The sequence below is a fragment of the Hordeum vulgare genome, chromosome 4H (genome assembly GCF_904849725.1).
Source record: "Hordeum vulgare subsp. vulgare chromosome 4H, MorexV3_pseudomolecules_assembly, whole genome shotgun sequence".
Taxonomy (NCBI): domain Eukaryota; kingdom Viridiplantae; phylum Streptophyta; class Magnoliopsida; order Poales; family Poaceae; genus Hordeum; species Hordeum vulgare.
In genome coordinates, this window is record NC_058521.1 from 152,239,475 (window position 1) to 152,311,563 (window position 72,089).

At 44.9% G+C, this 72,089-nt stretch overlaps 1 protein-coding gene across 1 annotated transcript; it reads left to right on the top strand.

Moving 5' to 3' along the window:
• Positions 1–23,725: 23,725 nt before the first annotated feature.
• LOC123448220 (salicylic acid-binding protein 2-like) lies at positions 23,726–33,083 on the top strand. The gene is made up of 3 exons (XM_045125049.1): positions 23,726–24,243; positions 32,347–32,481; positions 32,600–33,083. Exons 1-3 carry the CDS (start codon positions 23,857–23,859, stop codon positions 32,879–32,881), a joined length of 804 nt encoding a protein of 267 aa, XP_044980984.1. The 5' UTR covers positions 23,726–23,856; the 3' UTR covers positions 32,882–33,083.
• Positions 33,084–72,089: the final 39,006 nt, after the last annotated feature.

The window sequence follows — 72,089 nt, forward strand, 5'->3', positions numbered from 1 at the left end:
CATCAAACTCGTCGTTGTTGTTGTACACCGAACTAGATGTGTTTTGCCTAGCCATCACAAGACTCAAGCAAATATTAGTGGAAAATTAGATAAAGAATACCAATATTGTTACCCAAAGTTGAGGATGTATCCCGTTTCACTCAATGTGAAAGGAGAGAATAGTGGAATTGGTACCGGACTTGTTCACTCACACCCAAAAATTAAAGCATATCGAGTGGCTCGGTTAGGACAAGTGGCACAAAATTCAAGACAAATGTTAGTCAAGATAACAAAAATGTTGAGGAAGATTCACAAAATTGCAATGCAAATCAAATAGATCAATAGCTATGGTGGCACTAGGGACACACAAACGGATAGATAACTGGGATCCGTGGAACCAAGGAATGAGCACAAAATATGCGAGACCCAAAAAAAATCTCTTGTTGCATGGATACTAGAGAGACAATAGCTCGATTGCTCAAATGGGCTAGATACGCGCTTGTGCACCAACCTATATGGTACACGTACCCTCTTCGGTCCCAAGTATGTTATGTATGTATGATCCAAGATGATCAAGTATGATATGATATGCTACGAATATGATATGCAATTTGGCGATGCTATTGCTATTGCTTAGAAGCTTTTGTATCTTCTCTTTTGCTTAAAATATTTTTCTTCATTTGCTCTTTTTTGATAGGCAATGCTTGATGCTCGAACCAATATATGAGACAAGTATGATGTATATGCACGAGAAAGACTTATGGCACAAAGTAGATAACAAGATGTTTGCATGCTAAATGAAGCTATGCAGCATAAGAGGAAATCTACGATGCACAATTAACGTGGCCCGGCAATTCTCAACTCGCTAGTCTCGATGGGTAAGGCATGCAATAGGCTCGGAGTGATCAAAGCAATGGCAAGGAAATAGACAATGATATCGTCGAGGTTACCATCGTTGCTTACAGTTGTGGAGCCAAAAGGCGAAGTGGCCGATGTCGATGTCGATGCCGAGGTGATGATGAGTAGCGTCGTTGTTGATGTAGAACTGTCCCAAATTAGCCTAAACACCTTAGGAAATGGGAACCACAACTCAAAGTCTTAAACAAGATTGGGTTATGTTGACGGAAAAGAGTGGTGGGAAAACTATGTGGAAGTTATCATGGAGACCTAGGCAAAGATGCCAAAATGCAAAACATTTGATGGAGTCAAATGGTTTTGGAAGTATTTTGTGGGATGGTGGATATCAATAGCTATCCAAGGAGATAAAGAACGTCAAAATGAGACTCCCGACGAATTAATTATGGCCAAAACGATGAAAGAGAGCAATGGTGAAATTTAGGCGAATGACTCTGGTTAGGCAAGAAGTTCCGGGCCTAGGGCTGGAACTTTCGGGCTCCGGAAGGTACGAGGGTACCGGAAGTTCCAGAGGACATGGAAAAGTGAGGGGAAACCCGGGGATTTTGGTGGGAACTTTCTGGTTAAGCCGAAAATTCCGGGTTGGGACGGAAGTTCCGGGGGACGGAAGTTCCGGGGTCCGGAAGTTCTCGACGAGGCCGGAAATTCCAGGGATCGCAAACATAATTCTGGGACGAAGCTTAGTTTCCAAATTTGAGAACAGGGGCGAAAAAACTCAATTTCGTGGGTTAAAATTGATGGTGGAAAAGAAAATTGGGGGCGAATTTCATGGAGGGGAAGCTAGATCTACTTGCAAAACATGAATTCCATGGATCAAAATCAACAAAATCTCACAAGTACCAACAAATCACAAAAAATTTGGTATGTCTATTTTTGGTGGGGATTTGCGAATTGGGACAAAAACACACAAAATTAAGGCTAGAAAATGAAGGGGGGACTCCAATTTCGTGAGAAACCTGACTCTTGATACCAATATGATACGGGGCACGCTCGTGGGTGTCGATCTTTCATTAATTGGAGAGGGATTCCTCAAGAACATGAAGAACACGGGGAAGAACAAGGAGAAATCACAAGGGAAACAATCAAGAACAAGACCAATCACACATCCACTAGACTCCCCACACACAAGATCCACAAGGGTACATGAAAAACAAAGCGAAAGTAAGATACATGGTAGAGTTCATCCCAAATCCCATGAGGAAATGGGGACTTGAATCAACTAGGGAACTTCCTTCGCAAGGGGCCTTGACATCCACTATGTGGTCTTCTCACATGGAGGAATCTCCATGGGAGGAGGTAGAGGAAGGAGCAATGCTCAACAATCAATTGTCAATACATAGTTAACCCTAGAAAGGAGGAGGTGGAGGTCTATTTATAGTCCAAGGCACGAAGGGGTAAGTGAGAGGGGAGAGGGATACATGGGCCTCGGGCCTGAGTGGTTGCACGCATGCAGGCAAGAAGTTTCGGGCTGGGCCGGAAGTCCTGGGTGCCGAAAGTTGAAGGCTAGGTCCGGGAAGGTTTCGGGGTTTCCTGAGAGTTGGCGCACTTCGGGAGGTGCTCTAGTCGTCGGAGGCCAGAAGTTCCGGGAAGGCCGGAGGTCCGGGGTTCGAAGGTTCCGGGCAGGCCGGAAGGTCCGGGCCTTCCAGAACTTGTCCTTGATTCTTCTTCCTTCTCTTCCAAGCTTCCCTCACGGATGGTGTAGTTGTTCCTTGGCACTTGCACTCCTCCTCGTCATTCGTGAAGCTTCGACAATACCTATGTATGCACACGAGAGGAGTGTCAACTAGTATACCATCCTCGCGGGGAACAAGTGGACACGTGTAAAGGAGAAGATTCAGCTTTGTATGTTTGAAGTAGAAGTAGCACATGTCACATGGAAATGGGACTCTTGCCATGGTGATGTCCGTGGGATGCTCTGTATCACATACCACAAGATCCCATGTGGTACATCATTTGCGCTTGTGTGATGACCAACTTTGAGTTAAATCTTTGGTATTCATCGTGGTCAACATTTATCTTTGATCCATGATTAATCTTGATCTCTTGAAGGCACTATTGATTTCTTAGTATGCCTCATTACTTCAAGACATTATTACCAATGTCTATTCACCATGACCATATCAAGTTTCTCCGTGAGTCTCATATTGGTTATAACTTGCTCGTCTTCATGATCCAACATAGTCTCTTGGGAGGCACAATGAATTATTCACTTGAATTACTTTCTTGAAGACATAATCATCCATGACTCAACATATGTGATCATCCTGACCCTATTTTCAAGACATATGTAGAATTCTTCTCTTTAATTATTTTCGCAAGATATTGATCCATCATGGTTCAAACTGCAACTAAAAGCATGAGAATGTCTCGGATCCTCAATGAAATCCACATAGATCACTTACGAACCGAGACCCATGGGGGCATCGGTCCCGGTTCGTGAGGCCAGGGCGCCGGCCGGGCCTCGTGGGCCATTGGTCCCGGTTTGTCTCGCCCCTTTGGTCCCATTTCCAAACACGAACCGGGACCAATGTGCCTCACTCCTGGCCCACAACCATTAGTCCCGGTTTTTGGCTGGAACCGGGACCCTATGTTGAACTTTAGTCTCAATTCCGTCCACAAACCGGGACCAATGCTTGGCCTATATATACCCCCCCCCCCCCCCCCGACCGCTCTGGTTTTTTTTGGCCGGCCGTGGGAGAGCTTTGTGGTGCTCTAGCTCACCTCCTATGCACATAAGGTGTTTGATGAAATGCCCAAGCCACACTTAAGCTTTCTCCTCTCTAAGCTCCTTGTCCAACCTCCATTTTCCTCTAGTTTTGTGTATGTTTTGCGGTCCGTCCGAGTCCCGTCCCCGTCCTCAGCGCCGTCGATAGCCCCCGCCCATCGCGGCGTCAGCACCACCATGGTTAGTCTCTTCTTCTTGTCTTCTTTCTAAAAGAAAAAAGTTCTTACTTGTATGATTTAGATAGATACTTGTGTAATTTTCTTACTTCTATTATTGTTTGTTATTATATAGTGCGATGGTTTTGGTATCCACCTCCGACGGCCTTCGTCCTGTCTATGATTCGGATGTGGTGTATATTATATTTTATAACTATTTGTTTTATTTAGTGTTTATGACAATTATGCCGACCAACATGACAGGATTTTTAATCTAGGAGGCATGTGAACGGGAAATTCGAACCGGCATACAAATTCTTGCCGAGAAGTTAAATTTGGTTGAAAAAGAAAACAGTTACTTGAAAGAAAAATTACAAAAAGTTGAAGAGGAGAAGATTATATTGGAGTTGGATGTTGCCGATGTGCGTGACGATCACAAGATCAAGATGAATGCAATGCGCTTGAAGATTAGAAACATTAGAAAATATGCCATTCATACTTAGGCTTGGTATCATTATGTTGTTGGATCAATTTGTACCTTAGTTGCAGTTATGATCGCATTTGTTGTTGCATTTAAATTTAGTAGTCACAATGTATGTTATAATTAGATGCTCTAGAGAGCTATATGTTGTCCAATAATGAGAACTATGTAAGAACGTTATGTATTTATTTTGGTCACTACTGTACTTTGGCTTTAATGTGATGATGAATTTCTATTAATTTCGTCACTTCTCTATTCATGATATGTTGTAATGGTTTTTAATACACGCACCCATGTGCAAAAAATGAAATAAGTTCGAAAAAATGAAATGCCTTTTGTAACAGATGATTTTTCCTATGAAACCCTCATACTTCGAAAGAGATTGTCCGATTTGTACAGGAAGTGCATCCAATTTTTGCGGCAACCCTCTCAACTTTTTAGCACATGCTATGTGGGAGAAATGATGATACCATGCCAAATTTCAACCTATTAAGAGTTCATTTGTAGTGCTTTCCAATTTCAGGGTCATTTAGCTCCCAAAAATCAGTAAAACCATGAAAAATACCAAATGAAGTCAGAAAGTGTTGAAAATTGATGATGTGGCCTTGATTGGTTCATTTGTTGGGGAACGTTGCATGGGAAACAAAAAATTTCCTACACACACTAAGACCTATCATGGTGATGTCCATCTACAAGTGGAGATTAGATCTACGTACCCTTGTAGATCGCTCAGCGGGAATTGTTAAGAAACGTGGTTTATGTAGTGGAACGTCTTCACGTCCCTCAAACCGTCCCACGAACCGTCCCGCGATCCGTCCCACGATCCGTTCCGATCTAGCGCCGAATGGTCGGCACCTCCGCGTTCAGCACACGTACAGCTCAACGATCATCTCGACCTTCTTGATCCAGCAAGCAAGGCGGAGAAGTAGATGAGTTCTCTGGCAGCGTGGCAGCGCTCCGGTGGTGGTGATGATCTACTCCTGCAGGGCTTCGCCCGAGCTCCGCAGAAATCCGATCTAGAGGTAAAACTATGTGGAATAGGCTAGAGTTGCACCTCGCAAAGTTGTGTCTCTAAAAGCCCTAAGCCACCACTATATATAGGAGGAGGGGGAGGGGCTAGCCTTGAGGCACAAGGCCTCAAGGTGCACCGGCCGCCAGGAGGAGGAGGACTCCTCCTCCAATTTGGTTTGGGAACGAGGAGTCCTCCTCTTCCTTCCCACCTCCCTCTTTCCTTTTTTTTTCTTCTGTTCTTTTGGTATTTTCTTATGTGGCGCCATAGCCATGTTGGGATGACTCCACCATCCCAATAAGGACTTGTGGCGCCACCCTAGGGCCCTGGGCTCACTCTCGGGTGGGTGGGCCCCTCCCGGTGAACACTCGAAACCCATTCGTCACTCCCGGTACACTGCCGGAATTTCCCAAAACTTTCCGGTGACCAAATGAAACCATCCTATATATCAATCTTCATTTCCGAACCATTCCGGAAACCCTCGTGACGTCCGTAATCTCACTCGGGACTCCTAACAACATTCGATAACCACACATATAACTCAACTATACTAAAACATAATCGAATCCTAAGTGTGCAGACCCTGCGGGTTCGAGAACTATGTAGACATGACCCGACACACTCCTCGGTCAATATCCAATAGCGGGACCTGGATGCCCATATTGGTTCCTACATATTTTCTGAAGATCTTATCGGTTGAACCTCAGTGCCAACGATTCATATAATCCCGTATGGCATTCCCTTTGTCCTTTGGTATGTTACTTGCCCGAGATTTGATCTTCGGTATCCGCATACATATTTCAATCTCGTCAACGGCAAGTCTCTTTACTCGTTCCGTAATACAAGATCCCGTGACTTACACTTAGTCACATTGCTTGCAAGGCTTGTGTGTGATGTTTCATTACCGAGTGGGCCCCGAGATATCATTCCGTCACACGGAGTGACAAATCCCAGTCTTGATTCATACTAACTCAACGGACACCTTTGGAGATACCTATAGAACACCTTTATAGTCACCGAGTTACATTGCAATGTTTGATGCACACAAGGTATTCCTCCGATGCTAGTGAGTTATATGATGTCATGGTCATTGGAATAAATACTTGGCACGCAGAAAACAAAAGCAATAAAACGACACGATCAATATGCTATGTTCATAGTTTGGGTCTAGTCCATAACATGATTATCCTAATGATGTGATCTAGTTATCAAGTGATAACCCTTGCATATAGTCAGAAAACCTTGAATATCATTGATCAACTGGCTAGCCAACTAGAGGCTTGCTAGGGACATTGTTTTGTCTATGTATCCACACATGTATCTATGTTTTCATTCTATAAAAATATAGCATGGATAATAAACGTTTATCTTTGTAACAGGAAATATAATAATAACTATTTATCATTGCCTCTAGGATATATTTCCAACAGTCTCCCACTTGCACTGGAGTCAATAATCTAGTCCTCTCATCGCCATGTGATTTACATTGTAATAAATCTAACACCGATACAATTCTGGTGTTGATCATGTTTTGCACGTGGAAGAGGTTTAGTCAGCGAGTCTGCTACATTCAGATCTGTGTGCACTTTGCAAATATTCACGTCCTCTCCTTCGATGTAGTCGTGGATGAGGTTGATGCGTCGTTTGATGTGTCTGGTCTTCTTGTGAAACCTTGGTTCCTTTGCTAAGGAAATGCCACCAGTGTTGTCACAGAACAGAGTTATTGGATTTAGTGCGCACGGCACAACTCCCAGATCCGTCATGAACTGCTTCATCCAGACACCCTCCTTAGCTGCTTCCGAGGCAGCCATGTACTCTGCTTCACACGTAGAATCGGCTACGACGCTTTGCTTGGAACTGCACCAGCTTACCGCACCCCCATTAAGAATAAATACGTATCCGGTTTGCGACTTAGAGTCATCCGGATCAGTGTCAAAGCTTGCGTCGACGTAACCCTGTACGACGAGCTATTTGTCACCTCCATAAACGAGAAACATTTCCTTAGTCCTTTTCAGGGACTTCAGAATATTCTTGACCGCCGTCTAGTGATCCACTCCTGGATTACTCTGAAACCTGCCTGCCATACTTATGGCCAAGATGACGTCTGGTCTAGTGCACAACATTGCATACATGATAGAACCTATGCCTGGAGCATACGGGACGGAACTCATTTGTTGTCTATCCTCCGCAGTTGCTGGGCACTGAGTCTTACTCAATTTTATACATTGTAACAGTGGCAAGAACCCTTTCTTGGACTGTTCCATTTTGAACTTCTTCAAAACTTTATCAAGGTATGTGCTTTGTAAAAGTCCTATCAGGCGTCTCGATCTATCCCTATAGATCTTAATGCCAAGAATGTAAGCAGCTTCTCCTAGGTCCTTCATAGAGAAACTTTTATTCAAATAATCCTTTACGCTCTCCATAAACTCCACGTTGTTTCCAATCAGCAATATGTCGTCCACATATAATATTAGAAACGCCACACATCTCCCACTCACTTTCTTGTAAATACAAGATTCTCCAACCACTTGTATAAACCCAAATGCTTTGATCACCGCATCAAAGCGCTTATTCCAACTCCGAGATGCTTGCACCAGTCCATAAATGGATCGCTGGAGCTTGCATACTTTCTTAGCATTCTTTCGATCGACAAAACCTTTGGGTTGCATCATATTCAGTTCTTCCTTAAGAAAACCGTTAAGGAACGCCGTTTTGACATCCATCTGCCAGATTTCATAATTGAAAAATGCATCTATTGCTAACATGATTCGGACGGACTTAAGCATCGCTACCGGTGAGAATGTCTCATCGTAGTCAACTCCTTGAACTTGTGAAAAACCCTTTGCCACAATTGAGCTTTATAAACGGTGACATTACCGTCCGCGTCTGTCTTCTTCTTAAAGATCCATTTGTTCTGAATAGCCTTGCGGCCTTCGGGTAGTACTTCCAAAGTCCACATTTTGTTTTTGTACATAGATCCTATCTCGGACTTCATCGCATCCAAACATTTGTTGGAATCCGGCCCCACCATTGCTTCTTCATAATTCGTAGGTTCAATGTTGTCTAACAACATGATTGATAAGACAGGATTACCGTACCTCTCAGGAGCAGTATGTGATCTTGTCGACCTGCGAGGTCCGATACGAACTTGATCTGAAGTTTCATGATCATCATCAACAACTTCCTCCTCAACCGGCATCGCAACGACAGGGGTTTCCCCTTGCCCTGCGCCACTATCTAGAGGGACTAGAGGTTCGACAACCTCATCAAGCTCTATCTTCCTCCCACTCAATTCTTTCGGGAGAAACTCCTTCTCAAGAAAAGCTTTGTTTTTAGCAACAAACACTTTGCCCTCGGATTTGAGATAGAAGGTGTACCCAACTGTCTCCTTTGGGTAACCTATGAAGACACACTTTTCTGCTTTGGGTTCCAGTTTTCAGGCTGAATCTTTTTGACATAAGCATCACATCCCCAAACTTTGAGAAACGACAACTTCGGTATTTTGCCATACCAAAGTTCGTATGGTGTCGTCTCAACAGATTTTGATGGTGCCCTATTTAAAGTGAGTGCAGTTGTCTCTAATTCATAACCCTAAAACGAGAACAGAAAATCGGTAAGAGACATCATAGATCGCACCATTTCTAACAAAGTACGATTACGACATTCGGACACACCATTACACTGTGGTGTTCCAGGCGGTGTCAACTGTGAAACAACTCCACATTGTATTAAGTGAGCACCAAACTCGAAACTCAGATATTCACCCCCACGATCAGACCGTAGGAACTTCATCTTCTTGTTACGATGATTTTCAACTTCACTCTAAAATTGCTTGAACTTCTCAAACATTTCAGACTTGTGCTTCATCAAGTAGATATATCCATACCTACTCAAATCATCAGTGGAAGTGAGAAAATAACGAGATCCGCCGCGCGCCTCCACACTCATCGGACCGCACACATCGGTATGTATGATTTCCAACAAGTCACTTGCATGCTCCATTATTCCGGAGAACGAAGTCTTAGTCATCTTGCCCATGAGGCATGGTTCGCACGTGTCAAGTTATTCAAAGGCAAGTGACTCCAAAAGTCCATCGGAATGGAGTTTCTTCATGCGCTTTACACCAATATGACCTAAGCAGCAGTGCCACAAAAACATGGCGCTATCATTGTTAACTATAATTCTTTTGGTCTCAATGTTATGTATATGTGTATCATCGTTATCAAGATATAATATGAACAATCCTCTCACATTGGGTGCATGACCATAAAAGATATTACTCATATAAATAGAACAACCATTATTCTCTGACTTAAACAAGTAACCGTCTCGCAATAAACAAGATCTAGATATAATGTTCATGCTTAACGCACGCACTAAATAACAACTATTTAAGTTCATAACTAATCCTGATGGTAATTGAAGTGAAACTGTGCCGACGGCGATTGCATCAACCTTCGAACCATTTCCTACGCGCATCGTCACTTCATCCTTCGCCAGCCTTCGTTTATTCCGCAGTTCCTGTTTTGAGTTGCAAATATGAGCAACAGAAACGGTATCGAATACCCATGCACTACTACGAGAACTGGTTAAGTACACATCAATAACATGTATATCGAATATACCTGACTTTTCCTTGGCCGCCTTCTTATCAACCAAATACTTGGGGCAGTTGCGCTTCGAGTGACCCAGTCCCTTGCAATAATAACACTCTGTTTCAGGCTTAGGCCCAGCCTTGGGTTTCTTCTCAGATTGGCATCAAGCTTGCCGCTCTTTTTGGAGTTACCCTTCTTGCCTTTGTCGTTTCTCTTGAAACTAGTGGTCTTATTGACCATCAACACTTGATGCTCTTTCCGGAGTTCTGACTCTGCGACTTTCAGCATCGCGAATAACTCGCCGGGTGACTTGTTCATCCCTTGCATGTTATAGTTCAACACAAAGCTCTTGTAGCTTGGTGGCAGTGACTGAAGAATTCTGTCAGTGATAGCCTCTTGCGGGAGTTCAATCCCCAGCTCAGCTAGACGGTTTGAGTACCCAGACATTTTGAGCACATGTTCACTGACACACGAATTCTCCTCCATCTTGCAAGCATAGAATTTATCGGAGGTCTCATACCTGTTGATCCGGGCGTTCTTCTGAAAGATAAACTTCAACTCGTGGAACATCTCATATGCTTCATGACGCTCAAAGGGACGTTGAAGTCCCGACTCTAAGCCATACAAGACTGCACATTGAACTACTTAGTAGTCCTCCTTACGTGTTAACTAGGCATTCTTAACATCTTGGTCAGCCGTAGCGGGTGGTTCATCTCCTAGCGCAGCATTAAGGACATAATCCTTCTTCCCAGCTTGCAGGAGCAACTTAAGATTACGAGCCCAGTCTACAAAGTTGCTTCCATCATCTTTCAACTTAGCTTTCTCTAGGAACGTATTAAAATTCAGGGTGACATTTCCGTGAGCCATTGATCTACAACACAAATATTGCAAAGTGGACCTAGACTATGTTTAAGATAACTAGAGTTTAATTAATCAAATTACTAATAAACTCCCACTCAAAAAGTACATCTCTCTAGTCATTTGAGTGGTACATGATCCAAATTCACTAACTCAAGTCCGATCATCACCTGAGTTGAGAATAGTTTCACTCGTAAGCATCTCTATGCTAATCATATCAACTATACGATTCATGCTCGACCTTTCGGTCTCTTGTGTTCCGAGGCCATGTCTGCACATGCTAGGCTCGTCAAGTTTAAACCGAGTGTTCCGCGTGTGCAACTGTTTTGCACCCGTTGTATGTGAACGTTGAGTCTATCACACCCGATCATCACGTGGTGTCTCGAAACGATGAACTGTCGCAACGGTGCACACTCGGGGAGAACACAATTTCGTCTTGAAATTTGAGTGAGAGATCACCTTATAATGCAACTGTCGTTCTAAGAAAAATAAGGTGCATAAAAGGATTAACATCACATGAAATTCATAAGTGACATGATATGGCCATCATCTTGTGCTTCCTGATCTCCATCACCAAAGCACCGAGATGATCTTCTTGTCACCAGCACCACACCATGATCTCCATCATCATGATCTCCATCAATGTGTCGCCATCGAGGAGCAATATAGTAAACGCATCTGCAAACACAAATGTTGATTTAAAGACAACCCTATGGCTCCTGACGGATGCCGTAGCATCAACGTGCAAGTCGATATTAACTATTACAACATAATCATCTCATACATCCAATATATCACATCATGTCATTGGCCATATCATATCACAAGCATACCCTGAAAAAACAAGTTAGACGTCCTCTAATTTTTTGTTGCATGTTTTACGTGGCTGCTATGGGTATCTATTATAATCGCATCTTACTTATGCAAAAACCACAACGGAGATGTGCAAATTGCTATTTAAGCTCTCCAAGGACTGCCTGGGTCAAAACCAATTCAACTAAAGTTGAAGAAATAGGCACCCACCAGTCATCTTTATGCAACGAGGTTGCATGTCAATCGATGAAACCAGTCTCTCATAAGCGTACGAGTTATGTCGGTTCGGGCCGCTTCAATCCAACAATATCGCCGAATCGAGAAAAGACTAAGGAGGGCAACAAATTGAACATCACCGTCCACAAAACCTTTTGTGTTCTACTCGAGATAACATCTACGCATGAACCTAGCTCATGATGCCACTGTTGGGGAACGTTGGATGGGAAACAAAAAAATTCCTACGCCCATGAAGACCAATCATGGTGATGTCCATCTACGAGTGGAGATTAGATCTATGTACCTGTGTAGATCACTCAGCGGGAAGTGTTAAGAAACGCGGTTGATGTAGTGGAACGTCTTCACGTCCCTCGAACCTTCCCACGAACCATCCCGCGATCCGTCCCACGATTCGTTCCGATCTAGCGCCGAACAGTCGGCACTTCCGCGTTCAGCACACGTACAGCTCGATGATGATCTCAGCCTTCTTGATCCAGTAAGCAAGGCGGAGAAGTAGATGAGTTGTCCGACAGCGTGACGGAGCTCCGTAGAAATCCGATCTAGAGGTAAAACTATGTGGAATAGGCTAGAGTTGCACGTGGCAAAGTTGTGTCTCAAAAAGCCCTAAACCACCACTATATATAGAAGGAGGGGGAGGGGCTCGCCTTGAGGCACAAGGCCTCAAGGTGCGCCGGCCACCAGGAGGAGGACTCCTCAGAGTCCTCCTCTTCCTTCCCACTTTCCTCTTTCCTTTTTTTCCTTCTTTTGTTTTGGTATTTTCTTATGCGGCGCCATAGCCCTCTTGGGCTGACTCCACCAGCCTAATAAGGACTTGTGGCGCCACCCTAGGGCCTTGGGCTCATTCCCGGGTGGGTGGGCCCCTCCCGGTGAACATCCGGAACCCATTCGTCACTCCCGGTACACTACCGGAATTGCGTGAAACTTTTCGGTGACCAAATGAAACCATCCTATATATCAATCTTCAGTTCCGGACCCTTCTGGAAACCCTCGTGCTGTTCGTGATCTCATCCGGGACTCCTAACAACATTCGGTAACCACACATATAACTCAACTATACTAAAACATCATCAAACCTTAAGTGTGCACACCCTGCCGGTTCGAGAACTATGTAGACATGACCCGAGACACTCCTCGGTCAATATCCAATAGCGGGACCTGGATGCCCATATTGGATCCTACATATTCTCCAAAGATCTTATCGGTTGAACCTCAGTGCCAAGGATTCATATAATCTTGTATGTCATTCCCTTTGTCCTTCGGTATGTTACTTGCCCGAGATTTGATCGTCGGTATCCGCATACCTATTTCAATCTCGTTACTCGGAAGTCTCTTTACACGTTCCGTAATACAAGATCCCGTGACTTACACTTACTCACATTGCTTGCAAGGCTAGTGTGTGATGTTGTATTACTGAGTTGGCCCCGAGATACCTCTCCATCACGCGGAGTGACAAATCCCAGTGTTGATCCATACTAACACAACGGACACCTTCGGAGATACCTGTAGAACACCTTTATAGTCACCCAATTACGTTGTGACATTTGATGCACACAAGGTATTCCTCCGGTGCCAGTGATTTATATGATCTCATGATCATAGGAATATATACTTGACATGCACAAAACAATAGCAATAAAACGACACGATCAATATGCTACGTTCATAGTTTGGGTCTAGTCCATCACATGATTCTCCTAATGATGTGATCCAGTTATCAAGTGACAACACTTGCATATAGTCAGAAAACCTTGACTATCATTGATCAACTGGCTAGCCAACTAGAGGCTTGCTAGGGACATTGTTTTATCTATGTATCCACACATGTATCTATGTTTTCATTCAATACAATTATAGCATGGATAATAAACGATTATCTTTGTAACAGGAAATATAATAATAACTATTTATCATTGCCTCTAGGGCATATTTCCAACATCATTTTGAACACACAAAAAGTCTGGAGTTCAAATAAGTTTGAAAAAATGAAATGCCTTTTGTAACAGATGAGTTTTCGTATGAAACACTCATACTTCGAAAGAGATTGTCTGACTTGTACACGAAGTGCATCCAATTTTTGCGGCAACCCTCTCAACTTTTTAGCACATGCTATGTGGATGAAATGAAGATACAGTGCCAACTTTCAGCATATGAAGAGTTCATTTGTAGTGTTTTTCAATTTATGGGTCATTTAGCTCCAGAAAGTCAGTAAAAGCATGAAAGATACCAAATGAATTCAGATAGTGTTGAAAATTGATGATGTGGCCTTGAATGGTTCATTTTGAACACACGAAAAGTGTGGAGTTCGAATAAGTTTGAAAAAATGAAATGGCTTTTGTAACAGATGAGTTTTTCGTATGAAACCCTCATACTTCGAAAGAGATTGTCCGATTTGTACACAAAGTCCATCCAGTTTTTGCGGCAACCCACTCAACTTTTCAGCACATGCATTGTCGGTGAAATGATGATACCATGCCAACTTTCAACCTATTAAGAGTTCATTTGTAGTGCTTCTCAATTTTAGGTCATTTAGCTCCAACAAATCAGTAAAAGCATGAAAAATACCAAATGAAGTCAGAAAGTGTTGAAAATTGATGATGTGGCCTTCAATGGTTCATTTTGAACACACAAAAAGTCGGAGTTCAAATAAGTTCGAAAAAATGAAATGTCTTTTGTAACAGATGAGTTTTCGTATGAAACCCTCATATTTCTAAAGATATTGTCCGATTTGTATACGAAGTGCATCCAATTTTCGCGAAAACCCTCTCAACTTTTTAGCACATGCTATGTGGGTGAAATGGTGATACCATGCCAACTTTGAACGTATTAAGAGTTCATTTGTAGTGCTTTTTAATTTCTGGGTCATTTAGCTCCAAAAAATCAGTAAAAGCATGAAAAATACCAAATGAAGTCAGAAAGTGCTGAAAATTGATGATGTGGCCTTGAATGGTTCATTTTGAACACACAAAAAGTCTGGAGTTCAAATAAGTGCTTAAGATGTCCTGTTTTGGTACTGCCCATGAAGACTTTGTTTTTAGTGTGGATCTATATGAGATGTTATGTTTCATGTGTCGAATCATGTGAAGAATAGATCTTGTTGGAATTTCTTGAATCATGTGGAATCATGTCGAATCATGTGAGGAATAGATCTTGTTGGCATTTCTTGAATCATGTCGAATCATGTGAAGAATAGATCTTGTTGGAATTTCTTGAATCATGTGGAATCATGTCAAATCATGTGAAGAATAGATCTTGTTGGAATTTCTTGAATCATGTCGAATCATGTGAAGAATAGATCTTGTTGGAATTTCTTGAATCATGTTGAATCATGTGGAATCATGTCGAATCATGTGAAGAATAGATCTTGTTGGAATTTCTTGAATCATGTCGAATCATGTCGAATCATGTGAAGAATAGATCTTGTTGTGGCATTTCTTGAATCATGTCGAATCATGTGAAGAATAGATCTTGTTGGCATTTCTTGAATCATGTCGAGTCATGTGAAGAATAGATCTTGTTGGAATTTCTTGAATCATGTCAAATCATGTCGAATCATGTGAAGAATAGATCTTGTTGGAATTTCTTGAATCATGTGGAAGCATGTCGAATCATGTGAAGAATAGATCTTGTTCGAATTTCTTGAATCATGTCGAATCATTCGGAGCTTGGTGAAGAACCACATGTTCTTGCCGATCTTGAACCTCTCCTCGAGCTTGGCCTTGGCGGACTTGGCGGTGGTGAGCTTCTTGTCCTTGGTGGTGAGGGAGTTGGGGGCGCCGGAGACCACCTCCTTGAGGTCGACGTCGAGGGTGTAGCGGGTGGGCTTGAGGTGGGTGAAGTTGATGAGCTTGAGGAAGACCTTGACGCGGGACTTCTTGGCCGCCTTCTTGGTCGAGTCCTTGCGGATCACCTTCTTCAGGTATTTGGCCAGGCCGGTGACCAGGCGGTGCCTGTAGGGGCGGTCGCGGGTGCCCTCCTCGAACGCGCGCACGATCACCACCTTCTTCCCGACATACCTGCCCTGCAGCAGGATCACCGCCTTGCCCGGCTTCAGGAACTTCACCATCTTCGTTCTCCTCTCCATGCGTTGCGCCGCAGCCGGTGGGTTTCGGGTTTGGGGAGGGGTTGGAGGCTGTGGGCGGGGGAAAGTTGGCGACGTGTGTGGGGAGGATATTATATAGGGTTGGCGGCGCTAGAGTTTCGCCGAATCATGTGAAGAATAGATCTTGTTTTTGGTGGTTCTTCACCAAGCACCTCGGTCGTGGCACGCACAGGCCATTCGTGTCGGTTTGTGGCACCAACCGGGACCAAAGACATCCTTTTGTGTCGATTGGTGGAACAAACCGGGACCAAAGACTCCCTTTAGTGTCGGTTTGCGGCACAAACCGGGACTAAAGGTCAATTCTTCCCACACGTTAGGCTGCTGAAAATTGACCTTTAGTCCCGGTTTGTGGATCTAACCGGGACAACAGGTTTTCGCATATAAGGCAGGAGTTATCGATTTTTTCCCCAACCTCTCCCATTTTCCCCGCGCTGCCGCGCCGATTCATTCCTCCTCCTCGTCGCCACCGTCCTCGAGCCCGTCGTCATCGTCGCCGCCCCCGAGCCCATCGTTGTCGCCACCCCCGAGCCCGTCGCCGTCATCGCCCCTGCCCCAAGCCTATCATCGTCACCGCCCCCGAGCCCATCGTCGTCGCCACCCCCGATCCCGTCGTCGTCCCGCCCCCAAGCCCGTCGTCGTCCCCGCCCCGCCCCGAGCCCGTCGTCGTCGCCGCCCCCGAGCCCGTTGTCGTCGCCGCCCCCGCCCCGAGCCCGGCCTCGACCCCGACCTCAACCCCGACATCAACCCAAACCTTTGGTGAGACATCCCCATGCCTAGGGTTCTTGCTAGGATATGATTCTTGTATATTTGCAAAATATTTGCTCAAGCCCCGAATGTTGTTGCGGAAATATTTGCAAAATATATATATTGTGTTTTATTATTGTATATTTGGTGTCATACTTGCATGTTGATAAGTAGTGGGCGCTAGCTAAATTCAAATGAGATTATTATTGTATAAATGATAACTAGAAAGTAAAACATTAAACAACAAGAAAATTTTCTCACAGGAATTTGTCTCGACGTCGACGATGCCCGGCCCGCATCCTCGTCGTCGAGTGGTTAGCGAGAGCCTGCTTGATAGGTTCCATGTCCGGGATTGGGCTCCGCCAGGCTGGCACTAGGAGGTGCTACCTTCCGGGGGCGCACCTTGGTGAGGAATCCGAGTCTCATCGTTGACCCGGAGCTTCTTTGATGGCGGTCGTGTGGGCCATTATCGATGCCGAGGGAGTTGGCCCCCACGGAGGTGGTACGTCACCGTGTCAGGGAGGAGTACGAGCACGTCTATCTCTACATGGCTGCGTTGGATGCAAGGTTCTCCAATACCTGGCAGGTACTCCAGGGACATCACCCGAGCTATGATCCGGTGATGGTTCCTTATCTTTGGGTTGCCACCACCTGCACCGTGTGACGTCAACTGGGTTTTTATTAGTGATATTGTATGATAATATTCGAGATGTATTAGTGATAATATCGGTTATGTTTCGTTTGTCGTTGCTCCTTTTATGACTTTCATGAGTTGTTAAATGAGTAAGATGATGATGAGTTATATGTCATTTATTTGATGTGTGTATGTTATTGCACGGAACACCTCCTAGTGCGTATGTAGAGGATGATGCATTCTAAATATAGAGATGTCTTAGTGTTCTTGTGATGTGTGTGTTTAGGAAGGAAAGACTCGACAGACCTAAAGTCAACACGTTCAATATTGAGTAGTAGTGATCTGTTTTAGAATTAATAGTGATATGTCATATAAGTTTCCTCGTAGTTGCCTTTGATCGATTTTAAAAGTTTCAACTATGAACATAGGAAATGTGTGACGACGAAAGGAAATTCACTATGTGCGAATACTACCAAGACGAGCGTGGCATGTGCGACACGCCTCACCTAGTTGATGATAGGAGCTTCAACATCATGTTGGATGAGGACTTCGAAGTGGATACAGTAAGTCACAACGATAAGTCTTTTTCGTAATTAAGCATGACTTCTTTTGCTTCAACTTATATTTTTTATTTTTTACTATTCTACTAGTGTATCCCCTGCCATGCAAGAATTTATGTCTTGGATAAGATTGGTTTCAGTACTGAAAAAACTATGGAGGTAAAGATAGTTCACTTGAGGACCGAGCATGGTTATACTTTTGCCGTGAAGTTGTACAATGCAGACACCTACTCCTTTTTTGAATGCAAAACTTGGGTAGCACTATGCAAGACTTATGCATTTGAGCCTAATATGTATATCACCTTTGATATTCGTCCGGAAGATGAAATTGAAGGTAATATCGACATCTAGGTCGATGTGCAGACGCCTCCAGTTCTACCATTATGTGAGTTTCTCAACCGTATTTATTAAGTAATTTATATTGTTTATTTAAAAATAGTTGACAACTTATTTCCATTGACACCTTATTTTCGTTCTTCAAAAAATATACGGAAGATGGTAGATAGAACCTATTACTACAATGATGAAGCAGAATTAACTTGTAAGGAGAAACAACATCTTGTCGCATTTATCAATGATCTTGAGAATTACAAGACCTATCAGCAAACTCCCCCACATTATGGTCAATACGTGCCACTAGTACACGTGGTGTACTACGGTAACATGCATGGACATTGCATGGTAAGATTTTCTACTATTACGACATCCGTGCATCTTTTGCATAAATTCTTGTAAAATTAAACTACATTGCTGGCTACAAAGTTAATACTATGTTTTTCAACAGAAAATCTTGCAAGATTGTGTGCCTCATCTGATGTTTCCAAGAGGTCGCTTTGATGTTATGAGCATACGGCCAGCACGGCCAGGTCAACCTAGGTATCTGCATCACTCCTGTGCATACGAATTTCTAAAACTGATGAAATGACAATCAAAGATTGGAAAAAATGTATGGTCAATCATAGAGAGCTACTTGGAAGCAACATTGTGCGTAGGCCAAGAATGGGAGACAAGATGATCTCCATTCTCCATAATGGAGAGTTAGGGCCTATCTTGTTTTATGATATTCTACCTAAGAGAGGGTAGAGTAGGTCCTATGAGAGAGGAGTAGGTCCAAGGTACAATGTGTTATTATGTGCTACAATGTGTTATAGTTGATGATGATGAGGAGGAGGAGTTGTGATTATGACTAGTGACCAACTTTTGTTATATGATGTCTCATTGACGAAAATGATGATTAAATAGTGTTGGTGGTAATGACTATGATGATTATTAGCTATAACGATGCAAGAGTTTTTATATTAATATGATGATGATGTTGATCATGATTATCATGATGATTTGTTATTATGATCATGATTTGTTATTATATCACTGGGGGGGAAGGAAAGCAGATTAGATTCATGTGTGGATGTATCTTCGACGTTGGGTTCATTAGCCCAGATGTCGTAAATGAATGGTCGGTACGCCAGAATACCTAAGAGACCGAGGATAACTTGCTAAAGTCGTTACTTCTACATCACGGAGAAAGAGAGGACACTTCTTTCTATTAGCTAGCTAACACAATATGAAACCCCTCAATTAACCCTCCAAAACCCCTAACACACACCCCCCAATTCAAAAAAAAAACCCAACTCCTGGTCTCGGTTGGTATTACCAACCGTTATAGGCCCTCCAGCCTGGGCTCCCCGCAGAGGCCACGTGGAGGCCCTTCTGTCCCGGTTGGTAATGGAACAGGGACTAAAGGTTTTGGGCTTTAGTCCCGACCCTTTAGTCCCGTTTCCGGAACCAGGGCTAATGGGCCTTTGGAACCGGAACAAATGGACCATTTTCTACTAGTGTATTTGATTCAATCATTGAGCTCATCCTTGATGCATGCATAACAATATATATGACAATCATTTAGAATTCCTTCGAGCTCCTTCTTGCATCCTGATAACCCACAAGTATAGGGAATCAATTGTAGCCTTTCTCGATAAGTAAGAGTGTTGAACCCAACGAGGAGCTAAAGGTAGGACAAATATTCCCTCAAGTTCTATCGACCACTGATACAACTCTACACACACTTTATGTTCGCTTTACCTAGAACAAGTATGAAACTAGAAGTACTTTGTAGGAGTGATAGGATAGGCTTGCAAGATAATAAAGAACACGTAAATAAAAACTAGGGGCTGTTAGGTAAAGGAACAATTACGTTAGTTTAATGAGTGTGTAAAAGTGGTGGTAGGAGTTGCGGAATTGTCCCTAAGCAATTGACTACGTTACTAGACCGATAGGACAACGAAAATCTACTCAGACATCATAGGATGGCAACACATCATTGGATAATAATATGAAGCATAAAGAACCATGTTCAAGTAGAGGGTACAACGGGTTGCGGGAGAGTGGGCCGCTGAATATAGATGGGGAAACGTGATGGAGGTGTTGGTGAAGATGACGGAGGTGTTGGTGTAGATCGCCGTCACACGATGATGTCCCGGGCGGCGTTCCGGCGCTGCCGGGAGAGAGGAGGAGAGAGCCCCCTTCTTCTTCTTCTTCCTTGACCTCCTCCCTAGATGGGAGAAGGGTTTCCCCTCTGGTCCATGGTCTCCATGGCGGCGGAGGGGCGAGAACCCCTCCGAGATTGGATCTCTCTGTGTGTCCTTCTGTTTCTGCGCTCCCAGATTCTGCCTTTCACCGTTTCTTAAATTCCCGGAGATCCGTAACTCCGATTGGGCTGAAATTTTAACACGGTTTTCTTTCGGATATTATCTTTCTTGCGGCAGAAGAAGGGCACCAATGGCATTAGGGATTGGTCACAAGCCTGCCAGGCGCGGCCCCACTCCCAGGCCGAGGCTAGGGGGCTTGTGACCCCCTCGGGCATCGTTTCACGTTGATTCTTCTTCTCAAAAATCATAAATATTCCAAAAAAATCCCCGTAGGTTTTTTATTGCGTTTGGACTTCGTTTGGTATGAATAATCTGCGAAACAAATAACATGCAACAAACAGGAACTGACACTAGGCACTCGATCAATATGTTAGTCCCAAAAATAGTATAAAAAGTTGCCAAAAGTATATGAAAGTTGTAGAATATTGGTATGAAACAATCAAAAATTATAGATACGACGGAGACGTATCACATCCTCATGGAAAAAACATCCTTCAATTCATCCAATATTCCTCATTCATTGCAAATATAACATTCCTTCAAATGTATAACTCAATGCAAACATTATTCTATTGGGATTGTCATCAATTACCAAAACCACAAATGGGGACTGCATGCACTTTCAACGGCCCAAAGGGGTGACATAGGAGCAACGTGCGAGTCAGTGTAGCCATAGGGAAAACCACGGGGTGGTAGCACTACGGCCCGAGATGCGACGTAGCGGAAGCCCGATGCTTGATCGGTGGAGGGGCGCGTTGTACTCCAGAGAGTCTTCATGAGACATACGGAGGCGCGCACAACTGACACACCAGATCGATTGCATGGCACAAATGAGGTGGATCGCGGGTAGACGGGTGATCATCCGATCACGCGCGAGATCGGGGACATCGTTCGATGGAGGCAGAATGGTGGCATCCGGGATGAAGCTGGCGACAACGATAGAGGCCAGCAGCCGGCCCGACGCGGTCGACCAGGCAGTCGATAGCCGATAACTGGCGAGCCTGATGCGGCCGGAGCCAGCGAGCCCGCGGCGACCGAAACCGGCAAACAAGTAAGCCAACGACGGGGCCAGCGAGGAGACGACTGGGCGGCCGTTCAATCGCGACGGAGGTGGGTGGTGATGCAGTTGTCCCGGTCGGAGAAGGGCGGCAACGATTGGCACAGGGTGACATGCGAGAAGACGCATGATCGAAGGCCGTGAGGGGCCGCTGCATCACGCGAGGCCGCCTAGTCGTTGTAGAGGCCGGGTCCCGCCAATGTCGGGATACAGGCAGGGGGTCGACAGCGGCGACGCGCGACGCAAACCGATCTTAAATCGGAATACCAAAAAGAAAACGCCGATCAAAGCGACCGACGAGAGAGAAAACCCGGAGCAAGGGCTCGTGAAAAAGACTCTCTATGGCATCCCGTCAACATGACTGGTGGACGAATCCTAGGTACGAGGGCGGCGCGGAGCGAAAGCGGCGACGGCGGCTAGGGTTGGATTGATTAGGCTGATACCATGTTAAAAGAGTTATAGAGAGAGACTGCAGTGAAACTATTGGCTGCATTGCTTGAGCCTCGTGGGCATATAGATATGAATACATGATTTATTCGTTGTACAAGACAAGTCAGAATACTTTCTAATATATTGTATAATTCCAATTTAAGCACGATACTCAACAAACGTGGATAATCTAATCAAGTGAATTGCAATTCAGATTAGGCCTGAAGTCACATCCCATGTAAGCTAACAAGAAAGCTTGGCAACTATATTTTTAATTTATATAAAATTATTAAAAGTAATTTATAGACATATATTATTACAACTTTTGTTTTTGAGGAATACATTAATGCTACTCCCTCCGTCTCGGTGCATTAGGCATCTTAGAAGACGCACTGCAACTTAGGCACACAAAGATTGCATAGAAGAGGAAACTAAATTACAGAGGAAGCCAATCACATTATTCCTTTCTCAACTAAAAATGTGCTATTAATTAGAAGACCTCTTCAAAGTCAAAAAGAATACAGTATAAGTTACATGCATTGGTTCTTCAATTAATAGATGAAGTCAAATTAATATGCATGCAACTAGTATTATTGTAATGTGACTTCGTGTTTTGGGATTATTTTATTTTCATAAGATGCCTAATGCACCGAGACGGAGGGAGTACTTGTTTGTGTTGACCCTGACAACTTTTTATCCTGGCTTCGCCCCTATTTATGTTATGTGTTATTTTTTACGTCGATGTGTGTTGGTAATTTCATTATCGCGCCAAAGATGTTATCAGATAACAATTATTGCATGTGACCAAATATCTTGCCTTATGTTTCGCATAAAAAAGGGGCAATCAAACACTATATCTTTCTTATATCCCATACAGATTAAAGAAAATGCAGACAATTAAACTAAATGCATATATTATTTTTAGGCCCTATTTGATAACAAAGAATTTTTGAAGTATTTTTAGAATACTGCAGTTTTTGAGATTATCATAGTTTTATTTACAATGAGGTGTTTGGTTGCCTATAAGAATTGTGATTTTAAAACTGCAGTATTGGAAAAACTGTGGTTTTTTCTCTGCATAAAAAAAAGAACCCCAAACCTTTTTTAAAAAACAGAGAAGGCGAAAAGAAGGGGTGAGACATCGTTGTCTTCTTCATGTGTACTCGCTCGATGACAGAGAGGTATTTCGGCACCTCCACGTGCAGCTTCGACGTGTTCCGACGGTGATGCGGAAGAAGGCGAAATCACTCCGTCTATGCTAGCTCGCCGACGCCTTGTTGTGGGTGCCCTTCTGCTTAACATGTAAAGTGGAGTCTGCTTGTGGATGGTTCTATTCTATGCACGCTACGGGCAAGATCTAGCCAACTACGTAGCTCGATATGCGCATTGACCGCTAGCAACGGCTAGCTAGCTAGCTACAAATGCATGCACCATCAACGGCTAGCTGGTAAATTTTACAACAATATGTGGCGTAGCCAAACTGGTTCTCTGCATTGTGAATACTGTAAAAAATGTTGTTATATTAAAACCATGGTATTTTCTACCTATAGGTAAAATTACTGCAGTTTTTAATACTTTAGTTTTTTTACTACTTTGTTACAAAACAAGGCCTTATCTGTTTTTCTTTTTAGCCCCGCCTTGTTGAGCCAGACTTCATGGGACAGTCTCACGCAAAACGGCTGCCAAACACGACCCAAGCATCCGTATCTTTGGTCTTATGTCTCCATATGTTAATCTACAGATGCCGGCTTTCCACATAGCCGCCTTGGCCGGCCGCTAACTCCACTTCTAATTTAGAAACGAAAAGTAACTCGAGAGGTCCGTCAAAGCTAGCACCATCCAGTAACTTAAACTATAATATCGTGCAAGAGGGACTGAGGGAGCACAGAAGAGCCAATCGGCTTATTCTTGACAATCATCCATGGAGGCGGATAGCGGTGCAAAGGCAAAGCATATCATCCTCGTCCACGGCGTGTGCCATGGAGGCTGGAGCTGGTACAAGGTGGCGGCGGGGCTACGGTCTGCGGCTGGGCACGGCTACCGCGTCCATGCGCCGGACCTAGCCGCGTCGGGCATCGATGACCGCCGGCTGCCAGAGGTGGCAACGTTCAGCGAGTACACGGGGCCGCTGCTCGATGCGCTCCGGTCGCTCCCGGCCGGGGAGAAAGCGGTGCTCGTTGGCCACAGCCTTGGGGGCCTTAGCGTCGCCCTCGCCGCCGAGATGTTCCCGGACAAGGTCGCACTCGCCGCGTTCCTCTCCGCTTACATGCCGGACTGCGCGTCGCCGCCGTCGCATGTCCTCATACAGGTATGATGTGATCGACCCCGTTGCCATACGTGATACTGATGCACGTACTGTACATTTTAGGTAGAATTATGCATTGATTCTACCTCGCCATACCTGGGGCGGTCCTAAAAAACCGGTGATTTACAAAGCCCACACCCAAGCCCGGCCCGGCCGTCGGGCCTAATTTTTGGGCCCAAGCCCGAAGAAAGCCGGCCTGGCCCGACATAGGCATAAAATCAAGTTTCCACATGCCCGAACCTGGCCCAGCCCGGCCGTCAGGCTTAATTATTATGTCCGAGCCCGGACCGTGGGCATGGTCGGGTCGGGCTGGGTCGGGCTTTTTCGTACCGGGTCGCCCGAGCCGACCGGGCGAGGGTGTCCATGGCCAAATATAGCATACATAACAAAAGAATCTCATTGTTAAATTTTTTGATAAAAATACATAATAATATCATGAAGATATCAATTACACCCAACTTTTACAACAACGTAATGCACTAATGGCATAACGAATGCACACAACCAAACAACAAAGAAGCTAAAAAGAAAAGTCCCACTACAAAGTTTCAATACTTGCAGCAGCACAACCATCATCAAGACAACGCCTCACGTCCAAGTACTCCAAAAACGACGCCCCAAAAAGGAAACAGTGCACTAGCACCATCGTCGTCCGATCGTGAATCTTGGGTTTTCACCGTAAAGATAATTCTCGCTCTCAAAGTAATGTCTTCAACAAGGCCATTGCGAGGCACAACCATTTACGATCATACCTTGAAGTTTCAGCCTAAAAGATAGGACATTGAATTTCACTTATGATGTCGCCCCACTTACATATCATTGCTACAAATCCCGAAACTCCAAGCAAATTTCTCAAATGATCGAATATCAATTGCAACTTGCAAGCTGTAATCTACTCACGTGATAAATACTCTTTCAACATTTTTAAAATTATAACCGACATGATACTATAATTTTGTAAGGTATTTAGAAAACGAAAATGCTATATCTACGTAATGTCGACTTAATCCTACATAATTTTTACAGGTGTGGGCCCCTTCCACCCCGAATATGCTAGACCATAGCCTAACTAATCCTTTTGCCCCCCCCCCCCCCGATTTTCATGTGTGTGGGCCCCTCCCACCCCCTTCAATTCAATCCCAAGTCTCCATGCTTTCTTGAGGTAAAGCAACACTTTATTACTTACTTGTGCGTGGGCATATCACCCAAAGCACATCCAGCCACACAAGGCGAAACATCAGACTCTCAATACAGTGGTTTATAAGTAATACACTCGTACCCAATCTTAGCTAACTCATGAGCTAGTATTTGCCTCACGAAGACACGCTATGACCTCGTTAAAAGAGAATCACATCTTCATTTGAAACTTCAGGTCCTCAATGACTGGAGCATACGTTGACGAGTCGGCTCTAGTAAAGTCCAAGGATTCTCCTACTAACTAGGAGCGAGTTTCAAACGTCACACGCATCACACCAAGATCAGCAGCAATAGCGACAGCACACTCCAGTGCTTCCAGCTCAGCCCCCAAAACGTCAAGTCTAGATGCTTTCAATCAAGTAAAACCATACGTTAGTTTAAAGTAGGTCTAGCATTGCTCCTCCCACCCCTTTCGATCCAATTTCAACCATCCATGTTTTATGTTACTTAAAAATGGTAAGTTATGAGATGAAGAAATTCGGGACATCTAGCCCCCGCATCGTCCTCCCCAAGGCGGCTCGATCGCTGACCTCCTCTCCCCGGTCGAACCTCCCTCACGCTACTCCCCTCCCTCATGTCGCCGCCAAAAGCTCATGTCGAGCAAAGCACGTGCAGATCTGGCGGCGCCGGGCCGTCATTCCTTATGCAGAGCGCTCACGAGCCGGGGAGCTATGTGTGGCGGTGGGCGACACGACATGACTCCGGCGCGCGTCGCCTCTCTATTGGTGGTCGAGGATGGTGTGGTGGATGCGTTCGCGACTCTCCTCCCACTGGTCTTGCCCCGATCCGGTGTTTCCCTCCTGCCTCGGCGACCCGTGGTCGTCGGGGATGGTTGGTGGATTCAGCTTGGAGGTCTCCACGAGAGGATGCTTTGTGATTCACGGGGGTGGTGATGCTCGTCATTCCTCGCGGCGCTGCTGTTCGCTCCAGCTTGTAGTGTTGCCTTCTGGCGATGCTGGCGTGGGCGGTGTGCCGACCGGCTTTGTCTTGGCTCGGATCCGGTGTGGGGAGACAGGGGCATGTTGGTTCCTGTCAGATCTGGTCTGATGTGGTCCGGATCTAGTCGTGTGTAGCGGCGGGGCTGCAGTGGCCCTTCTCTCTGGTGGTGCAGGGAGCAGCGCTCCGGGATGAGTCGATGCTTAATGGAGGTGGTCTGCTCACTTGGGCGAAGGCCCTTCTCCTGCGGGTGTTGCTAACCTCCTTGGAGGCGGCGCTATCATAATGGCTTACCCCTCAAAATCCGGGGGAAACCCATGTTCCAAGTCTGCATGGAACGGAGGATGGCAGCGCATTTTACGTCGTATCCCCTCTTGAAGGCATCATCTAGGTTCGCCCCGGTTGGTCTCGGTGGTGGCTGCTCGTTGCGGTTTTGCCGGTGGTGGTGGTGCCGCTAGATTGGGGTCTATGGTGGTGTGTGCTCTGTGGGTGAGGTGGTGGTGCTGTGTCTACGAGATCTTGGCTCAGCCATGCGCTGGATTGGTTCCGACTTCATCTGAAGCCGGTTTAGCGAGGTCATTATCCTACTCAATGGATCACCTCGTTCTCATATGGCACCTCTATCTCTACGGGGTGTTGTTGGGTGACGACCAGACTGCCAATGTTCAAGGCTCTTCTCCTTGCTTGGTGAGATTAAGATGTGAGTTATGGTCCTCCTTGCGGGTTGTGCTGATGAGATTTGTGATGGCGGCCAGTGGTGGTGGTGCGTCCAGCTTCGGATCCTCGAACGACCTCTTCCTTGGCGGGGTCTTCCGGTGGTTCTGTTGGATGTATGTGTGTGCGCGCGTGTGTGTGCTTTTTTGGTTGTATCTTTTTTTTCCTTATGTACGTTCGTTTACTTGAACCTATCTTGTATGGAGCCACGTGACTTCTAGGCAATAAAAATACAAGTGGTTGAGCGCCCCTTGAGTTAGTGTGTAAGGTCTCGAGCGTCTTGATGGCTAGCTTAAAGCTAATTCGCTAGCTATATCCCATAGGCTTCGTTTGGTTACCCAAAGAAGAATCCGGGTGTGGTTTCTATGCTCTCAGGGATTGGGTGATCCCCGCCATGTCACCCAACCCGCACCATTCCCCATCCATACGAATCCGTGTGTGCATAACCCGTTCGGTTGATCCCCTTCTAATCCGTACACAAAGACAACAACCAGTCACCCAGCTCGATGAAATTAAAAGACCACCCGGTCTATAAATTTTATCTCAAGTAAACAGCAAAATAGTTGATGTAATACAGATTTTTCATAATTTATATCAAATAAACAGCAGAATCGTTGAATATATAATACAGATATTACATAATTTATCTCAAATAGACAGCAAAATATTTCTAAAGATTCTCAGTTATTCCAAGCTGGAGTCGGTCAACTTTCAGAAAATGGTTTACAATCTCGTCAAAATTGTTGAAGATATACTACAGATGTTACATAATTTATCTCGTCAATGTCCCTTCCATAGTGATTGATGCAGTGCATTGGCAATAAAGGCAGTTAGTCCATATGAGAGAACTAATATAGTATACATGAACAAAGAAATAAATATGAGATATCTTACTTTTGGCAATCAATAATCAAGTAATCAAGTGAGCAAAGAAATACTGAAGAAATATCATGACCAACTAGCAAAAAAATGGACAACAACACGATAAAAACTAAAAGCATATGCATTGCTCTAGGCACATAAAATTGAAGTTTGTGCTTATAGTTATCAAACAACAACAGCACCACCATCAAAGGCATCAACAAATAATGGCATGTCTTCACCTGATAACCTTTAAACTAGATTAACAAGGGCAACAATTAGTGGATCAACTAGTATCAATACCAGCATGCCCATTTGGTATTATGAAATCTAGTGGACACCAATGGATGCACACACTACACATATTCTGGATGCTCAATACAAGTATGCATGCAAGTAGCTACAAGTGGGATTCTTGCATATTCTAGATGTTCTTGCAAGGAAATAAAAAAAACAAGGGAGCTTCATGTGAGTACCTGAGTTATTCCATTTCAGTTCTCAACCACATAAGAGCAGTCTCCGGTCTGGCACTCATGAAAATCTCTCGGTTCTCGGGGATCTTGAACACTCGGAAAGCCTGGACTTCTTCCTCGGGTGTGATATCCATTGTTTTTCAGCACATCGATGTAGTTTTTGATAGAGTTCTCATCCACAACTCTTGGCTTGTTCCTCTCATCTTCCATCTGCTTCGCCCTTATTTCCATGTATTCTCCATCATTGGAGCCACATCGCTATTTTTCCCCCTCCGCCTCTTTGGTTCTTTTTCTTGTCCATTTCTTGAGGGTGCACTAGCCAAACTGGGTTGCGTTTGATGGGGCTCCACAACAATATTTTCTTGGACGAACACCTCCATGATTGAATCTTTGGATGTACTTGATCAGGATTGGAGGCTTCAAGAAATGCTTAGATAGAGTAGGGATGATGTTGAAGAAATTTTTCATGTCCCAATGTAAAGTATCCCCGCTGTGACCAAAAGGAACTTGAAGATCTTCGAAGGAAGAATTGTGGGATAACATCCACAGAAACGATGCTAGTTTCTCTTTGACTTTAATTCTAGTGTCAGACACCAAATTCTCGCATCGAAGATAACCAACCAAAGATCTGAAAATATGATGTTCCATCCTAAATCCTAACACGCAATTTTTGATGTGTCCTTCGAGTAACTCATTAACAAACATCTCGCGTGTTAGCAACGACGTATGATGACGCCGAATCCTTGGCTCCCTACTAGCAACTCCATTGGTCTCCATCAAATGTAGTGCAGGGTAAACAAATAGCATCATTTCGTCCTCCTCCTCCTCCCTCTTCCTAATGCAATCCCTCATATATGAATCCATTTTATGACTAAAGAAGAAAAAGTCCACTAGTTATTACTACTACAAAAGTAATATTGCAAGGTGTCCAAACAAATGTCCATGCAAAAGTAACTAATAGTAATATGTAGGAGTACATTGGTACACACAACAATCACTAATCAACAGATGATTTTATTGGATTGTTCCTTTGGGGTCATCATGTTTTTGTATTTAAGACAAGACCTAACCTTCTAGGATTCTATCCTCTGTGTAATGACATAGGAAGTATAAGTGAAAGAAAATCTGAACACTACACACCACACCATGGAAGCTAACAAAGTTTGCACATGTACAAAATCAGTCCCAAAATCACCGGAGCGGCAGCAGGGACAACAAGGTGACATTTTTACCTCCGTGTGGGCGTTGGCCTTGCAAGTCCGGTCGAGCTCCTACCCTCACCTCCTCGCTTCATTCGTCTCCTCCCCTCCTCCTAGTCTTGTCCTCTCCCCTTCTGGATCAAAGGGGAGCTGTGCTCTGCACGGATCTGGCAAAGAAACGCAGCCGGCGGCCGCTCTGGTCGATTTAGGCACGGATCTGGCCGAGAAACGCAGGCAACGCGGAGTAAGTACCTCTGGTAGATTCGTGGAGGACGAAGGGAGAACGCTCCCAGAAGGCTGGCGCTTCTTTGTTCCTGTCGATGTCGTGCCCTCCGTCCCCGCGGCCGGCACCTTCACCGCCGTCGATGTCGCCTAGGGTTTGCGAGAGGAGAGGAGCGACTTCTGTTTTTTGGGAGGAGAGACGGGGGTTGATTCCACTTGAGGAGAGGTGGGGGTTGATTCCCTGCTGAAACCCGACAGTTTTGGAAGCGATCGGACGGGATGTAACCCCTGTCGGGTTTAACCGAAGACAATTAACGGGCTCACATGGATTTAACCTCGGCCGGGGCAAAACCCCGAGGTTTGACCGGGTTTCGGCTTGAATCGTGGCGGGGGTGGGCGTAACCGAATGAAATTTTAGGGCTTGTTTGGTTATCCCTCCCACAAGGGGATTGGAGTGCATTGGAGGGGATTAAAGTGAATTTTGACTTGTAGAGAATTTAATCCCTTTCATTCCCCTCCAAACCCTTTTAAATTTTGAAAAACCAAAAAAAGACGTTATGTGAGAATCCAACCAAGACAATACAGTACTTTGGCCAGCTTTCGTACGTGCGTGTATTGATGGAAAGCACTCGTCGGTTGATCGCGTCAACTCGAGGCTACGCCAACATTCTTGTCCGATTAGGGTTAGGATGTGCCACCATGAATTCCAGCATCACTCGTGTATCCTTCCGCTTCTGCTCCATCATACCGTCAACCTCTACCATCGGCATTTTACCTTATTGCTCGTACATGGTGGAAGTGGCTAAACTTGATGGGCTGATATTTTTAATAAAATAAATGAATATTAAGAAAACTTGTCTAACTTAAAATTTGGTTATAGTTTTCCTAAGCATCTAGTTCTATCTTTTGTTTTTTTAAGAGCTCGACGGGGTCCGTGACAGAGTGTGGGCGGAACAATTCCGAGCATCGGCTCCTCATTTCCTAGAGGATTATTTTTTCAAATAGACTTATATATCTGCTAATCGATGTACTAATCATTCAGCGTCTTGGTCATCCCTAGCCATTTTTGTGTCATACACTCATCACCCCCCCCCCCCCTAATATTTAGTTCACACTCCGCCACTGGACGCGGTCATGAGTTTTGGAAGTTCAAAAAAGGTAGTCTAGTTTAATCATTTGTTTGCAAGTTATTGTTATAAATTTCACCCTGTCGCCATTTTTCTACAATGATCTTTTATTGAAGTTTCCCGAACAGACTTCTGAGATGATTTTTTTGCTACTTCATTATTCTCCCACCTTGGTCCCTACAACGATACTTGTCCTTTCTCTCAAGATGAGTATGTTAAGGGAGGGACAAGAACACAGAGGCGGACGAGGCATATACTAGCGTCCAAAGATGAAAAGATGAAACGGAAAACCAGTTTTTGCGCCTTAAATGAGATTCGATAAAAGCAATTGCACACCTTGTGACGCGCAATGCACATGTTTGTCATAGAAACTGTGGAGGGGTTAGGAGTTAGATGCCAAAGATCATTACAAATTAGTGTTTGAATACCTAGAACCAGATGACATTTGTGCCCAAAATCTAGACCATTGTGATTCAATTTGTCGGTTGTTGTCATTTTTGCAAAACAAAAACCCGTACATTTAGCGAGATTAATTTGCATCCACCCATAAGGTCATATCAAATTTCATCTACGGAACTTCTTTGTTATATTTACAAATTAAAGGAACATTGTTCAAACTCGACCCGTAGTCCACCATACATTAGTTTGATATATATAAATAGGACTTATATGCAATTTAGACCTACATGAAATTTACTTAAGTTGCAACAATGACAACCACCAACATGCGTAAATCTCTTGATATCATAAGTGTGCAGTTAGGATTTTGGCTATGTTAGATCTGAGCTTAGGTTACAGTTTCCATGAAAACTATCACAATCTAAGTCATACTATGGTTTAGCAAAATTTCGAATGGCCGTCAAGGCTTACAACACATGCCACGTTATAATCGGCACCATGTCCATTTCGAAGAAAAAAAATCCGCACCATACATTAGAATGTGTGGTGAATGGTTCCTATTTGCGCATGTAGCAGAAAAATGGTGCATGGTCCCTATTTGTGCAACGGGGATACCCAGTTGCCCTCACCATGCTACTCTCACACTTCAGGACATATGTACTCCCTCCATCTCTGAATATAAATTATTTTAAAGATTTTACTAAAGACTACATACGGAGCAAAATGAGTGAATCTACATTCTAAAATATGTCTATATACACCTGTATGTCGTCTGTAGTGAAACCTTTAAAAAAACTTATATTTAGGAACGGATGAAGTACCAGATAGATGGCATGCTTCCTATTTGTGCATGTAGTAACAACGGCTTAATGGTTCTAAAAAAGATTCCCATATGGGCTGCTAATTTATTTACAAAACAATACACCACTTTATTAATTGCTGATGCGGATGCATTACGTTCTTCTCTCTTCCGAGTAGCATGGTGCGGGCAATTGGGTATCCCCGCTCGATAATGAGATGAAACCCCAGGATGCAGATGGAAGACTCCCGGCTTCCTTCATGTTCGGGCCGCAGTTTATAGAACAAAAGTTGTACCAGTTGTGCTCACCAGAGGTACGTCAATGTTCAAGAAGAGCAAAATGAGCCGTTGTTTGATACAAGAACCAGATCATGACCAGATCATGAAATACATCTCCTAATTACAAGTTTTGCTAATGAATTCGGCATGCAGGACATCACCCTTGCGAAATCTCTCATACGAGTCGGCTCACTGTTCCTGGAAGACCTGCAAGCCCGGCAGCCATTCACCAAAGAACGCTACGGCTCGGTGCGCAAGGTTTATGTAGTATGCAAGCAAGATGTCACCATACCAGAGGCGTACCAAAGATCGATGGTGGCCAACAACCCGGTGGACGAGGTCAGGGAGATCGACGGCGCAGATCATATGGCGATGCTCTCTGCGCCTGATCAGGTTGTCAAGTGCATCGTCGACATCGTTGAGAAATATAACTAATTTCATGGTGTCGATGGATACATGCACATATACGGGACAAAAAACTTGAAAACCTGCTGTAATAATCGAACGCATTGCCGTGTGGGATCCAGTTGTCAACAGTTGTTTGACCTTCGCGAGCCGTCCGGGTCCATCAGTCAGACAAAGGACCAGACTTACGAGACATGCGTATTGTCATAATGGTTTAATGTTAATGGTGTAACAAAGCGCACTAACCTCTTATGAAGCAATCACCGGTGCAAACGCAGCCATCGCATACGGTTCAAAACCCCTATGACACGACTGGTTTGATGTAATTTGGACAAAGTTTTACACGATTATTGAATCAGTTGATTGCTTTTCTGAAGCTGTTGTATCAAAACGTCCCCACGGTACAAGTCTATGTATCACAGGCGCAATTACCTCTTTCTCAAGCAACCTGTTGTGCCCACCTAGGAACTCTGCAGTGAGAAAATAAGAACATGCCTTGGCCGCCACATGCTCATACTACTTGGTCTAAAAATTTCCATCGAGGCGTCGTATCATTGCGTGTCGTGGCGATATAGGTGTGCTGCGTCAGATGTGACTGGCCATGAACTGGCTAGGCTGTACCAATGGACACTGATGGTCTGATCAATCGAGGAGTCGCGGGTCACGCTGCGATGCGCATCTTGTAAAGTCACGGGCCGATGCAGACCACTGACGTACTGTACACTGCATGCATGCTTCGCGTGCGTAATGTGTCCTTCTGTGGCGAACTGCTAACGGGAATCCATCTCGGGGGGTAAAGTCAGTCAGCGAAAGGACCGCTACTGCTATTCTTGTGAGTTGTGATGCACGGAGAGGCATGGAGATTTGTGTGGGTTGAAAGAAGCCAAGTGTTACGGCTGTGTTGCTATAAATCTGAACAGCACAATGTGGTTATCGATTTAAAGCTGGGCGCCATTAGCTCGTTCGGCGGGATGAACAGGATCGGATTCTGAGGACCTTGATGTTTTTATATTTTATAGAAATGTGTACACCTCCGGTTTGATCAATGGATTCTCGTATTATTAGAGCTTTTGTTTAAACTGTATAGTGGCGTGTTGAGTAGTAAAACTAGATTTGCTTGTGATTGGTCGTTGATATCCTGGCTTTCCTAAGGCTAGCTAGCTTGAGAAATCATATCACGACGGAATCAATATGCAGTATCCATCATGCACTTTCAATCGATCATATATTTTATAAAAAACTATATATTAATATCGTGAAGATATCAATTGCATTCGGTCTCTCCACTAACAAGATATCGAAAGACATCAACTCATCAAAGATGCACACAGCTAAGAATAAAAAATAAAGAAAAATAAATATAAAGACCCCGTTGTGGTGATGAAACACTCGCAACAGCAAGACCCTAACCCCACCAAAGACACCCGAACTACATAACAGATTCTCCGCAAACGACGCCTTCAAGAAGGAAACAATGCACAAGTGTTGTCGTCGCCCGATCAATTATCTTGAGTTTTCACCCCGGAGAGAGTCCAAGATTCCCAAAACAATGTCTTCGCAAGACCGTTGCGAGGTACAATCAATGGAGGCCACACCTTCGGCTTTCATCCTGGAAACCCCAAAAATGTTGTCCACTTGTGTTGTCGCTCCTTCTTGTCAAGGCCGCCGCTACAAGTCCTCAACACCCGACACACAGGACAAAATGTGCCGTCGGTCTACAACGCAACCAAAACTCCTCTCCGCAATTGCAAGTGTTCGATCGCAACCACCATGACTTTCTTGAACACCGTCAACGCCGTGGAAATCTATACTTAGAGATGTCCCATGACACCGGCAAGACAACGAAGCTTCACGCCACACCCTCATGAAGCCTCTTTGACCGAAGATGAGGGTGTGTCCTACCGCATCAATTTCGATCTAGATATCCAGTGATCCCATACGCAAAAAATAGAGATCTTCGAGAGAAAGACCAGAACCCATTGATGTCCAGATGGAGGAGCCCTGCATGAAACAGACTGAAGTTTTGGAACACGAAGAATAGCATGACCAACCACCGCAGGGCTTCCCTGGATCCCGACCGGATCTGGACTAGCACTCCTGACAACCTTCTCCGACGCAGCCCAAACGGCCACGTCACTGGTAGCCGCCACCACGCCCATGTAAGGATGCGAGATATGTCGCCGGTCGCCGGGATCCTGAGCCCCAATGCACACCGACGTTGTTAGGGCATTTTTCTCCCGAAGTGGTTTTAGTGGTTGATGACAATGCTTGTGCGGACTAATCGTGTGCATTGAGCATTTCAGATAAATCATGACTAGGCACAAGACAAGTCGATGCTCCTCGGAGTCTTTCAAAGACGGTTGCTTTCTACGTTCCACTTTGGTGGATTTGAGTCGTAAGAAAGCCGTAGTATTAAGACGGGGTCCGCTTCGGAAAGGTTTGGGTGGAATCAACACGTACACATTTCTTTTGCACCACCTTTCCTTGCTACAATTGGAGCTCCAACCTTGTTATACTTGTATGTGCAAAAGGGCCAGCGGTAGTACCTCTAGTACAACAGTAGTAGTTTATTACTACCGCTTTAAGGGCGGTAGTACTGCTCCCTGAGCGGTAGTAGTTTTTTACTACCGCTCTGTCGGACTTTTTGTGCATCCTTGTGCCTCCAGAGTGGTAGGCACGGTAGTATTTTCTTACTACCGTGGTTGGTGAGCTGCCGGGCGGTAGTACCGCTCTTAGCAGCGGTAGTACCGCTTGGCCAGTGTAGTTGGTGGGTGGGTAACGGTTGGATTGTACCCCCCACTTTATAAAGGTGTCTTCTTCCCTCAGAAGCTCACATCTTACCTCCCGAAGCTCTATTGTTGTTCCAAAGCTCATTCTTGCCTGATCTCTCTCCCTAGCCAATCAAACTTGTTGATTTCCTAGGGATTGCTTGAGAAGGCCTTGATCTACACTTCCACCAAGAGATATTAGATTCCCCCCGCTAATCCCTTGTGGATCTTGTTACTCTTGGGTGTTTGAGCACCCTAGAAGGTTGAGGTCACCTTGGAGCCACATTCCATTGTGGTGAAGCTTCGTGGTCTTGTTGGGAGCCTCCAAGCTTTGTGTGGAGATAGCCCCAACCTTGTTTGTAAAGGTACGGTCGCCACCTTCAAGGGCACCAATAGTGGAATCACAGCATCTCACATTGTGTGAGGGCATGAGGAGAATACGGTGGCCCTAGTGGCTTCTTGGGGAGCATTGTGCCTCCACACTGCTCCAACGGAGACGTACTTCATGTCAAAGGGAAGGAACTTCGGTAACACATCCTCGTCTCCACCGGTTCCACTTGCGGTTATCTCTTACCTTTACTTTGTACTTACTATCGTTGTGGTGTATTCCTTGCTTGCACTTGTTGTTCTTATTCTTAGCATCATATAGGTTGCTCACCTAGTTGTTCATATATAGAACCTATTTGTTGCTAACCCTAATTTGTTAAGACAAGCTAAAAAATGGTAGTTGCCTATTCACCCCCACCCCTCTAGTCAACCATATCGATCCTTTCAATTGGTATCAGAGCCACGTCTCTTTATTAAGGGTTTCACCACCCGAAGAGTATGATTGACGATGGTGAGGTTCGGCCTGAAGGGTCCGATGCCGTCGAGTTGGTCTCGGTCACATGGGACGACCTGAATTAGGCAATGGCTTCACTCAAGACATCCATGACGATCGAAGTAAAATCCATGCTTAAAGAATTACTTGAGGGGATGAAGAATTCTCCCGACCCGTTGCTTGTGGTTAAACCCACCTCATCGGAGTCGGAGGCTAATTCCGACAAGGAAGCGGCTAAAGGTACTCGGACTTCCTCCCCTCTTGACAAGAATGGGACGGGAACTTTTGCCTCGGTTTCTCCTCCCCCAGTCTAAGGAGGACCAGTCCCTACACCGCATATTAATAACCTCGGTGCTCCTCCTAAACTTGTTAAAGGTGATTTCGCTAATTGGGTTTTTTCCATCAAGTCTCATTTGAATCACAACTCAACAAATCTTTGGAGAATCATCGAACAAGGCTATTACCCTCATGATCCAAGGAACCTTACCCCAAGAGAAGAGGCGGACAACCAATACAATCATTCCGCATTGTTCATCCTTAAATCCGCGGTTCCTCCGGAAGATCTACCTCACCTGCGCCCCTTCACCCGTGCAAAGGATTGTTGGGAGCATATCATGGTGTTGTACAAGGGGAGCTCAAGCATTCATCGGTCTAACTTTGAAGTGGTCCTTGATCAGGCCGATGAGTTTGTGATGCTAGAAGATGAGGACCCCCGTGATCTCTATCAAAGGGTGACTGGACTTGCTGTTGCTCTCCAAGACCATGGGAACAAAGATATGGATGACACTTGGATCAGGCGCAAGTTTCTCAAGTCCATCATGCCATTCAACAAAGCCATGTCTTCCGTCATTCGTAAAAGACCAGATTTCCACACCTTGACCTCAGGCGCAGTGTTGGATGAGTTCATTGCTATGGATATTATGAACAAGACCGCCGACAATGCCCTTGCTCGTGTCCGGTCAAAGACAACATCACCCGACCTTGCCTTGAGAACCAAGGCCATTGTTGATGAAGAAGAAGAGGAAGAAGATGGTTGTCCCAAAGACACAAAGTATGCTTATCATGAGCACATGCCTTTTGCTTCAAGGCAGTTTTGGGGAAACAAGAGAAACTCAAGGCCCAACTTATCCAAGGACAACTCAAGTGGGTCCAAGAACAAGCAACGAGTACGGACATGCTACAACTGCGGCAATGTGAGTCACTTTGTCGGAGATTGTCCTTATGAGAAGAGGGAAGACAAAACGGGCAAGCTCATTCGCAAGGACAGACCCAAGTCTTTCCCAAGCAAGAACACCTTCACCAAGAAGACTCCTCCAAGGGGCTTGGTGGCCCATGAAGAATACACCTTCGATAATGACGAAGACGATACATGATGTGAGGGGATGGCAACGGCTAGTGTGGCCATTGCCACTTCCTCCCCCAAGGTATCTCTCTTCGGCGACACCAACGAGAACCGTATCGCCAAGTGCCTCATGGCCAAAGGTATCAATAAGGTTGTGACGCCCCGGTAGTTAAGCTATGGTAACCACACACTAATTGTACCACGTCATCAAGTTTATCTAAAATAAATTGTCACTTAATAAAAATCAAAGAAAATTTCATACTTATGTTAAAGTGAAGATAATGTTTATTCAAACAACAAAAGAATAATGTTCGATGTGTTGCAAATATTCCCTAAGCTTTTATGGAATTGTAACTCATAATTTTGTAAAGTGTTTCATGCCTCGAAATAATTAAAATATATGCCAATTCGTTTTTTCTAAATACCCCTTTTAAATTATGTGGTCTCTAATTAACTTTCAAAAGGCTCCGAGAACAATTGTGGTAGTGTATAAAACTACACTAGTAATAATGGACATTGTGCCATATTTTTACAAAGTATATTGTTTACAAAAGTATAATAATAACAACAGAAAGTGTTATAAAATAAACACAAAAGGGAAAAAAGAACCCCCGCCCCCACCTGGGTCGGCTCACCTAAACCGGCCCATTCGAGCCCATTAACCGGGGGGTATATAACCGCCCCCCATGACCTAGCTCCAATTGGTCTCCCCATTCCCTCCCACCTGTGCCGCCAACCCCGCCCCCTCAAGCGCCCCACCACCCCATCCCCACGAGGGGATCCACCCCTCGTTCCCTCCTCCACCATGCGAACCCCCCACTCCCCTCGTCCCATCGAGCCCCTTCCCCCCACGAGCCCTCGCTCCTTTCCCCACCCGCCCCTCGTTCCTCCCCACCTCACATTAACCCTCACTCCCTCTGGTGGGGAGGCCGAGCACCAGCCCCATCGCCGCCCTCGCCGCTGCCGGCCACCACCAGCCGAGTCCCTCCTCCTTTGACCCCCACCTCCGGTCGCCTCCACTGCCTCCTGTTGGGGAACGTCGCATGGGAAACAAAAAATTTCCTACGGACACACAATACCTATCCATGGTGATGATCATCTACGAGAGGGGAAAGTGAATCTACATACCCTTGTAGATCACTAAGCGGAAGCGTATATAACGCGGTTGATGTAGTGGAACATCTTCGCGATCGAAATCGCAGCCCGTCCCGCGTTCTCATCACGATCCGTCCCGCAATCCCATCACGATCCATCCCGATCTAGTGCCGAACTGACGGCACCTCCGCGTTCAGCACACGTACAGCTCGATGACGATCCCCGCCTTCTTGATCCAGCAAGAGGGGCGGAGAGGTAGATGAGTTATCCAGCACAGCGGCATGGTGGTGGTGGTGGTGAACTAATCCAGTAGGGCTTCGCCTAAGCACCGCCGAACTAGACTAGAGGAGGAACAGATCTAGAGAGAAGTAGAGGGAGCGTGGCTGTTTTTCTGTGTCTCAAAAACCCTCAATAACTCTAGTATATATAGGAGGGTGGAAGGGGAGGAGTCAGCCTCAAACCCTCAAGGTTTGGTCGAAGTTGGAGGTGGAGGAGTCCTACTCCAATCCTACTAGGAGTAGGATTCCTCCTTTCCACTTGGAAACCCTTTCCACCTTTTCCACCTTTGGGTTTTTTTGCCTCTCAAACCTCATGGGCCGTAGTGGGAGCTTATGTCAGCCTACTAGGGGCTGGTTTGTATCCTCCCACAGCCCATAAGGCCCCTCGGGGAGTGACACCCCTCCCGATGGTCCCCGGTACCCTCCCGACACTCCCGGTACACTACCGATGAGCCCAAAACTTTTCCGGTGACCAAAACAGGACTTCCTATATATCAATTTTTACCTCCGGAGCTCCTCGTGACGTCCGAGATCTCATCCGGGACTCCAAACAACTTTCAGTTATGAACACCTATAACTCAACTATACCGAAACGTCACCGAACCTTAAGTGTGCAAACCCTATGAGTTCGAGAACTATGCAGACATGACCTGAGACACTCCCTGGTCAATAACCAATAGAGGGGCCTGGATGTCCATATTGGCTCCTACATATTCTACGAAGATCCCTATCGGTTGAACCTCTATGTGAAGGACTCAGTTAATCCCGTATGTTATTCCCTTCATCCTTCGGTATGTTACTTGCCCGAGATTCAATCATCGGTATCTCTATACCTAGTTCAATCTCATTACCGGCAAGTCTCTTTACTCGTTCCGTAATACAAGATCCCATGACTAACTCCTTAGTCACATTGCTTGCAAGGCTTATTGTGATGTTGTATTACCGAGTGGGCCCCGAGATACCTCTCCGTCACACGGAGTGACAAATCCCAGTCTTGATCCATGCCAACCCAACAGACACCTTTGGAGATACCTGTAGAGCACCTTTATAGTCACCCAGTTATGTTGTGACATTTGATAACACACAAGGTATTCCTCCGGTGTCCGGGAGTTGCATGATCTCGTGGTCATAGGAATAGATACATTGACATGCAGAAGACAATAGCAATAATCTGACACGATCATATGCTACGTTCATAGTTTGGGTCTTGTCCATCACATCATTCTCCTAATGATGTGATCTCGTCATCAAGTGAAAACACTTGTTTATGTCTAGGAAACCTTGGCCATCTTTGATCAACGAGCTAGTCAACTAGAGGCTCACTAGGGATAGTGTGTTGTCTATGTATCCACACATGTATTTGAGTTTCCAATCAATACAATTCTAGCATGGATAATAAACGATTATCATGAACAAGGAAATATAATAATAACCAATTTAATTTTGCCTCTAGGGCATATTTCCAATAGTCTCCCACTTGCACTAGAGTCAATAATCTAGTTCACATCACTATGTGATTGCAATGAATCTAACACCCATACAGTTCTCGGGTTTGATCATGTCTTGCTTGTCAGAGAGGTTTTTAGTCAACAGGTCTAAACCTTTAAGATCCGTGTGTGCTTTACAAATCTCTATTTTATCCTATAGATGCTGCTACCACGCGCCCTTTGGAACTATTCCAAATGACTGCTCCACTATACGAATCCGGTTTACTACTCAGAGTCATCCGGATTTGTGTCAAAGCTTGCATCAACGCAACCCTTTACGACGAACTCTTTCATCACCTCCATAATCGAGAAAAAATTCTTAGTCCACTAGTTACTAAGGATAACTTTTGACCTCTATCCAGTAATCCATTCCTGGATCACTTATGTACCCCTTGACAGATTCATGGCAAGGCACACATCAGGTGTGGTACACAACTTAGCATAATTTAGAGCCTATGGCTAAAGCATAGGGGATGACATTCGTCCTTTCTCTTTCTTCTGCCGTGGTCGAGCTTTGAGTCTTACTCAAATTCACACCTTACAACACAACCAAGAACTCCTTCTTTGCTGATCTATTTTGAACTCCTTCAAAAACTTGTCAAGGCATGCATTTCATTGGAAGTTCTATTAAGCGTTTTGATATATCTCTATAGATCTTGCTGCTCCATGTTCAAGTAGCTCTATACATGTTTTCCTTTGAAAAACTCCTTTCAAACAACCCTTTATGCTTTCCAGAAATCCTACATTATTTCCGATAAACTACATGTCAACCACATATACTTATCAGAAATTCTATAGTGCTCCCACTCACTTCTTTGGAAATACAGGTTTCTCATAAACTTTGTATAGCCAAAAACTTTGATCATCTTATCAAAGTGTATATTCCAACTCCGAGATGCTTGCTCCAGTCCACATAAGGATTGCTGGAGCTTGCATACTTGTTAGCATCCTTAGGATTGACAAAACCTTCTGGTTGTATAACATACAACCTTTCCTCAAGGAAACCATCGAGGAAACAATGTGTTTGACATCCTATGTGCAATATTTCATAAATAATGCAACAAGTGCTAACATAATTCCAATAAACTTTTAGCATAGCTATGAGTGAGAAAGTCTCATCATAGTCAACTCTTTGAACTTGTCAGAAACATCTTTGCGACAAGTCAAGCTTTCTTAATGGTGACTTTTCACTATCATCGTTTGTCTTCCTTTTAAAGATCCATCTGTACTTAATAGTCTTACGACCATCAAGTAGTTCTTCCAAAGTCTACACTTTGTTTTCATACGTGGATCCTCTCTCGGATTTCATGGTCACTAGCCATTTACCGGAATCCGGACCAACCATCGCTTCTCCATAGTTCGTAGGTTCATTGTTGTCCAACAACATGAACTCCAAGACAGGGTTACCGTACCACTGTGTAGCAGTATGTGACCTTGTCGACCTACGAGCCTTGTAGTAACTAGATCCGAAGTTTCATGGTGACTATCATTAGCTTCCACTTCAATTGGTGTAGGCGCCACACGAACAACTTCCTGCGCCCTGCTACACACTGGGTCAAGTGATGGTTCAATAACTTCATCAAGTTTCCACCATCCTCCCACTCAATTCCTTCGAGAGAAACTTTTCCTCGAGAAAGGGCCCATTTCTAGAAACAAACACTATGCTTCCGGATCTTATATAGGAGATGTATTCAACTGTTTTGGGTATCCTATGAAGATGCATTTATCCGCTTTGGGTTCGAGCTTATGAGACTAAAACTTTTTCACATAAGCGTTGTAGCCCTAAACTTTTAAGAAACGACAGCTTAGGTTTCTCCAAACCATAGTTCATACGGTGTCATATCAACAGAATTATGTGGTGCCCTACTTAAAGTGAATGCGGTTGTCCCTAATGCCTAACCCAAAAATGATAGTGATAATTCGATAAGAGACATCATAGTATGCACCATATCCAAGAGGGCATGACTATGATGTTCGGACACACCATCCCACCATGGTGTTCCAGGTGGCATTAGTTGTGAAACAATTTCCACATTGTCTTAACTGTGTACCAAACTCGCAACTCAGATATTCATCTCTATGATCACATCGTAGACATTTTATCCTCTTGTCACAACGATCTTCACTCTGAAATAGCTTGAACTTTTCAAAATTTCAGACTTGTGATTCATCAAGTAAATACTCATACATCTACTCAAATCGTCAGTGAAGTAAGAACATAACGATATCCACTGCGTGCCTCAGCACTCATTGGATTGCACACATCAAAATGTATTACTTCCAACAAGTTACTTTCTTGTTCCATCTCACTGGAAACACGAGGCCTCCAGTCATCTTGCCCATGTGATATGATTTTCATGCCTCAAGTGATTGAAAATCAAGTGAGTCCAAACGGTCCATTTGCATGGAGTTCCTTCATGTGTTTATACCAATAGGCATGGTTTGCATGTCTCAAACATTTCAAAAACGAGTGAGTACAAAGATCCATCACTATGGAGCTCCTTCATGCATTTTATACCAATATAACTCAAGCGGCAGTGCCACAAGTAAGTGGTACTATCATTACTACTTTGTATCTTTTGGCCTCACTATTATGAACATGTTTATCACTACGATCAAGATTCAATAAACCATTGAAAGTATTTATTCAAGCAAATAGAATAACCATTATTCTCTTTAAATGAATAATCTTATTGCAATAAACACGATCTAATCATGTTCATGCTCAACGCAAACACCAAATAACAATTATTTAGGTTTAACAATAATCCCGATGGTAGAGGGAGCGTGCGATGTTTGATCACATCAACCTTGCAAAAATTACCAACACATATTGTCACCTTGCCTTTAGCTAGTCTCCATTTATACCATAGCTTTTATTTCGAGTTACTAACACTTAGCAACCGAACCGGTATCTAATACCCTCGTGCTACTAGGAGTACCAATAAAGTACACATCAATATCATGTATATCGAATATACTTCTGTAGACTTTGTCAGCCTTCTCATCTACCAAATATCTAGGGTAGTTCCTCTTTAGTGACTGTTCCCCTCATCACAGAAGCACTTAGTCTCGGTTTTGGGTTCAACCTTGGGTTTCTTCACTAGAGCAGCAACTGGTTTACCGTTTCGTGAAGTATCCCTTCTTGCCCTTGCCCTTCTTGAAACTAGTGGTTTTACTAACCATCAACAGTTGATGCTCCTTCTTGATTTCCACTTTCGCGATGTCAAACATTGCGAATAGCTTAAGGATTATCAAATCTATCCTTGATATGTTATAGTTCACCACTAAGCTCTAGTAGCTTGGTGGCAGTGACTTTGGAGAACTATCACTATCTCATCTGGAAGATTAGCTCCCACTCGAATCAAGCGATTGTAGCACTCAGACAATTTGAGCACATGTTCAACGATTGAGCTTTTCTCCTTTACTTTGTAGACAAAGAATCTTCTCGGAGGTCTCATACCTAGCATGAAATCCCAATTTCATCTCTTGGAACATCTCATATGTTCAGTGACGTTCAAAACGTCTTTGGCGCCTCAATTCTAAGTCGTTAAGCATTACACACTGAACTATCACATAGTCATAAAAAACGTGTATGTCAGATGTTCGCAACATCCACAGACGACGCTCGAGGTTCAACACACCGAGCAGTGCATTAAGGACATAAGCCTTCTGTGCAGCAATGGGGACAATCCTCATTTTACGGACCCAGTCCGCATAATTGCTACTATCATCTTTCAACTAAATTTTCTCTAGGAACATATCAAGAACGGTAGAGGTACAGCACAAGCTACAACATAATTTGCAAAGGCCTTTTGACTATGTTCATGATAGTTGAGTTTAGCTAATCATATTACTAATAACTCCCATTCAAATAGACATCCCTCTAGTCATTCGAGTGGAGCATGCTCCAAATCCACTAACTCAAGTCCGATCATCACGCGAGTTGAGTATAGTTTCAGTGGTGAACATCTTCATGTTGATCATATCAACTATACGATTCATGCTCAACATTTCGGTCTCTTGTGTTCTGAGGCCATGTCTGTACATGCTAGGCTCGTCAGGTTTAACCCGAGTGTTTCGCGTGTGCAACTTTTTTGCACCCGTTGTATGTGAACGTTGAGTCTATCACACCCGATCATCACGTGGTGTCGCGAAACGACGAACTGTCGCAATGGTGCACAGTCGGGGAGAACACAATTTTATCTTGAAATTTTAGTGAGGGAGCACCTTATAATGCTACCGTCGTTCTAAGCAAAATAAGGTGCATAAAAGGATTAACATCACATGCAAATCATAAGTGACATGATATGACCATTATCTTGTGCTTCTTGATCACCATCACCAAAGCATCGACATGATCTTCATCATCACTGGCGCCACACCATGATCTCCATCATTGTGCCGCCATCGAGGTTGTCGTGCTATCTATGCTATTACTACTAAAGCTACTACCTAGCAATATAGTAAATGCATCTGCAAGTACAAACGTTAGTTTAAAGACAACCCTATGGCTCGTGCCGGATGCCGTAGCATCGACGTGCAAGTCGATATTTAACTATTACAACATGATCATCTCTATCACACCCTGTTTTCACTACCACTTTTTCTACAATTAAAAAATATGAGCTTATTAAAACTTTTTCAAAACTAATGTTGTGAGTGCCATGATTGTCATTGTATGATTGTATGCCTAATCATGTGATGATCAAAAGCACATTTCTCAAGATCAAATTATTTTCAAAACCCTTTTCTTATTCTCGTTAAAATAAAACCCTGCTTTGAGTTGCACTACATGCCCTTGATGGCAAGGAGTGTTCTCACCCAAAGTTGGTGATGTGATTCTAGCACCATTTTGGTGCACTAAAACCACAAAATAATTATTTTGTAAATTATTTTTCTAATTTAATTGCATGTCCATTTCTGAGGCCAGAAATGTTATTCCTATATGGAAAAATACTTTTCTACCTTAGAAAAATCTGATTAAATTTGGAGATGATCAGAAGGACATATATTTTCCATACATAAGATTTCTAACCCCTATTTATATTTATATTATTTGAGTAAAACCCTAAAAACCATTTCTGTCTGTTTTGAACTTTTTAAATATTTCCAAAGGAAATATTCTCAATAAAATCCTAGAAAATTCCAGTGGTATCCCTAAGCCATATTTGGTGCCAAAATAAAGTTTCACCTTGATCCAAGGTGATTAAGGACACCAAATAACTGCAAAACCCCTTCTGTCCACATTGAAGTTAGAGCAACTCTACATAGCAAAGTTTGTCCAATGGGGTTGAAACTTTGCAGGAGTGACGAATACCTCAAATGAAGGTTCCATACCAAAAATGGGATTTGTGGGACTTATTTTGCCCACACTCTCTTTGGAAGGAACATATATGTTCATTTGGTGAAATTTATAAAGCTAAACTTGTCCAATGGAGCTCAAACTTGGTGAAACCCCATGTTTTAGCACCAAACTCAATCATGTTAAGTTGCAGAACCAGCGGTGAGGTGCAACCACCCCAAACCACTGTCGAGCACCTTCTGACTGATGGGTAAAAGCCCCCTAACCTTAGATAAACCCCAACCTTTTCCCCAAACTCTCAGATTAGGTGGCCAGTATCAATGCCCAGCCCCAGTCAACTGGCCCCTCTCTGGTTCAAAGTAGAAATGACAAAATCCCCATTATAAGCTTTAGCTCAAGGCTGACAGCACCTGGTTTCTTGTCTCCCTTGACCAAGCCGAAGCTCTCACGAGTCTTCAATAGCTAGCCACATCCCAGCCAGTGCCCAGGACATGCTAGACACGTCCAAGGCACCCCAAGGCACGCCAACATGTCGTGGCATGCCACAGCTGCGCTCTGGGCGCGCTACAGGTTGCCACCGAGGTGGGGGCGATGCTCTCGGCCAGTTCTAGCCTCCCCCAAGGTGTCTAACCTCTTCCCTGACATCCCCTCTGCATCAGGCGACCATCAGGGACCCTCCTCTCCCGCTCTAAGAGCTGTTGCGACGTGTGCCCGCGCGCACTAGAACCGACCAAAGATGCGCGGCCACTGATGCCCGTCTCTCCTCTCTCTCCCTTCCCCGCAGTAGGTTCTGGCAATCCAAAACCATGTCCTCGGACTGTGTTTTCGACCCCAACTCCTCTGAGCACCCACATGCGCGCCACGGTGAATCACCGGCGCTCCCGAGTCGGCTCACCGTTGCGGGCCTATATATAGCCCTCCCTTCGCTCCAACACCCCTCAAACCTCATCACAGCAACCTCTAGCACCTCCCTAGGCACCCCAGCAAGCAAGCAGAGCCCCGGAGCCCGCGATCGACCGAGGCCCCTCCGCCTCGGAGCTCTGATCGATCTCCGGCTACACGTCGGCTCCTGCGTCCCTTTGCCCACCAAACCACTCCCGTTGACACTAGGGATCTTTCCCCCATCTTTACCAAGTTAATCCGTGCCCCTAGCTACCACCTCCACCTTCGCCTGAAACTCCTCCGCCGCGGCTTCCTCGTCGCGGGTGAACCTCAGCCTCTCCGCCGTTGTCTCGACCACCATCAGGTAGGCGACGATGAGCCGGACCCATTTTCGTATTCGTCTGGGCCCGAGGACGTCGGTAGCCACGCCGATGTGCTCCTCCTCCTCTCTGGCCAGAGGTAGGAGACGACCCCGACAGGTGTGCCCCACCTGTCGGTAGCCCATCTCTCTCTCCCTCGCTACCCGCAGCCTCTAACCGTAAGGGCACGCACGTCAGGTTCAAACCTGACGGCGCGCGCCTCGGCAGGCTAGCTGGTTGTCCTTTGGGCCGGTCCAGTCCCAGGCCAAGCTAGGCCAGGGGTGTAGCCCTTTTTTCCTTTATTTTAAAACTTGATTTTCAATGATTTTTATAAAAAGATTTAACCAGTGCAAAAATATAATTTTTCCACTGTTATTCTTCTAAAAATGTGTAGTATTTATTAGAACCATTGGTTGAATTTTGCAGCAACTATTCTATTTTATAATAATAAAAATGATTAATTTGGAATAGTTTTGCTTCTGTTCAGTTGATTGTAAAAATATTCCTTCATTAGAAACAAAAGCAAATATTTTTAAAATGACAACGTGGATTTATGAGTAATAACCAACATTTTTAAAATGACTTTGTGATCTGTTTGAGAGTGAGCTACTTATTATATTATCTTTATACGATGATAGAAAACCCGGGTGACGAAGGAGTCAGAGCGGAAGACCCCGGATACCTAGCTGACCTAGGCAAGCAGCCCTTTGACCATGACTGAGCATATGTTATATTGCATGCTAGTGTAGCAAATATTTCCGTTGCATATGATCATAAGTGTCGGTAAATCATTGAAGCGATGTTACTAATGGCTCCTCCGGAGCACTTGCATTGAGCTTGATCCTACCACCTATGAGGATCATGCTAATATCATGTTGACAAGTAAAGTTAGAATGATATTAGCATGAGCATGTTGTTGGTACAAATCAAAGATTTTTGAAAATCCCGTCGGGTGGCACTAATGCCCGAGGGTGATGATGAGTTAGGTGGCCACTTTTGGTGAAGTGGTGCACCAGCTATTTGAGTGAGTATGGTTTCGGAAATGGGAATAGATTTATGATGTGTCGACCGTCCCAACCTTAAACGTACGACCACGTTACCCCTTAGGGGACATGGTTTTGTTGATTACTCTGGTCGGTGCTAGCAAAGAGCCACATTACTAGTGGCGGGAGTTATGTGTGGTCACTCTCGTGATGGGGTTGTGCCAGGTAGGGCGACTATGCCGGTTTTACGTGTTCCAGGCACACCGTTGGTCCCCGCATGGTTGATATTGTCCAGAGTTGGTGCTGGTAAGACGTACACCATGTGGGCTGGGTACCAATCGAGTGGACCTCTTTGTCTAGTATCGTCAGGGGAAAGGCATTGATCGGGTACTTACCTCGGGTATGTTATATACCGCGAGTCGTGGATGACACAGAAGTTTCCCAGATCTCGTGGGTCCAACGTACTACCTCTGTAGAGTGTAAAACTATTCGAATAGCCGTGTCCATGGTCAAGGAAAGTTGTGTGGTGCTGCTTAAACTACGTCCAGACGTTTCCGCATAAACCAAGTGTGTGTGTGTGTGTGGGTATGAGTTAAATAGAGATTTACGAAATAGTTGATATGGCCAAGTTTGGTGACTTGGCATATAGGGTGAACCCGGATGGTTCAGCCCTTGACAGATATATTGATATCTGTAACCTGTTCTTCAAAAGTAGTTCTTAACTTATGATGCATCCATGATCATGTTTATTTACCACCAAGAAGATATCCACCAAAGAAGCCTGTTATTGTTATCCTTCGCTGGCATTGCTCATATCATGGGCTGTTTGCGAGTACATTCAAAGTACTCATTGGCTTGCCACTGGTTATATTATTGACCAGACATGGAAGGACCGGAGTTTGGAGATGAGTACGTCTTCGGAGACGCCTCTGCGAACTAGGACGCTTCCCAGTCAGAATGCATGTTGGTGTAGGCTAATGGCATGGGCACCCGCTTAGCCCTAAGATTTCTGCTACTAGTTGCATCAGTGTGATTTGGCCTTATATGCCCTACCTTATGAACTTGACCATTCGGTCACGTGATGTAATAATTTCGGTACTTGGATGTAAGACTCTTAATATTCAGTATCTGTGTGCTCGGTGAGCATTGATCTCTGGGATCACTCAGCACGCTCATTCGGCGATCTCGACTCGTAAGTCGGGGTCCCCACAGAGCTGGTATCAGAGCCATCCTGACAATAGGAAGCCTTAGGTAGCATGGACAATAGCCAAGACGATTAGTGCACTTAGACCTTAACCTGAGATTCTACACCCACTAAAAACTTTCTAACCTTCTCCCCTACATCGTGTAGATGGCCGCCGTACCTGAGATGCTTCTGGAGACGGGATTTCCCCTACTTTTGGGTGATAGCCTCGAGAAGTGCCAAGTACGCCGGACGCCCATCTTCCTCTACCACGAGCACTCGGTCAACGCCGACACCAAGGAATATCACGTGGATGTGATAGTGAAGGCTAATGACTCCCTAACTAGCTGGTTCTTTGAAGGACCACAGATAGAAGATCTGATGCTGGCAGCGGAGACAGCCGCACGAGAGGCGCTCGTGCGTCTCCGCGATATCCTTCCCGAGATAGCTAACGAGCCAGCTACTCGTCACCTACCTTTTGTTAAGGATGTGATAGACAGGAGTTGGACACTCAACCCATCTTCTGAGGACGGGACGTGATACGTCTCCAACGTATCTAAATTTTTTGATGGTTTCATGCTATTATCTTGTCAAAACTTTGGATGTTTTGTATGCCTTTTATATCTTTTTTGGGACTAACTTATTAACTCAATGCCAAGTGCCAGTTCCTGTTTTTTCTGTGTTTTTGACCCTTTTCAGAGGAGGATTTTCAACGGAGTCCAAACAGAATAAAACTTCTGAAAAGATTTTTTTTCTAGAACAGAAGATATGCAGAAAGCTTGGGAACCAAGGCAGGGAGACCCGGGGGAGGCCACAAGCCCCCATGGCGCGGCCAGGGGGGCCCGCGCCTCCCAGGCTTGTGGGCTCCCTGGGCCTCCCCTGCCCTAGCTCCTTCACCTATATATTCCCTTAAATCCCTAAAAAATCAGGGGAGCCACCGAAATACTTTTCCGCCGCCGCAAGCTTCTGTCTCCGCAAGATCCCATATGGGGCACGTTCTGGTGCCCCGCCGGAGGGGAGATTCGAATACGGAGGGCTTCTTCATCAACACCATGACCTCTCCGATGATGCGTGAGTAGTTCACCATAGACCTACGGGTCCATAGCTAGTAGCTTCATGGCTTCTTCTCTCTCTTGGATCTTCAATACAAAGTTCTCCATGATCTTCATTGAGATCTATCCGATGTAATCTTCTTTTGCGGTGTGTTTGTCGAGATCTAATGAATTGTGGATTTATGATCGGATTATCTATGAATCTTATTTGAGTTTCTTCTAATCTCTCTTATGCATGATTTCATATCCTTGTAATTCTCTTCGAGTTGTGGGTTTCGTTTGGCCAACTTGATCTATGGTTCTTGCAATGGGAGAAGTGCTTGGTTTTGGGTTCGTACCGTGTGGTGACCTCACCCAGTGACAGAAGGGGTAGCGAGGCACGCATCATGTTGTTGCCATCAAGGGTAAAATGATGGGGTTTTCATCATTGGTTTGAGTTTATCCCTCTACATCATGTCATCTTGCTTAATGCATTACTCTGTTTGTCATGAACTCAATACACTAGATGCATGCTGGACAGCGGTCGATGTGTGGAGTAATAGTAGTAGATGCAGAAAGTATCGGTCTACTTATCTCGGACGTGATGCCTATATGTATGATCATTACATTAGATATATTCATGACTTTGCACGGTTCTATCAATTGCTCGACAGTAATTTGTTCACCCACCGTAATATTTGCTATTTTGAGAGAAGCCTCTAGTGAACACTATGGCCCCTGGGTCTACTTCACACCATATTTTCAGCCTTACTCTTTTACTTTGTTTCACTTTCCGCCTTCAAATCTCACTTTGCAATCAATCTTGAAGGGATTGACAACCCCTTAATACCGTTGGGTGCAAGCTCTTTTGTGTTTGTGCAGGTACTCTGGACTTGATGAGATTCTCCTAGAGGATTGATAACTTGGTTCTCAAACTGAGGGAAATACTTACTGCTGCTGTGCTGCATCACCCTTTCCTCTTCAAGGGAAAAACCGACGCAAGCCAAGTCTCCGTCAACGTGCCAATTTCTCGCGCTGTTGTTTGAGAACTAGCAGGACGCCACTAAGGTTTCAGACCTACTTCAGCCTCTCCTCTGACACTCTGACGCACATTTTGATCAGTCAACAAAGATTCGCCAAGAACTGCGGTAATGATCATACATATAGGCATCACGTCCAAAACAAGTAGACCGATACTTTCTGCATCTACTACTATTACTCCACACGTCGACCGCTATCCAACATGCATCTAGTGTATTAAGTTCAAAAGAACAGAGTAACGCCTTAAGCAAGATGACATGATGTAGATGGACAGTCTCATATCTACGACAAAGCCCACCTTGTTACCCTTGATGGAAACTACACGATGTGTGCCTTGCTGCCCCTACTGTCACTGGGAAAGGTCACCACACGGTAAGAACCCACAACCAAGCACTTCTCCCATTGCAAGAATCATAGATCTAGTTGGGCAAACAAAACCCAAGACTCGGAGAGACTTACAAGGATTTCAAATCATGCATATAAGAAATCAGCAAAGACTCAAATATATATCATAGATAATCTTATTACAAATCCACAATTCATCGGATCTCGACAAACACCCCGCCAAATAGGATTACATCGGATAGATCTCCATGAAGATCATGGAGAACTTTGTATTGAAGATCCAAGAGAGAGAAGAAGCCATCTAGCTACTAACTACGGACCCGTAGGTCTGAAGTGAACTACTCACGAGTCATTGGAGGGGCGATGATGTTGATGTAGAAGCCCTCCAACTCCAAAGTCCCTTCCGACAGGGCACCGGGAAGGGTCTCCAGATGAGATCTCGCGGAAACGGAAGCTTGCGGCGGCGGAAAGTGTTTTTGTGGATTCCCTGGTTTTTTCTGTATTTTAGGGAATATATAGGCGAAGGAGCTAGGTCAGGGGGGCGCTAGGGAGGCCACAAGCCTGCTAGCTGCCGCCCCCCTAGTGGCGGCTAGGGGGCTTGTGGGCCCCCTGTAGCTCTCCTGGATTGGCCCTCAAGCCCCCTGATCTTCTTCTGTTCGGGAAAAATTTATTTCGGCGATTTTATTCCGTTTGGACTCTGTTCCAAAATCAGACCTGAAAATAGTCAAAAACACAAAAAAACAGGAACTGGCACTTGGCACTGAATTAATAAGTTAGTCCCAAAAAAGATATAAAAGGTACATAAAACATCCAACGATGACAAGATAACAACATGAAACCATAAAAAATTATAGATACGTTTGAGGCATATGAGTAGGTATAAACCATCACGCGATCCCGACCGCTACACAAAGGATGACAATCGATAAACTAATCATGCTGAGACTTCATCACATAGAGGTTCACCATACGTGCATGCTACGGGAATCACTAACTTCAACACAAGTATTTCTAGATCCACAACACCTTACTAGTATAAATTCAATATTACCACAACCACAACTCAAAACTAATTGAGATGAATCAAACTTCTCTAACTACTCAATGCACATGAAGGTGGAAGTTTTCATATCCCTTTGGATAAATACCCCTTTTGAGACTACTTTCATAGCATAGATCAACTACCACAACATGCACTGCCGTGATCCAAAAGATAGAAGTGAAGCACATAGAGCAAAATCAACTAGCTCGAAAGATATAAGGGAAACACATCTGAGCTGAATTGCCTAACCAAAGGATATAAGTGAAGCTCGACAAAATCACGGTGAGTGCATGTGTCTCTCTCTAGGTGTGCAGCAAGGAAGATTGTGACACAACAAAAATAAAAGACTCCTACGATAAAAGACGCTCCAAGCAAAACACATAACATGTGGTGAATAAAAATATAGCCCCAAGTAACGTTACCGATGGATTGAAGACGAAAGAGGGGATGCCTTCCCGGGGCATGCCCAAGATTAGGCTTTTTCGGCATCCTTGAATCAACTTGGGGTGCCTTGGGCATCCCCAAGCTTGAGCTCTTTCCACTCTTTATCTCTTTGTCCATAAGAACTTCACCCAGAACTTAAAAACTTCACAACACGAAACTTAAACAGAAACTCGTGATATCATTAGTATAAGAAAGCAAATCACCACTTCCTTAGGTACTGTGGCAAACTTAAATTCTACTTATGTTGATGTTGGGTTACTGTATTTTCAATCTTCCATGGCTAATACCCCCCGATACTATCCATAGTTTCATCAAAATAAGCAACCAACTCAACAAAAACAAAATCTGTTAACAGCAGACCAGTCTATAGCAATATGTATACTTCGTATACCTATGTTACTTCAAAAATTCTGAACAATTACGACAGTATGAAGAATTTGTGTAGCAATCAACAACAAAAAGAATCAACTCAAAAGCACTCACAGAAAAAAATGAAAATTCTTTTCGTGAGCAGAAAGTTTCTGTCTTTTCCAGCATGATCAAACGATCATCCCCAAGACTAATCATAACGGTTTCACTTGGCACAAACGCAAAAGAAACACACAAAAAACACAATCATAACAGAATAATAAAAATGTGGAAAACACAAAACAGAAAGAAAAAGGATAGATTCGTTGGGTTGCCTCCCAACGAGCGCTATTGTTTAACGCCCCTAGCTAGGCATAAGGTGATGGAATCACGTATAGTCATCTTTGGTGCTCAAACCATAAGTAGTGTGATAATTTATCATCTTAAGATCTTCATCTTTATTGGATGACTCACCACTAGCTTTAGGAACAAAAAAAGACTTGACGGTCTTTTTGGGAGTGAGATTTGGAGTATTTTGTACAACGGCAAAAGCAGAACCCAAGTTGGTTATGACATCTTCTAGTTTGCCAATTCTAGAGAAATCATTAACTATACGTTCCTTCTCCCTTAAATTTTTCAAAACCATTCCCACTTTGGATCCATACCGAGTATTTAATTGTGGATATTTCTATCCAAATCCTCAATAAGTTCAATTGTGGCAATTTTGTTTTCAGTGGCGTCAAGCCTTTGCATCCCGTGTTCCAAGGTCAAGGTAGTTCCATTAACCATGAGCGGGGGTGAGCCTACGAAATTCATGATAGCTCCATAGGAGTAAACAGTATGGCTCCCCAAAAAATTCCCGCCTACGATGGTATCAAGAATATACCTATTCCAAGGAGAGATTCCAACATAAAAACTGCGAAGAAGAACGGTAGTGCATTGCTTACGAGTAGATCTACTTTGAGCATTGCAAATCCTGTACCAAGCGTCCTTTAAATTTTCTTCCTCATTCTGCTTGAAATTGAGAACTTCGTTCTCAGGGGTATCGTTTGGAGTGGTGGGTCTAGCCATTGATGGACTATCCCACACACAAACGGGCAGGAAGTAAGCGAGTGAAACGGGCAAAAGAGAACGGCAAAAAGGCAAATGAAAACGGCAAAGGAGAAAGGCAAATGAAAACTGGCAAAGGAGAAAGGCAAATGAAAACGGGAAATGTGAAGTGGGGGAGAGGAAAACGAGAGGCAACTGGCAAAAAAAGGTAAATGCAAGAGATGAGTTTGTGACACTTACTTGGATAGATCTTGACTTGATCTCTCCCCGACAACGGCGCGAGAAATCCTTCTGCTGCTGGCTATCCCTATAGGGATTTCCTTGGAAAATATGCAAAGGATTCCCCCGTGGCCTTGGAGCCTTGCGTTGGTGTTCCCTTCAAGAGGAAAGGTTGATGTAGCACAGCGGCGGTAAGTATTTCCCTCAGTTTGAGAACCAATGTATCAATCCAGTAGGAGGATCGCGTCAAGTCACAAGTACGTGCACAAACACAAAGAGCTTGCACCCAACGCTGTGAAGGGGTTGTCAATCCCTTATAGATTGTTTGCAAAGTGAGAACTTAAAGCAAAAGGTAAACAAAGCAAAGTAAAAGTAAAAGCTGAGATGATAATTGTGAGTAGACCCGGGGGCCGTACTGTTCACTAGTGGCTTCTCTCATGAAAGCAAGTAGACGGTGGGTGAACGAATTACTATCGAGAAATTGATAGAACCGCGCAAAGTCATGACGTTATCTATGGCAATGATCATACATATAGGCATCACGTCCAAAACAAGTAGACCGATACTTTCTGCATCTACTACTATTACTCCACATGTCGACCGCTATCCAGCATGCATCTAGTGTATTGAGTTCATATGAACAGAGCAATGCCTTAAGCAAGATGACATGATGTAGATGGACAATCTCAAGTCTATGATAAACGCCCATCTTGTTACCCTTGATGGCAAGAACACGATGCGTGCCTTGCTGCCCCTTCTGTCACTGGGAAAGGTCACCGCACGGTATGAACCCAAAACCAAGCACTTCTCCCATTGCAAGAATCATAGATCTAGTTATCCAAACAAAACCCAAGACTCGGAGAGACTTACAAGGATATCAAATCATGCATATAAGAAATTAGCAAAGACTCAAATATAATTCATAGATAATCTGATCACAAATCCACAATTCATCGGATCTCGACAAACACGCCGCCAAAGAGGTTTACATCGGATAGATCTCCATGAAGATCATGGAGAACTTTGTATTGAAGATCCAAGAGAGAGAAGAAGCCATCTAGCTACTAACTACGGACCCGTAGATCTGAAGTAGACTACTCACGAGTCATTGGAGAGGCAATGATGATGTAGAAGCCCTCCAGCTCCAAAGTCCCCTCCGACAGGGAACCGGGAAGGGTCTCCAGATGAGATCTCGCGAAAACGGAAGCTTGCGGCGGCGGAAAAGTGGTTTCATGGACGCCCTGATTTTTTTCTGGGATTTTAGGGAATATATAGGCCAAAGAGCTAGGGCAGGGGAGCTCCAGCGGGTCCACAATCCTGGTAGCCGCGGGCCCCCCTGGCCACGACTACAGGGCTTGTGGGCTCCTTGTGGGCCTCCTATCTTGGCCCTCAAGTCCCCCGGTCTTCTTCTGTTCTGGAAAAATTCATTTCGGGGATTTTATTCCGTTTCGACTCCGTTCCAAAATCAGATCTGAAAAGAGTCAAAAACACACAAAAAACAGGAACTGGCACTTGGCACTGAATTAATAAGTTAGTCCCAAAAAAAGATATAAAAGGTATATAAAGCATCCAAAGTTGACAAGATAACAACATGAAACCATCAAAAATTATAGATACGTTTGAGACGTATCAATCATGCGAGCAGGGCAAGTCATCACTTGGGCTAGGTTCAAAAAGGGATTCCGCGCTGCTCACATTCCTCCCGGAATGATGACCATTAAGAAGCGGGAATTCCAAGCCTTAAGGCAAGGCAGTGGATCCGTCAAGGAGTATTTGCAGTAGTTCAACCTCGTGTCAAGATATGCACCAGAAGATGTCAACACTCAGGCCGCCAAAGTGGAACGCTTTATGGAAGGATTGCAGTAGTCACTCCAGTATGAGCTGGTTGTTTGTGAATGCTGGACCTTCAGCGATCTGGTTAATAAGGCCCTTATGTTGGAGGATAAGTATCGTGCAATGGACGACACCCGTAAGCGCAAGCTGATGGGTAGTGGAGGACCTAGTAACCCGAAGCCACGCCCATGGCAGTCAGCTCCAGCAAGACCCAACTATCAACAGCAGCAGTAAATGTCTCCAACATTTTGCCAAAACTACCAGCTTCAGCAGCAGGTCAACACGAAGCCAGCATTCAACCCACCGAACAACAGTGAAGTCAAGACCAACCTTCCAGCGAAAGTTACCTGTTTTGGATGTGGACATACATGGCACTATTCCAAGCAGTGTCCCAACAAGAAGCCCAACGCACCGCACCCCAATGCGCCAAACCAAGGCCAAGGAGCACCACGCAAGAACCAAGCTCCCTGCAACTAGCAGTATCACAGCAGGGGGCGGATCAATCATATCTCCGCAGAAGAGGCATAGGAAGACCCGGACTGCATTCTGGGTACGTTCCTTATCAACTCCACCCCAACAACAATATTGTTTGATTGTGGTGCTTCGCATTCTTTTGTTACACAAAGCTTTGCAGAAAAATGTGGTTTGAAGCCTACTCTGCTTAACGGGAAAATGGCGATACAAACCCCGGGAGCAGTATTAAGGACCAACCTAGGGTGTAGGAAGGTCGGGATTGTCATAAATGGGATAAGCTTCTCAGTAGACCTCATTGTCATTAAGTCGCAAGGCCTAGAAGTAATTCTCGGCATGGATTGGTTGGCCAAACATCAGATCATCTTGGACTGTGCCAACAGGTCTATTACCATGACAAGCGACCAAGGGGTCAAAGTCAAGTATGTCTCTGAGCCAGTAACCACTCGTGTACCGTGGGTTAACAGCCTGTCAGGAGAAGAGCTCCATCGAGTGCCAATAGTCTGTGCATACCGAGACATCTTTCGTGATGAGCTACCAGGGATGCCTCCGACCGAGACATCGAGTTCATCATTGAGCTCATGCCCGGATCAAGGCCTATCTATAATAATCCTTACAGGATGGGATCCGAAGAGCTAGCGGAGCTGAAGAAGCAACTGGATGAGAAACTCACGAAAGGGTTCATTCGTCTGGGTGCGTCACCTTGGGGATCACCTGTTCTGTTCATGTCCAAGAAAGATGGAACTATCACACTCTGCGTCGATTACCGTTCTCCCAATGAGGCCAGGATCAAGAACAAGTACCCACTCCCCAAGATTGAAGATTTGCTTGACCAGTTAAATGGAGCTAAGGTGTTGTCCAAGATCGATCTCCGATCTTGATATTACCAATTGAATATCCGACCTGAAGACATACCTAAGACTGCGTTCGTGACCCGGTACGGTCTATACAAATGCACTGTCATGCCTTTCGGGTTGACTAATGCCCCAACTTACTTCATGTACCTCATGAACAAGGTCTTCATGGAATACCTGGATAATTTTGTCGTCGTATTTGTTGATGACATATTAATCTTTTCCAAGTCCGAAGAAGAGCATGCGCAACACTTGAGGTTAGTATTGGAAAAGCTTCGAGAGCACCAACTTTATGCGAAATTCAGAAAATGCCAATTATGGCTAAACAAAGTTGGATTCTTGGGTCATACCATGACAGCAAGCGGATTGGCGGTTGATCCCTCCAAAATTACTAAGGTAACCAACTGGGAGTCACCAATTGATGTGAAGGAAGTCAGGAGCTTCCTCAGGCTCGCGGGATACTACCGCAAGTTTGTAGAAGGATTCTCCCGCATCGCTCGACCCATGACTCAGCTCTTGAAGAAAGGCAAGAAGTTCAAATGGACGTCGGAGTGTGAAGCAAGCTTCCAGGAGTTGAAAAAGAGGTTAACTACCGCCCCGGTATTGGCTACTCTGGATATCAGCAAGGAGTTTGTGATATATTGTGATGCCTCCAGAACTGGGCTCGGTGGAGTCCTAATGCTAGATGGCAGAGTCGTGCCGTATCTGTCACGCCAATTGCGTCTGCATGAAGAGAATTATGCCACCCATGGTCTCGAGTTAGCAGCCGTAGTGCATGCTCTAAAGAAATGGCGACATTACCGTCTGGGGAAGCGATGTGAAATATACATCGATCCTAAAAGTCTGAAGTATATCTTCACCCAAAGGGAATTGAATATGAGGCAACGAAGATGGTTGGAGTTAATCAAGGACTACGACCTCAGCATTCAATATCACCCTGGTAAGGCCAATATAGTCGCTGTTGCCTTAAGCAGGAAGACCAACACCTTGAATGTCATGCTCAAGGAAAGGCTACCCGCCTTATATGAAGAAATGGAGAACTTCGGATTGGAGCTAGTGGAATCAGGATTCCTCGCTAACCTTGAAGTCAAACCAACGCTGGCTGATGATATCAAGGAGGCCCAAAAGGGGCACAAGAGCATTGAAGGCATCAAGAAGAAGATTCAAGAAGGCAAGGCCCCAGAATTCTCAGTGGATGAACAAGGAGTAGTGTGGTTTGGCAAACGTTTGTGCGTACCCAACAAGGCAGAACTCAAGGATTTGATCCTGCAGGAAGCACATGATAGGCCCTACTCTATCCACCCCGGTGGTACCAAAATGTATAAAGACCTCCGAGAAAAATTCTGGTGGCATGGCATGAAGAGGGAAATAGCGTCTTATGTTGCCAAGTGCGACGTGTGCCATCGAGTCAAGGCTGAGCATCAGCGACCTACTAGACTGCTACAACCACTTCAAGTGCGAGAATGGAAGTGGGACAACGTCGGCATGGACTTCATCACTGGATTGCCCAGGTCAAGCAAGGGGCATAACTCTATATGGGTCATTGTCGAACATCTGACCAAGGTGGCCCATTTCATTTGAGTCAACACCACTTATGATGGAAGCCAATTGGCTAGTCTGTACATCCATCGTATTGGAGCCTTCACGGAGTTTCCAAGGAGATTGTATCTGACCGAGGCACGCAGTTCATCTCAAGATTCTAGAAGAAGTTCCAAGAAGCCCTCGGAACCAAACTCTCTTTCAGCACCGCTTTCCACCCGCAAACGGGCGGACAAATGGAGAGAGTAAACCAGATACTCGAAGATATGCTCCGCGCTTGTGTCTTGGCACATGGTGCCAAATGGGAAGACTGTGTGTCGTTCACCGAGTTCTCATACAACAACAGCTACCAGTCCAGTCTCCAGATGGCCCCATTTGAAGTGATGTACGGACGAAAGTGCCGCACCCCGCTCAACTAGTCCGAAACCGGTGAAGGGTTGATTTTCGGGCCGGAGGTTTTGCACAAGGCAGAAGAGAAGGTGCAGCTTGTCCGACAAAACCTAAAAGTAGCCAAGTCGCGACAAAAGCGCTATGCGGATTCTCACAGCAGAAAATTGGAGTTTAACCTTGAAGACTAGGTGTACCTCCGTGTCACACCTCTCAAGGGAACCAAATGTTTCCACGTTAAAGGGAAACTTGCTCCAAGGTTCATTGGACCTTTTAAGATCACGACAAGGCGTGGAGAAGTTGCTTACCAGTTGGAGCTACCTCTGGAACTTTCGGGTGTGCACAACGTCTTCCACGTGTCACAACTTCGAAAGTGTCTTCAAGCGCCAAATCGTTCCGATCTTTACAAGGACATTGACCATCAGGCCATCGACCTTCAGCCAGATCTCACCTACGCGAGAAGCGGATCCGCATCCTGGATGAAGCAGAGCGATGCACCACAAGACGCACCATCAAGTATTTCAAGGTTCCGTGGAGCAACCACACCGAAACAGAAGCAACATGGGAGCATGAAGACTATCTCCGATTTGAGTTTCCGCACCTTTTTAGCACCTAGCTTAGGAATCTCACGGACGAGATTCTTGTACGGGGGATATGTCTGTCACACCCTGTTTTCACTATCACTTTTTCTGTAATTCAAAAATCTGAGCTTATTAAAACTTTTTCGAAACTAATGTTGTGAGTACCATGATTGTCATTGTATGCTTTTAATCCTGATCATGTGATGATCAAAAGCACATTTCTCAAGATCAAATTATTTTCAAAACCCTTTTCTTATTCTGGTTAAAGTAAAACCCTGCTTTGAGTTGCACTACATGCCCTTGATGGCAAGGAGTGTTCTCACCCAAAGTTGGTGGTCTGATTCTAGCACCATTTTGGTGCACCAAAACCACAAAATAATTATTTTGTGAATTATTTTTCTAATTTAATTGCATGTCCATTTCTGAGGCCACAAATGGTATTCCTATATGGAAAAATACTTTTCTGCCTTAGAAAAATCTGATTAAATTTGCAGATGATCACAAGGACATATATTTTCCATACATAAGTTTTTTAACCCCTATTTATATTATTATTATTTGAGTAAAACCCTGAAAACCATTTCTGTCTGTTTTGACCTTTTGAAAAATTTCAAAAGGAAATATTCTCAATAAAATCCTAGAAAATTCCAGTGGTATCCCTAAGACATATTTGGTGCCCATATAAAGTTTCACCTTGATCCAAGGTGATTAAGGACACCAAATAACTACAAAACCCCTTCTCTCCAGATTGAAGTTAGATCAACTCTACATAGCAAAGTTTGTCCAATGGAGTTGAAACTTTGCAGGAGTGCCTAATACCTCAAATGAGGGTTCCATACCAAAAATGGGATTTGTGGGACTTAATTTGCCCCCACTCTCTTTGGAAGGAACATATCTATTCATTTGGTGAAGTTTACAAAGCTAAACTTGTCCAATGGAGCTAAAACTTGGTGAAACCCCATGTTTTAGCACCAAACCCAATCCTGTTAAGTTGCAGAACTAGTGGTGAGGTGTAACCACCCCAAACCAATGTTGAGCACCTTCTGACAGATGGGTAAAATCCCCCCTAACCTTAGCTAAACCCCAACCCTTTTCCCCAAACTCTCAGATTAGGTGGCCACTATCAATGCCCAGCCCCAGTCAACTGGACCCTCTCTGGTTCAAAGTAGAAATGACAAAATCCCCATTCTAAGCTTCCGCTCAAGGGTGACAGCACCTGATTTCTTGTCTCCCTTGACAAAGCCGAAGCTCCCACGGGTCTTCAACGGCTGGCCACATCCCAGTCAGTGCCCAGGACATGCTAGACACGTCCAAGGCACCCCAGGGCGCGCCAGCATGCCGTGGCATGCCAAAGCTGCGCTCTGGGCGAGCTACAGGAAGCCACCGAGGTGGGGGCGATGCTCTCGGCCAGTTGCAGCCTCCCCCGAGGTGTCTAACCTCTTTCCCGACAGCTCATGTGCATCACGCGACCATCAGGGCCCCTCCTCTCCCACGCTAAGAGCTGGTACGACGTGTGCCCGCGCGCACCAGAACTGGCTAGAGATGCGCGGCCATTGATGCTCGTCTCTCCTCTCTCTCCCTTCCCTCCTGTAGGTTCTGGCAGTCCAAAACCACGTCCTGAGACCGTGGTTTCGACCCCAGCTCCTCTCCGCACCCCCATGTGCGCCAAGCTGAGTCACCGGCACTCCTGAGTGGGCTCACCGTCGCGGGCCTATATATAGCCCCCTCGCTCCAGCACCCCTCAAACCTCATCGCATCAACCTCTAGCACGTCCCTAGCCACCCCAGCAAGCCAGCAGAGCCCCGGTGCTCGAGGTTGACCGAGGCCCCTCCGCCTCGGAGCTCAAATCGATCTCCGGCTACACGTCGGCTCCTGTGTCCCTCTGCCCACCAAACCACTCCTCTTGACACCAGGGATCTTTCCTCCATCTTTCCCAAGCTAATCCGTGCCCCTAGCTACCACCTCCACCTTCGCCCGAAACTCTTCCGCCGCGGCTTCCTCGTCGCCGGTGAACCTCAGCCTCTCCCCGTTGTCTCGACCACCATCAGGTAGGCGACGACGAGCCAGACCCTTTTCCGTCTTCGTTGGGGCCCGAGGACGTCGGTAGCCACGCCGACGTGCTCCTCCTCCTCTCTGGCCAGAGGTAGGAGACGACCCCGACAGGTGTGCCCCACCTATCGGTGGCCCATCTCTCTCTCCCTCGCTGCCTGCAGCCGCTGACCGCAGGGTCCCACGCGTCAGGTTCAAACCAGACGGCGCGCGTGCCTGGGCAGGCTAGCTGGCTGGCCTTTGGGCCGGCCCAGTCCCAGGCCAAGCCAAGCCAGGGACTGTAGCCCTTTTCCCTTTATTTTAAAACTTGATTTTCAATGATTTTTATAAAAATATTTAACCAGTGTAAAATATAATTTTTCCACTGTTATTCTTCTAAAAATGTGTAGTATTTATTAGAACCATTGGTTGAATTTTGCAGCAACTATTCTATTTTATAATAATAAAAATGATTAATTTGGAATTGTTTTGCTTATGTTCAGTTGATTTTAGAAATATTCCTTCACTAGAAACAAAAGCAAATATTTTTAAAATGACAACCTGGATTTATCAGTAATAACCATCATTTTTAAAATGACTTTGTGATCTGTTTGAGAGTGAGCTACTTATTATATTATCATTATACGACGGTAGAAAACCCGGGTGACGAAGGAGTCGGAGCGGAACACCTCGAAGACCCCGGATACCTAGCTGACCAAGTCAAGCAGCCCTTTGACCATGATTGAGCATATATTATATTGCATGCTAGTGTAGCAAATATTTCCGTTGCATATGATCATAAGTGCCGGTAAATCATTGAAGTGATGTTACCGATGGCTCCTCCAAAGCACTTGCATTGAGCTTGATCCTACCACCTATGAGGATCATGGTAATATCATGTTCACAAGTAAAGTTAGAATAATATTGGCATGAGCATGTTGTTGGTACAAATCAAAGATTTATGAAAACCCCGCCGGGTGCCACTAATGCCCGAGGGTGATGATGAGTTAGGTGGCCACTTTTGGTGAAGTGGTGCACCGGGTATTTGAGTGAGTATGGTTTCGGAAATGGGAATAGATTTATGATGTGTCGACCGTCCCAACCTTACATGTACGACCACGTTACCCCTTATGGGACGGGGCTGTGTTGATTACTCTAGTCGGTGCTAACAAAGAGCCACATTACTGGTGGCACGAATGATGTGTGGTCACTCTCGTGATGGGGTCGTGCCAGTAGGGCGACTATGCCGTTTTTACGTGTTCCAGGCACACCGTTGGTCCCCGCATGGTTGATACTGTCCAGAGTTGGTGCTCGTAAGACGTACAACATGTGGGTTGGGTACCAATCGAGTAGACCTCTTTGTCTAGTATCGTTAGGGGAAAGGCATTGATCTTGTACTTACCTCGGGTATGTTATATACCGCAAGTCATGGATGACCCGGAAGTTTCCCGGATCTCGTGGGTCCAGCGTACTACCTCTACAGAGTGTAAAACTATTCGAATAGCCGTGTCCACGGTCAAGGACAGTTGGGTGGTGCTGCTTAAACTACGTCCAGACGTTTCCGCATAAACGAAGTTTGTGTGTGCGTATGAGTTAAATAGAGATTTATGAAACAATTGATATGACCAAGTTTGGTGACTTGGCATATAGGGTGAATCCGGATGGTTTAGCCCTTGACAGATATATTGATATATGTAACCTGTTCTCCAAAAGTAGTTCTTAACTTATGATGCATATCCATGATCATGTTTATTTACCACTAAGAAGATATCCACCAAAGAAGCATGCTATTGTTATCCTTCACTTGCATTGTTCATATCATGGGCTGTTTGCGAGTACATTCAAAGTACTCATTGGCTTGCCACTGGTTATATTATTGCCCAAGCATGGAAGGACCGGAGTTTGGAGATGAGCACATCTTCGGAGACGCCCCTGCGAACTAGGACGCTTCCCAGTCAGAATGCTTGTTGGTGTAGGCTGATGGCATCGGCACCCGCTTAGCCCTAAGATTTCGGCTACTAGTTGGATCAGTGTGATTTGGCCTTATAGGCCCTACCTTATGAACTTGACCATTCCGTCATGCGATGTAATAATTTCGGTACTTGGATGTAAGGCTCTTAATATTCAGTATTTGTGTGTTCGGTGAGCATTGATCTCTGGGACCAGTGAGCACGTTCATTCGGCGATCTCGACTCGTAAGTCGGGGTCCCCAAAATCTCGTACATCCAATATATCACATCATGTCTTTGGCCATTTCACATCACATGCATACCCTGTAAAAACAAGTTAGACATCCTCTAGTTTGTTGTTGCATGTTTTACGTGGCTTCTATGGGTATCTCGTATGATCGCATCTTACTTACGCAAAGCCACAACGGTGATATGCAAATTGCTATTTAACCTTCTCCAAGGACCGCCTCGGTCAAATCCGATTCAACTAAAGTTGAAGAAACTGACACCCGCCAGTCATCTTTATGCAGCAAGTTGCCTGTCAGTCGATGAAACCGGTCTCTCATAAGCGTACGGGTAAATTTGGTCCGGACCGCTTCAATCCAACAATACTGCCGAATCAAGAAAAGACTAAGGAGGGAAGCAAATTGAACATCAACACCCACAAACTCTGTTGTGTTCTACTCGAGATTTCATCTATGCATGAACCTAGCTTATGATGCCACTGTTGGGGAACGTCGCATGGGAAACAAAAACTTTCCTACGCACACGCAATACCTATCCATGGTGATGACCATCTACGAGAGGGGAGAGTGAATCTACATACCCTTGTAGATCGCTAAGCGGAAGCGTATACAACGCGGTTGATGTAGTGGAACATCTTCATGATCCAAATCGCAGCCCCTCCCGGGATCTCATCACGATCCATCCTGCGATCCCATCACGATCCATCCCGATATAGTGCCGAATGGACGGCACCTCCGCGTTCAGCACACGTACAACTCGATGATGATCCCCTCCTTCTTGATCTAGCAAGAGGGGCGGAGAGGTAGATTAGTTCTCCAGCACGGCGGCATGGTGGTGGTGGTGAACTAATCCAGCAGAGCTTCGCCTAAGCACCGTCGAACTAGACTAGAGGAGAAATAGATCTAGAGAGAAGTAGAGGGACCACGTGGCTGTTTTTCTGTGTCTCAAAAACCCTCAATACCTCTAGTATATATAGGAGGGTGGGAGGGGAGGAGTCAGCCTCAAACAACTCAAGGTTTTGCCGAAATTGGAGGTGGAGGAGTCCTACTCCAATCCTACTAGGAGTAGGATTCCTCCTTTCCACTTGGAAACCCTTTCCACCTTTTCCACCTTTGGGTTTTTTGCCTGTAAAACCTCATGGGCCTTAGTGGGAGCTTATGTCAGCCCACTAGGGGCTAGTTTGTATCCTCCCACAGCCCATAAGGGCCCTCGGGGATTGACACCCCTCCGGATGGTCCCCGGTACCCTCCCGGTACTCCCGGTACAGTATCGATGAGCCCGAAACTTTTCCGGTGACCAAAACAGGACTTCCTATATATATCAATCTTTATCTCCGGAGCATTCTGGAGCTCCTCGTGACGTACGGGATCTCATTCGGGACTCCGAACAACTTTCGGTTACCAACACATATAACTCAACTATATCGAAACGTCACCGAACCTTAAGTGTGCAGACCCTGCGGGTTCGAGAACTATGCAAACATGACCTGAGACACTCCATGGCCAATAACCAATAGCGGGACCTAGATATCCATATTGGCTCCTACATATTCCACGAAGATCTCTATCGGTTGAACCTCTATGTCAAGGATTCAGTTAATCCTGTATGATGTTCCCTTCATCCTTCGGTATGTTACTTGCCCGAGATTCAATCGTCGGTACATCTATACCTAGTTCAATCTCGTTACCGACAAGTCTCTTTACTCGTTCCGTAATACAGGATTCCATGACTAACTCCTTAGTCACATTGCTTGCAAGGCTTATTGTGATGTTGTATTACCGAGTCGGCCCCGAGATACCTCTCCGTCACACGGAGTGACAAATCCCAGTCTTGAGCCATGCCAACCCAACAGACACCTTTGGAGATACGTGTAGAGAACCTTTAGGCCTCGTTTGGTTAAGGGGGATTGGGGAGAATTTGAGAGGAAAATTCCCAGGGGGTCCAGAAACCCCACAGATCCTCGCGCGCCCATTTGGTAGGAGGGGTTTGCTTAGCCCAATCCCCTCCGTTCCCCTTCAATCCCTTCCTATCTATGTGTTTCAAAATCCTCCTCGAGGGACTAGTGGAAGCAAAACCCTGGGGATTTGAGAGGATTGGGTGAAACAAAGGGATTCACCCAATCCCCTGAAATCCCTCCCTCTCAAAACCTCCCCAATCCCCCTTAACCAAACAAGGCCTTATAGTCACCCAGTTACGTTGCGATGTTTGATAACACACATGGTATTCCTCCGATGTCCAGGAGTTGCATGATCTCATGGTCATAGGAACAAATACATTGACATGCAGAAAATAGTAGCAATAAACTGACACGATCATATGCTACGTTCATAGTTTGGGTCTTTTCCATCACATCATTCTCCTAATGATGTGATCCCTTCATCAAGTGACAACACTTGTCTATGGCCAGGAAACCTTGGCCATCGTTGATCAACGAGCTAGTCAACTAGAGGCTCACTAGGGACAGTGTGTTGTCTATGTATCCACACATGTATTTGAGTTTCCAATCAATAGAATTCTAGCATGAATAATAAACAATTATCATGAACAAGAAAATATAATAATAACCAATTTATTATTGCCTCTAGGGCATATTTCCAATAGCCACCAGCCATCCCCGCCTCCGGCTGAGCCCCACCACTGGTCGGCCCTCCTGCGCCAGCCCCGACCTCCTCCAATGCGCCACCGCACCGCTGGCCCTCCTCCATCCACCCCGCCGCGGGCCACCTCTCCCCACTGGCACCATCAACCCCGCCGGCCTTCTCCTCCTCCACCTGCGCACCCCGGCCACCACCGCCACCATCTTGCCCCCCTCCTCGCCGGCTTCTCCAACACCACATCGGCCGGTCTCTCCTTCCACCAACGGAGCTCCCCCACCGCCCACGTCGCCCCGCCGGCTGCCTCTGTCACCGGAACCCCACCATCGCATCGGATCCGTCGTCCCCAACCTTCCCCGCGCCTCTACCTCCTTCTACTACGCCGGTGAGCCCGTCGGGCTCCTCCCTCTTCTCTCCCTACGCACGCACCTACGCAGGCAACATTTATATGCCCCTGCATGCAAAGTTTATACCCAAGGTTTTGACCAAAAAAATACCCTGGTTCACAACGAATACATGCCACTTGAAGTCTATGTGTGTACAGAGTATATGTATGTGTGTGTATGTGTGAGTGAATATATGTGTCTATGTAAAAATGAATGAATGTATGTATATGTGCATATATATGTATGTGCAAAGATGTATATGTATGAAATTATGCACATATGTATGTAGGTATGACAATGTGTGTACAAAAGTGTGTGCGTGTAGTGTAGTATGTTTTGTTGTCCAAATGACAGTTGGGCCCCACAACTCTACCAAATGACACGTGGGGTCGCTCCGAAAAACATGCAAAATAAAAAGTAAAAGTAGTTTTATAAATATGTAATATTATTAAATTAGTTAATCGGGTTAATTAATTAGTTAAGCAATAATTACTATTTTGGAATAATTAAGCTTTGATAATAATAAAAATAATAGATAAATAAGTATTTAGTTAATTGTAATGCTTAAAGATTAGGTAAGTTAATTAACTAAAACTGTTAGCTAAGTCTGTTAACTAAAATAAATTAAATAACCTAAATAGTGTATGACAGCTGGGTTCCATCCCACTAATTAATTTGATTAAATAACTATTTAACCCTAATAATAATTGTGACTATGACACATGTGACCCACATGTCATATTTGACTGTTGATGTCACGATGACATCATGATGATGTCATAATACAAATACTGAATTAGTTAAATCTGTTTAATTCCTAATATTGAATAAAACTTTAAAAATTAATATAAAATAATCCATAATCCGGATGAAAATAATTTATACATGAAAGTTGATCAGGAGAACGAGACGAACCCGGATACGTTATTCGTTCGTCTGTCTCGCGCCCCTAACGTGGCAAACGTGGAACTTTTCCATCGTTTTCATCTGACCGATAGTAGTCACAGACAAGGGAAATATCATCCGATATTTTCTCGACCCATCTATGATGGATAGCACTGCGTTAGCTCATGCCTAACCCTGCTTTGACATGTCATGCTTAGTGTTTGCATCGATGTTATATTTATTATTTCTTCCCCCTCTTCTTACCGGTAGACCCCGAGACTGACGCTACTGTCGGGTACGACTACCCTCCTGACGACCAGCCCTTTGCCGTAGAGCAACAAGGCAAGCAAACCCCCCTTGATCATTCCTTTATCGCCCATTTTTTCTTCCTCATGCTTGCATTAGAATTTTTCTACTATTGTAGTTAGCTCCTATATATGATGCATAGCCTATTTTTGATGAACTGTTACTTTCAGTACCGCACTTTAAACTACTTAGTATAGGTGGAGCAGTCATCCCCTTTGACCCCTTAGTCCAGTAGCCCGCTTTATTGTCGTGTCTCGATCCCAAATCGATGATCCAAGACCCGGCACAACACTTACCCCCCCTTATCTGTACGACACTACAGAGCTACTATCGGGTACCGAGGGTGACACCTCACGAAGTACTCATGACGATATCTGTGTAGTGTAGCTAGTCGGTCGTTGTTATCGAGGGTGATTCCTCCTTGAGCACTCTCGACGACGACTCTGTCGTGCAACCCCTCAAGTGTGAGACCCTCGAGGGTGATTCCTCTAGGTGCACCTTGATGCTTACATCATTCAGAATCCAACGAGTGTGATATCTCGAATTCCCCCTGATGTTACAACCACACAGTTACTTGACCATGTTGCTGGGAACATTGATGAATAATGTTAGGCGGGTGGATTCTCGGGTGGATTCCAGCGTGAATGTGTCGTTTAGTTAATTAAAATGTTAATGGATATGGGTATTTGATCTGGGTTGGTCAGAAGGCCTTATTACGCACTAACCGTCTACGTGGGAAGAATTATGGGTATTCGACGTCGTAGTATCAACCGAACCTCTTTAGACGTCATCAATAGAGGGGCGCGTGCCTGAGTGGTCCAGATATGCATCGCGCTTGTAATAAGGGGTGCTAGGACTGACCTCGGCCACCCACGCATCATGCAGGAGTGCAAAGGGTGATAGGCCCATGACCCATGTGTGCTTAGGATTTAGTCCGGTGGGCTGGCCTCTCTGTTGAGTCTAGGTGGGGCTGCGACTTGTCGATATTTCGAGGCCGGGCATGACGAGAGTGTTATCGAGTGTGACGGGGAATATGTTGTGCACCCTGCAGGGAAGAACTTATCTATTCGAATAGTCGTGTCCACGGTTACACGACGACTTGGGGTTGTGCCCTGATCTTATACAACTACAATTGTTACTTAACTTGAATGTTGCTCCGGGATTGCTTCCTCGCAGGGACTGAAGGAAGGATCTCTGGGCGTGACCTGATACTTCTCCAACATATCTATAATTTTTGATGGTTTCATGCTATTATCTTGTCAAACTTTGGATGTTTTATATGCCTTTTATATATTTTTTCGGACTAACTTATTAACTCAGTGCCAAGTGCCAGTTCCTGTTTTTCCATGTTTTTGACTCTTTTCAGAGGAGCATTTTAAACGGAGTCCAAATGGAATAAAACTTCCTAAAAGATTTTTTCCGAAACAGAAGGCGATTGAGAGACTTGAGAACCAAGACAGAGGGCCACCAGGGACCCCACAAGCCCCCTAGCCGCGGCCAGGGGGGCGCGCCTCCCAGGCTTGTGGGCTCCCTGGGCCTCCTCTGCCCTAGGTCTTTCGCCTATAAATTCCCTAAAATCCTAGAAAAAATCAGGAGAGCCACGAAAACACTTTTCCGCTGCCGCAAACTTCTGTCTCCGCAAGATCCCATCTGGGGCACGTTCTGGTGCCCTCTCGGAGGGGGATTTGGATACGGAGGGCTTCTTCATCAACACCATGACCTCTCCGATGATGCGTGAGTAGTTCACCATAGACCTACGGGTCCATAGCTAGTAGCTAGATGGGTTCTTCTCTCTCTTGGATCTTCAATACAAAGTTCTCCATGATCTTCATGGAGATCTATCAGATGTAATCTTCTTTTGCACTGTGTTTGTCGAGATCCGATGAATTGTGGATTTATGATCACATTAGCTATGAATATTATTTGAGTTTCTTCTGATCTCTCTTATGCATGATTTCATATCCTTGTAATTCCCTTCGAGTTGTGGGTTTTGTTTGGCCAGCTTGATCTATGATTCTTGCAATGGGAGAAGTGCTTGGTTTTGGGTTCATACCGTGCGGTCACCTCACCCAGTGACATAAGGGGTAGCAAGGCACACATCGTGTTGTTGCCATCAAGGGTAAAAAGATGGGTTTTTCATCATTGGTTTGAGTTTATCCCTCTACATCATGTCATCTTGCTTAAGGTGTTACTCTGTTCGTCATGAACTTAATACACTAGAGGCATGCTGGATAGCAGTCGATGTGTGGAGTAATAGTAGTAGATGCAGAAAGTATCGGTCTACTTGTCTCAGACGTGATGCCTATATGTATGATCATTGCCTTAGATATCGTCATGACTTTGCGCGCTTCTATCAATTGCTCGACAGTAATTTGTTCACCCACCGTGATATTTGCTATTTTGAGAGAAGCCTCTAGTGAACACTATGGCCCCTGGGTCTACTTCACATCATATTTTCAGCCTTACACTTTTACTTCATTGCACTTTCCGCCTTCAGATCTCACTTTGCAATCAATCTTGAAGGGATTGACAACCCCTTTATAGCGTTGGGTGCAAGCTCTTTTGTGTTTGCGCAGGTACTCATGACTTGATGCGATTCTCCTACTGGATTGATACCTTGGTTCTCAAACTGAGGGAAATACTTACTGCTCCTGTGCTGCATCACCCTTTCCTCTTCAAGGGAAAAACCAGCGCAAGCCAAGTCTCCGTCAACGTGCCAATTTCTGGCGCTGTTGTTTGTTGCCGTAGCAGAAGAATTTCTGGCAGCGTTGCCGGGGAGGATCAAGTCAAGAACTCAGCCAAGTAAGTGTCGCAAACTCATGTCTTGCACTTACTTTTTTGCCTCTCATTTTCCTCTCCCCCACTTCTGAAAATAAAAAATTTACAAAAATATTTGCCTTTTTCGTTTGCTTTTTTCATTTGCCTTTTTCTCTCGCTTGCTTTCTATTCTCTTGTGTGCTTGCTTGCTTGATGAAGTCACCACGACTGAAAACACCAAACTTTGTGACTTCTCGAATACTAATAATAATAATTTTATTAGTACTCTGATTGCTCCCGCCACTAGTGCGGAGTCATACGAAAACAATGCTGCCTTGCTGAATCTTGTTATGAAAGAGCAATTCTCCGGCCTTCCTAGTGAAGATGCCGCATCCCATCT

What these genes read in the sequence shown, in the direction of transcription:
- LOC123448220 (XM_045125049.1), top strand. Translation starts at nt 23,857, where the DNA reads ATGGAGGCGGATAGCGGTGCAAAGGCAAAGCATATCATCCTCGTCCAC. An exon ending in CGTCGCATGTCCTCATACAG is followed by an intron (nt 24,244 to 32,346) that starts GTATGATGTGAT and finishes TCTTCCGAGTAG; the next exon opens with CATGGTGCGGGCAATTGGGT. An exon ending in ACCAGTTGTGCTCACCAGAG is followed by an intron (nt 32,482 to 32,599) that starts GTACGTCAATGT and finishes TTCGGCATGCAG; the next exon opens with GACATCACCCTTGCGAAATC.